The sequence below is a fragment of the Panicum virgatum genome, chromosome 5K (assembly GCF_016808335.1).
Source record: "Panicum virgatum strain AP13 chromosome 5K, P.virgatum_v5, whole genome shotgun sequence".
Classification (NCBI taxonomy): domain Eukaryota; kingdom Viridiplantae; phylum Streptophyta; class Magnoliopsida; order Poales; family Poaceae; genus Panicum; species Panicum virgatum.
Window position 1 is genome coordinate 10,714,432 of NC_053140.1, and position 69,503 is coordinate 10,783,934.

Sequence of the window (69,503 nt, forward strand, 5' to 3'; positions counted from 1 at the left end):
TTTCCCCCCAACATTACTTAATTTAATTTGCACATCCTTCACTCCAGATATATTCGCACCATAGAGAATAAAAACAGTGCTACAAAAATAAAGTCCCAAATATGCCAAAACAATTCTAAGGATCTCCCAAAGTCTAAAGTGCTGTTGAGGAAGCAACGTTTCCCAAAAAAGAGTGCCAAATTTCCATGTAGGAACAAACAACTTTCCTCAATAGTATTTCATGTGAGAGATGGTGACTAGCTAGTTAACCGAATTGAACAAAGAACCATGCCTTGCCAGCTTATCATTTAGCGTTGGCAGAGTTACTCAAAATATCGTCACTTGGCAGTCTTCACCTAATCCTAGCTAGTAAAACTGAAAGATCTATCCGGACACTGGGATGATCTGAGGACTCAGGAGAAAAATTAGTACTAACTAATACTCTAGTAGCAGTTAGCAAACAAGCAATTACTGTAGTTGATACTGTGTATGCTGCTACCTCGAAGACGAGGTGAGTACCTTGGAGGAGTAGTGTTCTTTGGGGATGAGGGAGGCGAGCTTGACGCAGAGGCTCTTCATGTGCTGCCGCCTCTTCCTCTCGATCTCCTTCCTTTCCACCCCCGCCGCAGATGCGCCGCCGCGGCCGCTACTGTCACTCGCGCTGCTTCTCCTCCCTTCCGCTGCCGTATGGCTGCTGCTGCTACTCTTCTTAACATCCATCTCCTCACATTAATGGAGGGACAATGCCTATGTGGAAACTAAGTAGCAAAGCAATTTATGATAATGTTGCCGCTTTCAGCTGCCTGCTGCTAGTATATATGAAACCTCCCCCGCTCGCCCGGCACTGCATTAAGTGTAGTGACAATGAGTCCTGGTTAAGCTTTTTATGGGAAGCAGTAATTAAGTTTATGAGTCGCGTGGCCGATGGGAGGCAGTCTGCTCGCTGGCGGGTCGCTCTGTTCGGCTCTCGAGCGGACCGTCGGATCGGAGCTGTTGGTGGGCGGCTGCTTGTGGGAGTGGCCGGCGGTGTGCAGGGACTCGGCTCGGTGTGCACAGACAGAAATCTCATTCGGCGTCATGCCGGCCGGCAATGGTGCTGTTTGTTGTAGATAGTAATTTTCTCACTGGAGGCTTTGTCGATATGCTATCCTATTTGCAGATTCGGGAGTGTCGGGTGATACAGGAAACCTTTTGAGGAAATTCTTGTCCAGCGTAGCACTGATGTCAGCATTGGTGACATCGTTTGGTGCCATTCCCTCATTGGAGGCGATGATGACATATCCTCCTACCCTTGCGCCAGACGGAGGTTTATATGAAAAGGCAAACATCAGACCATCCACATATCAAGCTTCTAAGCAGGCGAGTGATGTGATGGTTTGGTACTTGTGAATACATTGCAAGATTGAAGCGGAACGAAGAAGTTTGAAGTTTAGTCTTCTAGGTTTCTTTCTTTGTTTTATAGCTTTTTTTTCTTATATTTGTGAAATTCTTCATTTGAGGTCTAGAATCTAAGAACTCTTGTAATTTTTTTGGCTGCAGTCATTCACTTATGAATCATCAAGGCCGGAATTTTTTCCATAATCTAAACAAAAACTTTTTGAACCTAGATACTGTGTCGTTACTCTAAAATTGCCAACAAAATTTTGCCATGGTCAAATTTATGGTGACTAAAGGTTTGCCAAACTAAGTTTCCGAAGCTCCACTTTACTGAAACAACCAAACCTCACCCTCCCGTCTCACCTCTTGAATCTTGATATGCTAGTACCCTAAAATGCCCTGTAAAGGTATGTGCTAAAGTTTAACACACTATAGTAGAAAACATGCCAAAGATCTACCAAAAGTACCAGCAAAGATTACCCAGTACTAATTCTAGCATTATTAGTGTCAAGTCATCTACCTCTCGGTACTTTTGAGGTGGATAGAAAAGATCTCGATCTTTAGGTACTGGGTGGTAGGTGCTAGGTGATATTACCACCCGATACCTAAAGGTCTTCCACATGTTACTTTAAATAGAAAGTATCTCTCTCCCAATCACAATTGCTGGAGTCGGTGAGATGGTAAGGGAGGTACGCGCGAGATAAGAGATGGGTTTGAATCTTGGCCACTGCATGCGCGCATATTTCACGTGAAAAAATATGTAACTTGGGACGTCGTGCATGTGCAGGTCTCTTCCCAAATTTAATGTATTTTTGGATGTAAAATGCTTTTGGTATCAGGTGAAGGTTCCACCAGTTACTAAAGATCCCTTATCGGATCATCTACCTGATGTTAATCCCTCTAACCTTTAGTTCCAGATGCCTAGTGCCGATTGTAAGAACTGGTACCAAAGAGCATTCACAACCGGTGCTATAAGTATTTTTTATAGTAAGGGCACCCGCAAAGGGTCGTTAGGAGCTCTTTATAAAAGTGCCAACTCAGCTTTTTCAAATAAAAAATGGAAAGAGAGAGAAACAGTCGATTCAGATAGTGAGGGTTGCTAGCGCGAGTATCCACGCTGAGAGCATCTCCAAGAGCTCTTATATCTATGGATAGCTAAAATCCTGATATAGCTATTATGTAAAATGAAATAGATAGCGAAAAAAGGATGAAATTCAATAACTTCTCTAAAATCCAAAAAGAAATGGTTAGCGCTCAGCGCTATGCAAAGATGTCCAGCGGTACCTTCTGGATAGAAAACGAGGATAGAAGACGAGGTAAATAGACTTTCTATTGGATATGACTTTTTTATCTTTCTTTTTTTAGCTAACTCATCTAAAATATAAGAGCTCTTGGAGATGCTCTGTGAGGGCTCCACCTAGACAATTTACCGCCCTCAGCTCCATCTAAAATAAACATGTGAAGTCCATATTTATCTTATGCTAAAGATGAACTATTAACTCTCTACATGCTGAGGTGGCACGTACTATCGAGAGCAACTCAAGATAACCACCGAAAGTGACAGATCCTCAATCGTGTGATTTACGAGGAGCGGCCTTTAAACCTCTCGACTTTGAGCTTGAGGGCAGCGCGTTGACAGGCCAGCTAGCATGGACCACGCCGATCGAGCGTGGCTGGCCTATCTTTAATCGTCGGTGGGGTGGAGATGTGTGTTTAGTTCGCGAAAAAGTTTAGATTTTAGTACTGTAGCATATTTTGTTGTTACTTAATAAATAATATTTAATTATAAATTAATTAGATTTAAAATATTCATCTCGTGCTAATCAGTTAGACTATATAATTAATTATTTTTTTAATTATATTTAATGCTCCATATATATGTTCAAAAATTCGATGTGACGGATAGTATAGAAAATTTTTTGGAAACTAAACAAGGCCAAAGCCACCCGGCCGGCCGGCCACCGGCCAAGCCAGCCAGCGCGGCGCCTGCGTTCGTCGCGCCGCTGACGCAAGCGGCCGTGACGTACGGCTTGCGGGCGGAAGGCGACGCCGACGACGGCTGACGCCCGGCCGGCTGCCCGGCCGCCTATCGTCGTCTCAGCTAGTACAAGCAAGCAAGAGATCGACGGGTCATCACGTCGATCGATTCTTCTGTGGTACCAAGTCCTCCGACTCTTAAACAGATAATACAGCTGTACTCCCCGTTGAGAGGTGTTAAAAGAAAATTTTCCAAAACATTCTTAATTCCTTCTGGTATTAGTTGGGGGCGGCATTTGGTATATGAAAAAAAAATTGATAGCATTTATCCACACATAAATGCACATGATAAGGTTCTTCGTTCGTACTCTCTTCATTCTCAAATATAATCTTTACCGAGGTGGACAAATTTAATTTTTCGAGGCGGCAACAAAACCGCCTCAGAGGTAACATTATAGTAAATAGAGTATTTTTGAGGCGGTTTGTTACCCGTCTCAGTTAATCAACTTTAAAAAAAAAGCCTGCGCTGAGCCCATCGAGAGCCTGCCAAGCCCATTGCCGCCACGTGTAGCCTCTGGATCCGGCCTCAGCGGTCGCCCGCCCCCCATCTGTCCGTCGCCGCGCGCGCGCCGCCACCGTCCGCGCCTCCTCCAGTGAAAGAGAGAGAGAAGGAGGGGGGGCAGATCTGACTGGTGTTGCCGCCCAACCACCTCAAGCCCGTGCGTTGCCGTCCACCCGCGCGCCACCTTCCGCACACCGCCTTCCGCCCACTCGGCATGCAGCGAGGGGGGCGGATCTGGCCGGCGCCGCCGCTCGCCTGTGCACCACCTTTCCGCGGCCGCCGCCTGCCATCGTCAGCGGAGAGGCGGAGAGGATATGGAGGGGTGCAGGATGGGGAGTGTGGGAGGAAGAGAGTGGAGCGAGTGGGTTAGGGTTAGCATTTTGTTATATAGTTGAGTGCGGTAGTGGGATGTGGACTGCGCCTGTTTTTTGGAGGCGGACGCCTTATACTTGTCCACCTCCGTAAATAATTAACGGAGGCGGGTATTTTTAATTGTCTCAGTAAATAAGACAACTGTCTTGGTTAATCTATTTTGCGACACGGTTTTTTTTAACCGCCTCGGTTATTGATGGGTATTAACTGAGGTGGTTAAAAATTGTGCCGCCTTTGAGGCCATTTTTAAAGGTTGCAGTAGATATTTTTTTATAGTAGTGTCTTTTTCGGGTCTTCTCCAATAGAAATAAAAGATGTGCATGCGGCCATGTAGGAAGAAGTGCACGTGGGAGAGGTGCATGGAAAAAGACATTCTACTTTAATTAGCACATATTTAGTTACCCAAATAAAATGTTTAATAATTAGGGATAGGGGAGTTTTTTTTACATAGTCATAATCTGTCCTAAAAACTTCAGAACACCTTAGTACCTCTATTCCACGAAGAGAAGAGTGTAGTTTTAGCATTCAAATTTGGTCCCATAAAGTGTAGTTTTAGTTTGTAATGATGAGATATCCACATTAAAGTAATACCTAGTACTAAGAAAATATTGCATAGGAAGACACATAGAGTCAATCAAATATTTAATAGATATTACTTTTCTAACTTCAATACATATGCATTCATTGAGGATCTAGAAAATCAAATAAATAACACAGTTTTCAATCACAATTAGATATAAAAGTAATTTCTTTGAATGAGCAATGTGTCTGAAATTTTCTACAACTAGTATGTTTGAGCGGAGGTGGCATGTAATATAAATTACTTATGACACAAGCCACCGTACCTATGCTATGCAACGGAGGACCATACGCATATATCCCGGCCATCGCAAATTTTCATAAGATTTTTTGTAGTTTATTAATAATCCGTTTTATTCGTGAGTCTGTTTAATTTCGTTAAGACTTCCTCTCAGGGCAAGACAAGGGATCGCAATTAGACGATCACAGCTCACTATCTATCTACCCCTAGCCAAGGAAAGTAGGGGGCTACTGCGGGTAACGCGCGTTACCCCCAGCTGCTCCATCGCATCCGCCTCTTCCCCACTTCAGTTCTTTTTTTACCTAAATTAGCTCAACAAATTAATCCACATATGTAATTCAGTCAAATTTATTTCGAAATAATTTTTTAATTATTCTAGCAATATAAAAATTATTCAACCATACTCGCAAAAAAAATTATTCAACTAAAAATAATTATTGAACTTTATACAATAATTTAACTGCAATTAACCAGAGCTACTCCTAACATTTGCGAGTAAAGTACCCATCGGCCTAGGCGGCTAGCGTCGAGCCACAGCAATAGCCAGGACCACCGTGCAATGTGGACGAGCCCAGCGTGGTCCCCGTCCAGCACACGCCGAGACACATGCGTATTTCCGCTACCTGACAAGACAACGTGAGTACGTGTCTGATCCTCACTGGATCTTGGGGATTACAAAACTTGCAGGTCAAATCTGTGATCTATCCCCAGCAACGTTTAGCAGCTGAAACCATCATGGCAATTTGTTATTGCCTACTAGTCGGATGCCCAATTTTTCTGTTCAAACAAAAGGTTTGTGTGCCCTACCTCCGGCTCTTTCCCAATTTGTCGCACCATTTTAGTGGACGACTGTGTAGACTGTACTTGATGATGAACAAAAGTGTTCAGATCGAGTTGCCACTTGCCACATGCTCACATACATGATACTGATAATGGCCTAGGTGATGATGGTTAGAGGTACACCTACATACAGTTGTTGGGAAAAAAAAGGGGTTGATGTGGGTATAATCGACTCTACACATACAGTAGTGTGGATGGGTATGGAAAAGAGAGCAATAATGATCGGTGGCTGGTTTGGCGTTAGCACATACATGATGCCTTTGACTTCAATTGTCCATATTCCTAACCACTGTTCGCATAAGATGGTTAAGATCGATCACAGATACAATTATATTTATAATAAAAATTATGCATCTAGAAAAATCAAAACAACTCATAATTTAGGATCACTAGTAAAAAAATATTTGTAGGGGCAGATAAAAATATATTTTTAGAAATAAGTGCAATACCCGCTCCTAGTTCTCACAGCTATCGCTGGTGAGCCTATGGCCTGTCCATACAAATCATTTTCCATAATATTAAAAAATTAGGAAAAAAAACTTGAAACAGCAAAGTAAAAAAAAAGGTTTATTATCTTTGCAAACCGGCCACCACCACTAGCCCCTCTCTTATCAAGGTACAATTTTTTTGACGAGATATGCACACGCCTCACGGGTACCTTCCTTACAACCACACTACATAGTCACTTGTGATTTTATAGGGTATGCTATTTTTTTATATGAACTATGAAATTGATTTGTAGGGGCGGGTGACGCCATCACCCACCTCTAAAAATATTTTCTACTTTATTCAAAAATTTATTTAAATATTTATATATAGCAAATGAAATAAAAAGGTAAAACTTCTACACTATAGTTATTGTGAACTATACAAACAAAAAAAATATGTCAACTATATTTCAGTGTATATAAAGGTTAAGATTGTGGAAACCTCAAAGTATGACTTGAGTTATATGAGATGCCATATAGTTAGCTATTGGAGAACTTATAATAATTTTTTGCACCACTAAATGATCTTAAATGAAAAAGTCAACTACAAAGTTTTAAACCTTTTCATTCTCTATAATTTTAATATAAAGTTTGACTTGAACCGAGCTCATACGAAAAAGTTATAATTTTTTTTTGCATAGGACAATTTTTAGGGGCGGGCTATACCATAATCCAACACTAAAAATGCCACCATTTAGCATTTGTAGGGTCAGATGACACCATCACCCGTCTCTACAAATGCATTTTTATTGGCGGGTAGTAGTGGATTAAAGAAGTAACCCATCATCGTACCATATTGTAACATCCCGCCTCCCCGAGGCCGGGCCCGCTCCCGCTCCTGCTTACATCTGGCAGTTTTCTATAACATAGACTGTCCTCACAGACCAACACAAGTCTTTTCTGCACACTTTGTCCTCACTCGTGTGCACGCGGGAAGAACTTTCCGGTCGGTCACCCATCCTCAAATTGCTCCAGACCAAGCACGCTTAACCTACTCGTGTGCACTCGGGAAGAACTTCTCAGTCGGTCACCCATCCTCAAATTGCTCCAGACCAAGCACGCTTAACCTCAGAGTTCTTTGGAGATTAGCTTTTGGAAAAAAATTATAACTTGTTGATATGAGTATCATATTAATCCTATTAAGTTCTGGATCGGGTTTTCACACATATCTTATCATAGCCACTGTAAATTTAGCAACAAGGATCGGAGTTCCGAGGAAAGTAATAGATGGCGTTTCCTAAATACTCACCGCCCAAAAGAGTGCCAACTGCCATGTGGGTCCCACGCTTGGATGCAGGAGGAAACACGTAAGAGCATCTCCAAGAGTTTGTCATATTTTACTTGGCATATCTTGTGTTTTGCCAACTTCTAAAAAGATATGCCAAGTAAAAAAAGAGGTTATCTCCAACAGTTTGGCATAATTCACTTGCCAAATCCAGATCTAACTTACATCAGGAACCCTGAGAGAGAAACAAAATTATATTTATGCCCTTCCACCTCTTGAAAATTTAAATCAGGAACCCTTCTCTGTTATTTATTTCTTTTTTCACCCTCCCACCTGACTAGAAACCACGATGCCAATCTCGCGCCGCGCGCGTATATTTACGCGCTGGAGACTGGTTTTTCCCAAGTTGCCAAAAATTGTCAAGTCTTTTGCCAAACTGTTGGAGGAGTATTTTTAACGTTTTTGCCAAAAATCAAAGATGACAACTCGATTTGCCAAACTGCTGGAGATGCTCTAACCATTTGACTGTAGTCAATTGAGCTTCGAGCGCAAGGGAGACAACTGCACCAGAATGGACCTGCCATTTTCTTTTTCTTTTTTTAACGAAGGACCTGCCATTTTCCGTTCCTCCCACTCGAATGGACCCGCGCGGCTGCAATTTCAGTTCTTTCGTCCTTCCCTTTCTGCCGCTTCTTAAGATAAGAGGAAAAATCAGAGGAAATACCAACGGTAGAAGGATTACATGGCCCTCGCTCCCGTCTCCTGAGAATATATATCAAAGCTTTGTTTAGATGCGCCCGTAAAGTTTCTAAAGTAGAATTTTTTCATATTTGAAGTACTAAATAGACTAATTATAAAACTAGTGTGTAAACTATGAGACGAATTTATTAAGACTAAGTAATCTGTTATTAGCACATGTTTACTGTAGCAATTTAGTGTCTAATCATGATCTAACTAGGCTCATTATATTCGTCTCGTAATTTACACAAACTATGCAATTTTTTTTATTTGGTCTAGATTTAATACACCATATATGTAAGATTCTCATTCGATGTGATAGTTTTGGAATTTTGAAGTTTGCAACTAAACAAGACCCAAATTAAACACGCACAAAACTGTAATAAAAATTTACTCAGCAGTAAAAAGATAAAGAAAGCCTTGCTGTGGTATGATAGAGCTCCATCCTATTAAAAAATAATAATAGAGCTCCATCCATGTTCCTCCCATGCATGGACACATCAACCCTACGATGTGGACATGCGCAGGTCGATTCACACTTGTCCCTTGATGAGCATGTCACGTCGTCCATGTCCTTGACGATACTTTCCATCTCTTTCCGACGACTTCCTTACCCGACAGAAAAGACTGTTGGTGCTTAACATTAATGAGTACTCCCTCCTTTCACAAAAATTCACAAAAGAATGCAATTCTTGTTTTTCAATAACTCAAACAGTTTGAATTTTGATTAAAGTTATATACAGAAGTAATAATATTAATAATAAAAATAAGTCCATTAGTTTAGTACGAGTAATCTTTAGTCTAAGTGGTCTTTTAATTTGCGTACGTACAGCTCTTCCTGATCAGGTCACAACATGTAAAACATGTGTGGGATAGGTCAGCAATGGTACAGTAGCAGCAGCATGGGCAGGTAGCGACGGGTCTGAAAGTTCACGTGAGCGGTCACGTACGGACGCATCTTTCTTAATCACCTTTATTTGTCGTCTCTCATGCAGACTATTTGCCAGTACTTTGCATCAGTGTGACTCTCCGCGGAGGTCCAGCTGTGGAGAAAATCCTCACGCTTCTCCTTGTGTTTGTGTGTCTCCTTGTGTGTATGCATAGTCTATCCTGTCTCACGTCCGTGTTCAGTGCAGCCAACGTTGGCACTTGGCAGTCACCCCGTTCGCTGCGCTGCTGAGCCAGTCAATAGTGTTTTTCTCTCACATCACTCTAGCAGCAGCCTCCAGCCACCAACCAGTCAATAATGTTTTTCTCTCACACCATTCTAGTAGCAGCCTCCAGCACCAGCACAGCGAACGGGGTGAGTGTGAACCTCTACATGTTTTTTTCAACATGTAAACACGGCGCAGTTAACTTTCACTTTTTAGCCTTTTTGTTTAAGTGACTTCACATTCTGTGCTCAAGTCACTGGAACACTGTGCACCTGTGTGGACGGGACTGAACAGTAGTCCCATGGATCGGAATTCGGAAGGGAACCATCAGAAAACGACACGCACTTTGCACCGAAAGAAAAATGCGAAATACATGACTCGTTTGACCGTGTATAATACACGCAAACAAGAGACGGGAACAGGACTTCACGCACCAAAAGATTGATTCTGAACAATCCAATTCAAAAGGAAAGAAAAAAAGGATCCTCACCAGTCTGCCCACACATGATTGCATCATTGACGTGGGTGATTGCATTTCTGGCTTGATCAGTGTCACGTCAGGACGCAGACCTGGACCGCTCCCATAGTAGTATGTGGCAAAGCACGCCCATCCTAGTCCTAGTTACATCCTAGAAATAGATCATAGCTATTCCTCGGACCGTCGGAGGTGAGCCAGCCAGCCAAGGGGACCTCATCTCCACGCTGCCATCTCTGCAGAGCATCTTCACCGAGATATGCAGGATCTGCCCAGCCCTGAGGACTAGGCGGGGCACCAGGTGTAGCTGTGTAGGTTACTCATCTTCACATAGATCAATTCTGCAGAGCATCTTCGGGGACCCTCTTTTTTAGTCCATCACATTAGAGTAGTTTTATTTTCTATCGAAACCTGGAAGGTAAACAGCGAGCTGCACCCGCAATGATAGAACTCTTGCATCTTCAGAGAGGCCACAAAAAGATATTATAAACATGGGTTGTTGAGTGCTTTAGTTAGTTTACAGCAAAACCGTGTGTCGAACTTTACAACAGACAAAACACAGCACTAACATGTACGCCGCACCTTTCAATCGACATGCTACATACACTAGAAGAAGCATAAATACAAGGGTCTACTTGAAGAAAAGGCCCTTCTTTCTTCCTCTTCTCCTCTCAACAGCCTGCGAAGGTCAGATGTTGAGCGTTAGTGCTGAGACAACAAGCAGATGTGAGATGTGCATGCAAAGGGAGTAACATGCCAGTCAATCATTTATGCCGTAAGTGCATACCCTAAATTGTAGATGAACAAATTCTCTGAAAACATGCTGCTTCAAGAAATTTACACAATTTATTTGAGTAGTATCTTAGCAGGTATTAAGCAAGATACCGCCGTAACTGACTGGGCATGTTGCTAGCCAACAAAATCATCTGTCACGTTGCAGGTTTTAAGAAACACAGTCACTGCTAGGGGCAAGCACTAATTGTTTCACAGTTAACTAGTAATGTTTTAGAGCAGAAGAGATTGCTGTGCCATCAAACATGCTAATAACAAGGGCAATTTCTGGCTGACTTGGACACCACGTGTCATAAAAAGCCATCTTGGTTGGATTAGGAGGGTCGTGTGTTACCCTGGTGCTGAGGCATTTGCAAGTACTCATTGTTCTAGGGGGCAAACAAAATAGTTTGGGAGTTTGAGGTTGTAAAGTGCAGTTTTCTAGCTCAATGTTCAAAATGAATGAAGGACAAAGTTAAGGATGATAATGGGCCTTTCTCACTATAAAAAAATACTATTGGTTTCATTAAAGTGGGTTCACAAGCTCATGACACCCACTTACTATTGGTGAATGAAGATTAGATTAAAGATAGGATGCTGATATGCTATGCCTTGTACAAGAGATAGTTCATACCATATTTTTGAACAATCTTAATACAAGAACAATGGTATCCCGCAACCTGCAAAGTTAAAACATGAAACAATATAAGCAGTACATGATTTATGTCGGTTCAAAAAAAAAGTACATGATTTATGTTCAGCAAGATATTTTTTGCTATGTAAAGCATAAAGAGATTATCTAGTGGATTACTCCGAGAGCCAAGGAAATTCGAGTGAAATTTCCAGATATCCTAATCAAAAGGGAGGTATAGGGTTCTAGACTGCCACACTTCCGATACTAAAGGAAATGGAAAGAGGAGTTTCAACAGGGCCAATTGAAGTGATGATGCATGTAGTTATTTTTGGTTCAAACAGCAGAGATCACTGGTGCTAACATATTTAGCCATTTATCAAAAATTTCACTGCTAGTAACTGAAGCAAGCAGAAGCCTCATTTGGTACTCACAGTGTATTTTCTGCTGGCTTCAGATTATAATCAACACCATCAACAGATATAATCGAAAACTCCGTTTGATGCCCATATGGAATCTTAATCTGAGTAAAGACATAAGGTATTACAAGATTTGTTGTAAACTGCACTGCATAAGCATATACTATGCATGCACAGGTTAAAATCAAATATGTGAAATTGAAGCAGTTTCAAAGACAGTTGAGAGGAGGGAGTGGGTTTAAAAAGGTGATAATGTAGAAACTTCAAATGCAAAACAGAATTGTGATAACCTTTCTCCTAAAAAAACAGTGTCAACCCACACTGGTTAAAATAAAGTAAATTATAATTGCAAACACAAGCACATACAGCAGCCCATTTCCTGAAATGACTTATGTTAAAGAGTAGGGACTTACAGCAGTTGCTTCCTGAAATTTCTCTGTGATAACAACACCACGCTGCCCATTACATTTAATGCTGTAACCTTCCCTCTTTATTGCTAAAACAGCTGGTTCCCACATGTCTAAAAATCTGACCTGCTGTTGGAGAATTCGATACTTCAGATAGTTGCATGACATTGGAAGTAACAAGAATACTTTTGCTATGGGAATGAGTAACTGAAAATGATAGACAGCATACAGGCAGTTGAACTTGGACTTCATAGGTCATGTGCCCAATTTCAAGAGTTTTCTTAATAAGCTCCTTTGTTTCAGGATCTGCATCAAAGATGGTTGCTCAATTTAGAAACAAATTATGCAATGGTGCTGCTATATTATTATCTAGGTACTCCATCCAAAATAACAAGGCATGCATACATTTCAAAATTCAAACTTCGTAACTTTTGACCAACAATTATGCAAGCTATACATGAGTCAAGTGATACAAAAGTGGTAACACTGGAATCACATTTGAATTTACATTCCTATGATTATGATTATGTAACTAGCAACAATACAACTAGAGAAATTTATGATCAAAATTCAGCTTAGATGACCGTGCCAAGTCAAGTTACACCCTATAAAAAATGGACACTTGGAGCATCAATAATGGCCAGTGTTCTTGGGAATTAAGGAATACAAGGAGATCAAACAGTGTCTTTGGCGATCTTCAAACTGGCCAAAATACCATTAGTTTGTTATAGTTCAACGCAGATCGACTGCACCAACACATTGGCTTAGTATACACGAGCTCTGCCAGCATTTGACCAAGCACCGAAACATTTACTTTCTACTAAAGTTGAATCCAAAATGAAATAGCTAAGGAACTACTGCATTATCTCAGGTATCTGTACCATCTCATGAGCGTCCAACAACGCTGAATGCATCATTGAAGCTTAAAAAATGTGAACCCTAGCGCCCAAGTTCTTTCAAGTTGCACTTTGTTTGAAAAACACTGAAGTGTAAGAGTGAATAACATAATCACAATTCACAGTTTCTAATACTCACCACATGAAATTTTTTTTTGCTCGTTAGCAAAAACCTTGATAAATTCCCCCTGCAACAGGAAATAGAATATTTCAAGAAAAATTAATACTAGAAGTGATAGAAGAAAGTCAATTTTCTGATTTCTACAAAGCATTTAACTTTGCATCATATCTTAGGTTCTTAACTCATTTGACATAACATATTGGTGAGTAAACTTTAAAGAAAAAAATTACTTTCACCAGAAAATCCAATAACTCAGTTATTCAAATGCAAGTGTGATTCTGTAAATCAACGGAAACTTTCACTGCAACCCTTGGGTTATGACGAAAATAAAGATTATCCGCTAACACACCAGATTAGTTTCTAAGTACTATTTCTCAGAAACAGGGTATACCCATGAAATCTTTTTTCACAATACCAAATGTAAACGGTATATCCATTGCTCACCAGAAAATTGCACATCAGATTTCGTCTGAAATTATTTGTGCATTCTGCTCTGATGTGTGAACGGAGAGGAAAATAATGGTATCAGTATTGACTACAATGGCAGAAGTGGTCAGAGCACCCTACTGACCTACCGTCAGATCTGGGACCTAACAAAGTAGAAAAGGGAGGCAGCTCTGATTTTTAAAGGCTAGATGCCATGATATTTTCGCCCTTTAGTCATATTGGTGGGGGTAAGAGATGAAATTTTGCATTAGGGTCCCTACATCCAATACCCATCTCCTAGAATTATTTTGATCATTTCTTGTGATATTATTGGATTCTATTGCCAAAATTTAGAAATCAGCATAGCACTGGAATTGCTATCATACAAATGGTATACAAATATCTAGCCCCCAAATTCCCAAATTTTTGGAAAGAAGTACAGCATTGTAGTATAAGGATCAATCATGCCAGATCTCCACATACTAATCTGTCATGTCACCAAGGCAGGTAACAAATGCCCAGCAGACCTTTGGGCACGTGCCTTTGGACACGTGTTTTTACCATGATAGCTGTTTCTTTTCTTTAAATGGTTGTCCTCTTTCCTAGCATAGTAGCATAATGTAACTGCAGCCAGGGCCTGCAAGACTTAAAGTCTCACATTGTAGAACTCCGTTATCCTCTTAATACAAATATTTGCACCTCTCCTGCATATTCCCGAAAAAGAAAGATCAATCACATGACAATAAGTACCTTTCTTTTCCTATCATCTAGGGGCTGGACTTCAATGGCTAGTAAAGTGTCCACATCATCGGCTGTAACAACATAGCTAGGCTGCCTTGCTCCTATATAAACAAAAATAAATAAAAATCAAATTCATTGAGACATCATGACATCCTAGTTAAAGCAACAAGGTAACAGAGCATAAACACACTTATAGTGTATCAGCACAAAAAGGGAAGAAAAGAGAAATGGTACCCTCTATGAAATTTACAGAACCATCTTCTAAATGGCGCACCCACTGCAGACACAAATAATTTGCAATAAGTGAAACTATGTTGAAAAATTTGAAACTCACAACTTTAGTGGCGAGCAAGAACATTTATTTCCCTATTCAGAATGTGGATCGACAAGAACTTGAAGCACACCTCAAAATTACAAGTGGTGGTACCATTGATGGGGTACCCACTTGCTAGAAGTTCTCGTCCAGGAAAAGCTTCACCTGTGATTCGAAGCCCTTCTATACCTGGCAATGGATCATCATCTGCAGCTGCATATTCATAACATGCATATATCGGTAGTATACGACTTATTTAGTCTTAAACAATATCAACTTAATGGAATAGTAGTTACCCTCAGAGAAAGAAGAACCAGGCTCCTCAAGGACTGTAGGAAGATAAGGATATGAAGGGTTTGCGTCCACAAGGCCAGATGCCAAATTTGGTGAGTCCCCAGGACCCCATCGAGTAGAAGGTTCTTGAGTGTTTTGAACTTCAGCACTCTCTAAACTATCCAGTACGTCATTTCTACTGAATGGTGAGTTCTGACTCGGGGTCTCGTGAAAACGGACAGCATGAGAATCACCTTGAGATACTTGAGCAGGAACGTCTGTCCTAAATTGGTTTCTGAAAATTATAAAAATTCATATTGTGTTAAGCATTCTAGTAATACCACAAGATAATAGAATATTATTTTCTCGAAAGCGCAGGAGAGCTGCGTGTCATTTCATTAAAGAAGAATAGAGATCAAGCACAACACTACACCAGACCACACCACAAGACACAGAAATATAAAACATTCGCAAACCCTTAGACTATCAATCAACTAGACCCTGGAGGTCCTTGAAACCAGCAGCACACCACAATATGCATTGATCTGTCACAGCCCTTACTACAGTAGCCACATCAGGATTGACACCAGAAAAAACACAGTAGTTCCTGTATTTCCAAATTTCCCAAGCAACTATGATGATCAACAAATTAAACTCCTTGAGTTGCTTTCGACCTGTTTCAAATCCTTGCACCACCTAGAGAAACTTATTGTCCGGCTGTGGAGCCACTGCCAGCAAGGAAAGTTGGTGTAGGATGATAAACCAAAGTTGTTTAGAAACCACACATGAGATCAGTATATGTTGGATAGTTTCCTCATCTTTGTCACAGCGAGGGCAAGAAAGAGGATGTGGAAGAGCCAGTTTGGTCAGTCGATCAGCTATCCAAACAGGGTAAATAAAATAGAATATTTTATATTTGGAACTAAGCGAGATGGTTTCCTAAGGTGGTGTTTGGATCCAGGGACTAAACTTTAGTCCTTGTCATATCAAAGAGAATCTTGCTATTTAAAAGTATTAATTAAAATTTTATTATAGAACTAATTGCAGAACCCTAGGGCTAAACTGCGAAACGAATCTAATAAGGTATATTAATCCATAATTAGCGGATGGTTACTGTAGCATCACTGTTGCACATTATGGATTAATTAGACTCATTAGATTCATCTCGTGAATTAGCACTCATCTGTCAAAAAAAATTATGAATAGATTTTATTTAATATTTTTAAATAGAAAGATTCTCTTTGATGTGATAGAGACTAAACTTTAGTCCCGGGAAACAAACAGCCCCTAAATATTATGTAAGAACAGTCAATGTTTACCAAAATAGTATAACAAAAACATGAACGGGAAAGAGAAATGTTCATAACTTTAGCATGCTCAAGAGATGACTAATACCGGTAGAGAAACAAAAGTAATTGGGTACATTATTCTAATAATCCCTTAAAGACACTACCTGCTTGAAAGAGAGTTCCCTCCCATGTCATCATGTTCAGCATTTCTTGTAGGAACCTCACTTGGAATAACTTGATGGTTTTTGTTACCAAATGCACCCCAACCACCTCTAGCTTGAACTGGGGAAGACATTGGCGATTGTACATGAGGATATGCTGTCTGGTGAACAATATCAAGGCTGTTTTTTCTCTGACAAAGTAAAGGTATAGAAGCATGTGAATGGGAAGCATGAGTGCAAAGAATAATGGATGAGTATTCAACTAAAGATTCATACTCACCATTACTTTTCCAGCAGGAGGATCAGTAGGTACAGGATGGCTGGTACTATTCGACAATTCGGTATGCCATGGAGTAATTTGGTACTGTGACTCCCTTAATTTCTCCTGCACCATCCAAGTTTGCATACAAGGCAACTTCAGATTTCTGTAAGAAAAATATTAGCAGTAAGCTCTGCAAGCATGACAAGCTCACTACTGATTGCAGTATGACATGATGTTCAGAGAGTAAATGCATGTTTTCAGCAGCTTAGTGTGGCTTACCTCAGTAACAATAAGTTGTTCCTGCATATGCTTAAACAAAACCTACAGGGGAAAGGAGCACACATTTAAAAAATAGTTAGCTAAGATGCAGGCTTTACAGCTTCAATAGAACTAGGTACAATGTTGAAGCAATCTGATAACAATTTTTTTTTCACGAACGCGCAGGAGAGCTGTGCATCAATATATTAAGCAATTTGATAACAGGTTATAAATGTTAATGAGTTCAGGTTGCTTTATCCATAATTAACATTGGCATGGCATGTTATGTTTGTTGATTACTTTGTACAATGAAAAAAAATGTATAGCACATAAAATTATTTCAGCCTTAATCTGATTCTCCCTTGCATCCAATAATAAAGTAATAAACAGTTCATGTCATCAGGTCCATGCTAAATGACAGCTCACTTGCCGCAGCACATACAAGAAAACAGAACTTACCTTTAGACTACCGGCAATTGATTGGGCATCGAAAACAGAAGGCTGGAGATTGTCGTATTCAGACAGAAGAGGTAGCAAAGAATCTATGAAAGTTGATCTTTCTTGTTGGGCTGCCTGGACAGTAACATAAGCAAAAACTTAGTATCCTTTAATCTTTCAGCACTAAATCCAAACAATGAACACAATACAAGATAAACTGGTATTATTACTATTAAGAGCAGATAAACTTGTACTAACATTATAACACTCAACCCCACCCCGATACCACTTGTAACACCCCGTGCCCAAAATCCGCTTATAACCCAACCCACCAACAGGGGGAGCCTCGTATGCATAGCAACTCTACTTTTGTACCTGCTTCGTGTAAAAGAGTTAATGCGCAGGTGCTATGTTTGGAACGCAAGGGCTCATAAGCTGTCTCCAACTTATCTAAACTTTCCATAAAGGGACTAATCCCACTACACTAAGGTCTGGGGCTACACGGGCCAACATTAATACTAATGGGATGGGGTATTGCATAAAAAAACCTTAAACCCATATGAAATAACTGCAACACATAGTATGAATCTAGATGCCAAATCTAGCTCTGGACCTAGTTTATGTTAAGGTGATACTTCAACAAACCTATAATGGATGCACAGTCATGGCAATGAGTTTATTAACCTAATGTCCTTATGAAGTAATTATAGAAGCACCAACAGAATTGTTCAAAAGAAATCATATGGCACATAGTCTACCTTAGGTACTTAGGACAGACAGTACAATGAATCTTAGCACCAAGGAGCTAGAAGAAATTGCATTTTTCATAATTATCTTCAGGTATTGCAATGAAGCAATAAAAGAGAATGTGTCGCATTCTGGATTGAAATTTGAACCAGTTCCATGGTATAAACTCAAGTAAGCACTGAAAATGAAATTGAACATTCATGAACTGCTGGCAAACGAACTATTTTGCTCCATGCTACATAAAAAAAGTCATGCCGCCACCACTTTTTGTAAACATTTAGGATATTTTCAAATAAACAGTTAGTTTTATAATGGAAAATTTGCATAAGAAACATCAAGCTTATATGAAGAAAGTAATTAGATTTTTATTCACATGATTATGGTAAAACCAGTCGCAATCTTGAAATGATTATATCTGTGAGACTGTGAGTGCAGACAGAGATATAATACATTGATCATTCCCATGATATGTCTCACGAAAGCTAGTAAGCTACCTGCAATGCATACGTTAGACGGATGTTTTCCTCAATAATATCTTGCCTGTATGACAAAGCTTTTGATGCTGCATCAACTAAATCTTGCTGCTGCTGATCAAATGCCTGAAAACAATTTATCATGATTAGATGGTAAACTAGCTCCAAGGAATTATTGACTTGTGATATAATGAACATCTTACCAAACGCATATAGGCAATCCGTTTTTCCAACATATATTTATCAGTGAGTATTTGGGCTTCCTGTCAGGAATTGCTTGTGCTCAATAGAAGATAGAAAAGGAAAAATACAGCGCAAGTGACCTTTCCATGCAAAAATGATTACCTTCACAGTGTAGTCAGCAAGATGCTTCTTTAATTGTTTAATCTCTTCTTCGCCTTCTTTGACCTTAACAATAAGGTCCTGTGTAGGAAATATCTTTGTTAGAAACAGAAGATATAGGTATGCATATGACGCTGCACAATAACTAACTTACCTGCTTCCAGGATATATTTGAATTGATCCCTGAAACTGTCAGTAACCTAGATTCATACTCCCCATCTTTTCTGTTCCTGTAAGCGAAGGATTTTTTTATAACTACAACACAACCAAAAATCCAAAAAGGTCATCCCAAGGCAGGAATGTAGATGACATCAAATATGCAAAGTTACCTATTTGGAGAAAGGGACCGAGATGAGGGAGTGGAAAACTGTGAGGGGCCACCATTGTCAACAGGAGTCTGTTCTCCTAATGACCTTTTAAAAGCTCCGTTAGCCTGGGGACTGTCAACGTACTTCTGTTTCATGCTTTCCTGAATCAGATGCTCTCTACTTCCAAAACTTCCATTTTGAGGATAAATTGAGCTAATTTGGGGATTTATTGAAGAGCCGTTGTCAAATGACTTTGCGCCATCCATTTTATTAGCAACAGAATTGCGATCTTGGCCTACTCCACTTGAAGAACTTTGGGATGTAGCATCTTCCCTCTGAAACCAAATAAAGTACACCTTTCAAACAAAAGCTTGATGCCCACAAATATCCCGCAGAAGTATATTAAATGTTACAAGTCAAGCAAGAGTTGTGTTTTTTCATAATGATTTCATGAGACAAGTTGACAATGCTGTTACAGTGCGGACAACAGAGCAATTGCTCAACCTGCATGTTAGTGTTTCAAATACAAACATAAACCGTACACAAAGCTCTATTCAATGGAAGTATCATATGCAAAACTTTGCAGTCGAAGAAACAGCTCAATTGTGTTAATCCTTTATGCCAAAAAAAAAACATGCAGTGAAAACATTCGTTTTGCTGTTTCAGTAAAAGAGAACAGGGGGAAGGTGTTTCAAGATCCATGATAAACCACAGATCCAGTTGAGATTTTGCTCTGTTGGAACTTGACAGAATTCATAGTAAGCTTCAATTTTCGCCAGTAACAATTTTCAGTAGAGCTGCTAGAGCATATATCTCAACAAAAACACGTGTACATGCCATGCTTCAATTTTAATACGAGGGAAACAGTAGAACGAGATCACCGCCTGAAGAACTATATGCCTCTGGTAAGCCTAAACTCCCGCATGAAACAGAAATAGACTTACAATCCTCTCTAGCTGTTGTGTTTTTCGCAACAGCTCCTCCTTGAGGCGGTTATTCTCTTCCATCTGAAACGGAATAAAAATACACAAAAATTCAAAACCAGCCGGTACATATTTACACATTTCGCACAAAGCTGCTGCGACAATAAAAACGAAGCGAAACAGCCGCGGGCTAGGGGGGAGACGCGACGGAGTTCGGAGGGACGCGGACGCAGGGAAAGCGAAGGCGGGGATGGTACGAATCGGGTCACCTGGCTGTGGATGGTGGCGTCGGCGCCCTCGACGGAGCGCATGATGCTGAGGAGGTAATCGGCGCTGGGCCCGCCTCCGGCGGCCGCGGCGCCCTGGTCCGCGGGGTCGGAGATGGTCGCCGCGGCGAGGCCGTAGGCGAGGCGGTCCATTGGCGGGCGCGGGCTTGGGCGAGACGCGGGAGCTCGGCGCACCGCGGGGTTCGGGGATGCGCCGTGGCCGTGACCGGGGACCGGGTGGGGGGGGGGGGGGGGGGGGACTCTTGTCGAGTCGGCGCTCCACTCTTGTTTCGCCGGTGGAATTGCGCGGAAGGAGCCGAGCCCCGCGGTGGCGGCGGCGGCGGGGGACTCGACGCGACCCGCGGGGCGGGGGCGGAACGGATTCCAAGCGCGTGATTAGTTTTTCGAAAAGAAATGTGGAATCGGTCAGCCGCCGGTGAGGGGCGGCCGCGGGCGGGGGCGGGGGTCACGGGTGCCGCGCGGAGGAAGGGAAATTGGTGAAAAGGACGGGGAGGGGGAGGGGGAGGGGCGGGGTGGTGGGTAGGTAGGCGCGGGCGCGGCGGAGGTGATGACGTGCCCGCCATGGATTCATGATGACTCCTCCGATGCGCCCGTGGCCGCGTGGGGGTGGATGACAGGGGGAATGATGGTCGTCGTCGCGCGACTAAACTCGCACAAGTCCACCGCCACCGCCTCGCTGCGCTTCGCCTTCGGTCGTCTTCCTCTTCCGTTGCCCAGAAAGCACGTTCCGTCGTCCCCGATGGCCAAGGTCCACTATTGGACGGTGCTTCTCACAAAATTCCGTTCTCACGCGAGCGCAACATTTTTCGCCAATCTTTCAGTCATGACGACCGTCTCTTATTATTCTGGAGTTTTTAAGACCTGTCGTTTAGCCATATAACTTGCATTTACCATTTTTCTAATACTGGTCGTACTGTGCAGGCATTTCATTTGCTACTAGATTTTGACACTCATATTGGCTAAATAGGTCATTTCGTTGCTCATATTCAGCCAGGTTGCCACCGCACCGCCAGGCTTCACAGGCCGTACATAGAGAGAGCTCCTAAAGTGCTTAAACCAAAAGATGTTTCCTACTTTGATTGACGTTGTTCCATTCAAAAGACAGTTCAGGTTATCGAATTGATCGAATCTTGCTCAATGTTACCCACTATAACTAGAAAAGTATTTAAAAATAAAGTTCGCGAACTAAATTTCGTGCACAAGGTGACTACTATTGTTTCATGTGTTTGCCACATGCAACTGTGCGTTAGAAAAAATGTAGCAGAATGATAACATGTCCGCTACAAAATTAAGCATGAGGTCTAATTATCCAAGTTTGTTCTTTTGTTTTCTATAAGTAGACACTTGAGATTGATCGTCTCGCTTTTTTTTTTATGGAAACGTGAAACCTACGGCGGCATATTGTCCTGAGATGCTCAAACCATTCGTGGAGAAAAGTAAGAACAGATGCATCATTGTTTGTTTCATGCCGTATTTGCCAAGGAGTGATGATTTTGTTATAGCAAGTCCACAAGTGGGAAGTGTGCAGGTGCACTTTGTTATGCTACACTTACTATTCATTGGCAATGGCAAAGTCGCCGTGAAACAATTAACTTCAAAAGGATTATTGTCACATACAATATTGTTTTTTCTTAAAAAAAAAGGAAACGGACCTGTACTAGTTCACATTAATCCCAGCCACGAATGAATGGCCCTTCCGAAGCGCTTGAATTTTGAATTTCCATGAATTTTGTGGACACATCGAATGTTGCAGCACTTACATAGAGAATTAAATATAGACGAAATTAAAAATTAATTGTACAGTTTGTTTGTAAATTGCAAGGCGAATCTAATTAACCTAATTAGTCCGTAATTAGACATTAAACTACTACAGTAACACATGCTCTAATAATGAATTAATTAGACTTAATAAATTTGTCTCATATTTTATAGATGTGTTATGTAATTTATTTTGTAAGTAATCCCATTTAATACTTTAAATGTGTACTTGAATATCCGATATGACACTTTGCCCTAAAACTTTACATCATCTGAACAAGGAGAAAAGGGGAAAAGCAAAATAAATAAAAAAACTCGCAAAAAAACAAAAAACGAAAAGAAAACTGCGGTGCGGGCCCCATTTAGCAGTGGGAGCACGCAAGACGCAACGCGAAGCAACGACACGCCAACAATGCAGGTGGGGCCCCGCCCCTGGCTCGCTCGCCACTTCCCAATCAACTCAGGGGAGTCAGGCCCGTCCTCCTTATCTGAATCGCGTGCCTGCCAGCCTCTCTGCCCGCTGTGCCCCACCCACGCATCGCCATGTCCCCGGCGGCCACCGCGTGCGCCACGCCGGCGGCGGCGCGCCCGCCCCTCAACACCGTCCCGGCCCGCCGAGCGACGCCCTCCGCCGCGCGCCCGCCGTCCGGCGCCCCCGCCCGCCGCGCCGCCGGCTGCTGCTTCTGCACCGCGGCCTCCTCGGCGTCGTCGCCCTCCACCTGGGACTGGACCCGATGGAGCCGCCACTTCGAGGAGGTCGAGCAGGCCGAGAGCTACGCGTCCCTCCTACAGGTAATCGCCAATTCATCACCCTCGAGTCACTAATCGAACCAATCTGATGGTACGCTCCTGCCCCGGCCGCGCAGTTCCAGCTGGAGGAGGCGGTGGAGAACGAGGACTTCGCCGAGGCCGCCAAGCTCAAGCGGGCCATCCTCGAGGCCACCGGCAGCGACGCCGTTGCCCACGTCATGGCCGAGCTCAAGGTCCGTCACTGCTGTGATATGACGACCATCCTATTTAATCACCGATTTTGGACTGAGATGTGTCAGCTCTTATGTTCTAGTTTCATTTCCCGCAGATTTAGAGTAGATTGTGCTAATTATTGTATTTTCTCTTGTGTTGCTCTCGCTCTTCCCGATTCTTGCAGAATGCTATACAGGAACAACGGTATCAGGACGCCTCAAGGTTGTCAAGGCTTGCTGGAACCAGCTTGGTAATTACTAAGTCCTTTGTCACACATTGCCATTTCTGGTGCCTTTGCCAGGTATATTCAGCAACAAGTCAGTTTTAGCGCCTCCTGGTCTCCCTTGCTAAACAAACCATTTATATGGCAAATCGCCAATTTCCTGATAAAATTGATAAGCACGACCAAGATATCCCATGTCCTTAGGTTGCTTTAACGAAGCGGTATCCAAAACTGTATCATTAAGAAAGGCACTTTTGATGTGACCCCACAGGAATTGTGGTTGGGATGGATTCTAACCATTTTTTTTTCAGGTAGGTTGGTGGGTGGGATACGCTAAGGACACCGATGACTCCATTGGGAGAATTGTGCGAATAAGTCCTGGTGTCGGGAGATATGTGGCAAAGAGCTACAGCCCAAGGTGGTTTCTCTCAGTTCGTACCTCAATATTGTAAAAGTTAAAATCAGTCAAGAGTTCTAACTTACCAAATACTCCTTTTTTTGAAGGCAATTGGTGACTGCATCTTCTGGGACTCCATTATTTGAAATTTTTCTTGTCAGAGAAAATGATGAGACATATACAATGAAGGTGCGGTGATCAAAGTGATATTCATCCATACTGTAATATTTATGCATTTATCAAGAAATCAGAAGAAACTCTCTGTTATGCACAGTTTTGATATTTGCATTTACGAAAAATTAGACAGGTGGTACACTTGCGACCAACAAAAGGAACTTCAAGTGCATCATCCATCTCAGCGATAGCTACAGAAGGTCCAGCTAAGGTGGAGAATGAAAATTCATCAGAAAGTAGTGTTATGTCTGATAGCGTTACAGAGGAAGCAAGTACAGATACTACGGTAAAAGGAAGTGAGGATGTTGAGGAGAAAGAACAAGATGTTGGTAGCAACAAGGATAGTAGTGTTGAAGGATTAAAAAGTGTTTTGAATTTTTTCAAGTCTCGGATTCCAGAATTCAAAGTTCAAGTAATAAATGTAGATGTATCTGAGGAAACGGAATTGGCTGCAAATTCATCGGAAGAATTAGCGCAAGATGATGTGAAGAGCACATCAGAAAACTCGTTGGAAGAGCCTACCGCTGAGGAACTCGAGCAGGAGGAAGATGTTTCAGAAGAAGATATGGATGAAGAAAGTAAAAGTACGGAGGTGAAGCTTTTCATCAGTGGAGTGGTTCACAACAAAGAAGATGCTGGAGCAAAATCATATGTTCGAGTTCCAGCTGAAATAAATAACATGGAAAAGGACTCCTTTGAACTTTACATACCTGGAAAAGGTTCTGATCAAGATCTGGCTGAAACAAAGGCTGCAAAACAGAAAGTTGCCGATATGGCAGCCAAATTAGCATCGGAGCTTATGCCATCTGATGTTGCAAAGGCATTATGGGGCACAACCAAGAGCTCTTCAAAGGTAGGAATAAGTTAAAGACATTGGCTTAGTTATTTATGTCTGTGACTTTGAATATTATGAATATAAGATATATTCAAGTACATCAATGTTTGTTCACAGTTTGGTAAAAACCTTATGATCCATGTACATAAATTCTGAAAGTTCCTAAGCGTTAAGGATATTCATGTCATTATAGAGGTTTCTGTCCCTAGTTACTGTGCTAGTTTAGGATGTTACTACTACATCAGTAGCCTTGCATGCCTTCCAGTATAACCAAGCATGAGTGCTTGCCCTGCATATAAATTTACAGAAAGCTTGGGGAACTGGCTGCAAGCTGGTTCCAACATCTCTTGGTCTCCAGATTTGGTTTCTTACCCAAAAAGAACTAGTGATTGCTACTTGCACCAATTAACGTTCTACATCTCGTTTTAGGATAGTCTGGTGCTTTTCTGTTATGGTAACTGTCTTTTGCCACCAGTTTTTCAAATCATATAATCATATTTCTATTCCTGCAAGCAAGGTAACTGACAAATGACATGATAACTACAGATAAATAAAGAAGTTCAGGAGCTTTTAAGGCTTACATTAAGCAAGGCCCGAGTCAAGCTGACCGAGAATACCATTTTTAATCGGATGATTACGGATACTAACAGCACAGATCCATTTAGTGGTAAAGTTTTCTCAGCTAAACTGGTGACCTATTATTGGATAGTTTGATAGAGTGGTTTTCTCTTTCTGGGCTTCATGTAGGTCTCTATGTGGGAGCATTTAGTCCATATGGGCCAGAAATTGTGCAGCTCCGTCGGAAGTTCGGCCATTGGAACAGTACCGATGATGTTGAGTTTTTCGAGTACGTTGAAGCAGTAAAGTTGACTGGTGATTTGAGTGTCCCTGCTGGCCAGGTTTGCCTTCTTTTTTTTAAAAAAAAAGATTGTTAATCAAGCTCCCATGCTCCTTTACTGATCATACTTTGTGACAGATAACATTCCGTGCTAAGATTGGGAAGGGAAAGCGTCTTGAGAATCGTGGCGCATACCCAGAGGAATTTGGTGTGGTAATTTCTGTCTGCATATCTGATTGTTTAATATATGATTTAACTCAGATACTAGTTTGGTATTTTGTGACAATTGAAAGTCACTTGCTTTAGTCAGATTCGCAAGTTCTGTTCTAAGGAGTATCTTAGTGCTCTAGAGTATTGTCACATGCAACTTTCTCATCCTAGAATGAAGTTCCATTCGTTTCTTTTCTTTTTCTTTGCAGATTGCCAGTTATAAAGGTCAGGGTAGAATAGCACAACCTGGATTCAAAAATCCTCGATGGGTGGATGGTGAGCTATTGGTGCTTAATGGCAAGGTAACATGAAATAACAACAGTGGTTCTTCTTCATTTGCTGGTGCAATGCTCCTGAAATTGATATTAAGTAGTAACTGCAGTCATAATATCGAACCTGACATGCACATTTGGTTTATGGTGAAATCACTTGTGTTGTCTTTTTGGGAACTTATAGAATGTGGAGTTATATAGCCAGGACACAAAACTTTTAAAACACCAATATATGTTACCAGGAGACAATTCCCAGGTTGGCTCACCTCACTCCCATGGGCCAGGCTAACCATGCCAGCCTGGCTCAGCTGAATCCACGTGCTCGTGGCACAAGGAAAATCTCATCCTAACCTTGCCTGCAGACCAAAAGACAGCTGCCTATCCAAACATTTCGGTGTCCAGTATTTTTGTGCAAATTAGATAAATTGCATGAGGGTGTTTACATAGGTGTTTACATAGCTAGAGAACAACATCCAGCCAGTGGTTTTGGAACTGTTTATACAGTTTACCTACTTCCTTCAGAATTTCGTGTTGTAATGTTGCCCTTGACATGCAATGCATATTTTACAGAGTACAATCCCACACCTTGGAGGTGCCGAGCTTGGTTTCCTGTACAGCGTACCCGAGCAGAGTTTTCTAGTTCTCTTTGACCGGCTTAATCTTCCTGAGTAACGAGACTGTTGAAATCTGCTGATTCTCAATGCAAATTGGATCAACAGTTGAACACAGAGGGCGCCCTTAGTTTCAAAGCGGTTGAACAGGTCACCTGCGGCTTTTTCTCTGTGGGCCTCCGAGCTTCCCTGACATGCATACTTCCTCTTCGCCGCACCTACTTGGCAGGAGCTAATCTGCCCGACTCTATTCAGAGAGTGAGGAAAGCTGGTCCCGTTGGTCTAAAACTAACGGAAGAGTCTTGATATGATATAGCACCATGTTTTTTTAGTACCATGTTAGTATTTTTGTATGAACGTGACAGTTTTGTGAGTTTTTTTCCCCTCCGTTGCTTTCATTGAGGAAGGATACTAAAATAAACAAACCCATTCTGCTAATAAGATAATAAAACGGCCTATTTTATGATACGACTTGCTATGAGTTATGAATATGATGGATGACCCATCAATCTCTACGTTTTCCCTCTATTTTTAATGTGGGCATGGCGCTGTCCTAGGTTTTGATGCTGAGTTCCGGAAAGGTTGAGGAAAAAAAAGACATCGTCTTTACCCCGTTCAATGGTACGCCTCGTCAGTGGGTAATAATTAGCAAAATAGAAAGAAAAAAAAAGAGAGATCGTCTTTACCCCGTTCAATGGTACGCCTCGGCAGTGTGTCAAAGTAATAATTAGCAAAATAGAACAAAAAAAAAGATTCCGTTGCCGGGACTCGAACCCGGGTCTCTCGGGTGAGAGCCGAGTATCCTAACCAGCTAGACTACAACGGAACGTTGGTCTATCAGTAAGATCTGCGTAGCTTAAGCTATTCATCACCCCCAGCACATTATGTATCGGACATGTATTTTCCAGATCGGATTCCAGTGCGCCGTAGAGTGAGGCAACACCCAGGCGCTGAACGGCAGACACGAGGGACTGAGGAAAAAAGGGACCAGTTTCCACACAAAAAGGTAAGACGGGATAAGTTGCGACAGATTACTCCTCACAAAAGCAAACTTGCTTTCTTCCTGTTTTTTGGCCAGTTACAATGTTTCCAGATCTCGGCATCATATCCCGTCCCCCAGTTAAAAAGAAGGAAAGGATTTTAGAATCTTTCAGAAAAAGAACGTCTTCACATGGTTACCAATCTTCGCTTACCAGCTTTCCTCAACACTTGCATCAAATTGATCCATCCGAGAAATTACCAGTAATGCAAAACTTACAAATTCTAAGCCGCTCCTATATGCAACTGTCTATTATCCACAGATTATGTCAGGTTCTATTGTCAGATTGCTATCTCCAATCATAACCTTAGTAACAGCTGCAGTGACCAAACCACCATCCAAATAATACCACATCAGCTGCTTCCTTCAGACCAAGGTCACACACCAGAAATGGATCAGCAGAGAGCCAACCATCACATGAAATTGAGGTATGTGGAGGATAGGTTTAGGTTCTAATCGATTTGCATCTGATTTACTCTGCTAAACCAAACTGAGTGTAGTATCATGTGGAAAATGTCGTACTTGATGGGATTTGGATGCCACAGAAAATGCTTCTGCACCCTTTTCACATTTGATTGCAGGGTGATGTACTGACTCTTGGGTATTGCAAGCAGGATCTCCTTCAGTTTAGGTACATCCCTCTCTGGTACTACCACAGAGAACGCACTCCAGTTGAGTGCATCGTCGAATGGAAGCACAAAGTTATCGGCAATTATTACTGGAACACACTCATAGTATATTGCCTCAACTATCCTTGGGCTATTTACCTCGTATCCCATGGGACAGATACAGTACTTGCTCGACTTCATATGCTGAACATAATTCCTCCTCCTAGTGATTCGGTGTGGCAGCCGACTGTATATTCTCATATCTGCGTCCTTGTCGCCCCAACACTTGAGAAGTACAGGTCGAACTCGACCGTGCATCTGCCCTGCAAAGAAGGCAAGGATAGTTCTCTGCGCAACTGGTCTCCCCCCAATATCTCTTAGAGGTCTTCTTGGTGCTCTAAGAAATGTTTCTGGAAGGGAAACATCTTTACCACGTATAAAAATTCCTTCAGAGAGGTCTGCGTTGCAGAGAGCTTTAATTGTGTTCTTCCGCAATTCATCATGCAATTTGGTTGTGTAAGGCCCCTGCAAGAAAAGACAATGTCAGGAACATAAGTTGGTTTCAAGTTTCAAATGCAAATCTCTGGTTTACTGAATAATTGATCAAAGATTTTCTATAAAAAGTTGATCAAATAAGCGGAAAAAATGGCATTAATTAAAATCCATATTTTTTCGAATAAAAATCCATATTTATATGATGGTCATTCAAAGAAGAAGAAAAATACAGTGTAGTAAACATACCCAGTCGTGACAAGCAACAAAAAAATGATCAGCTCCTTTTGTCCTATTCCAATATGGGTACTTGGCAGAGATCATGTCAATGTAATTTTTGATGAAGATAGACAGGGGCTCAATACTATTTGAGCCAGGCACATAAAGATTATGCTCCAGTTGACGAGAGCTATATGGGAGATAGAATAAATGGGCTCTATTTGGATCTCTCACAACAAAATTTTGGTTTGCCTCCATCAATTTCATGAACCACCCCTCAGATGCATAGATGCCTTTCAATTCTGGAGAATGAAAAATAGGTTTTGCTCCATCATGATATATGAAAACCTTGAGAAGTCTCTCCATCAGTTCATAACTCCTGGAAGGATGAGTTGAACACATTTAATAAGAACTTCTGACATGAAACAGCCAATGCAGCCCAACATACAAACAGTAGTGTGGTAAGTTAGAAACACAATGCATCATATTAGGAACTCAAGTTATCATTGCAGCTTCCTTTATTTGGTATTTCAGATCACATGCTACCAAACATCCAATGTACAGGTGGTTGGCAGAATTGTACATCATAAATGCAGGCAATTAACGAAGTATTCCAGTAAGATACACATGTAGCCGATAAAATAGAACAACTCCACTAAGCGATCCTAGTGTCAACTGTCAAGCAAATTAATAATTAGTTATCCTCATAAACGGAAGAACAAATAAGAATGTTGTTTATCACAGGACTGGGCCTTTCATCCTTGGTCAGGAATTATGAAACACATGAATTGCATGTAAGACAAGCGTCAAACCAATGTCTTACCTTTTAAACATGGACACATTCCGGAACAGGGGTGCATATAGATCAGGGTCATCCAATGTCAATGGTGCATTGGTGATATCTTTCTTTGCATATATAAGCTCTTTGTCAGCTGCTGTTGACCAAAGTGGTGCCTGCTAAATTCACAAGCCAAGAAAAGTATTCTTATGATATTGATTCCTAATACTAAGAACCTGAATTATATCCTAAAAGAGATAAAGCATCAACCTCTAGCCTTAGAGGCAGAACAGGTTTTCTGTCCATGTCATGTTCTCCATTGACATCAGAGCTCATTGTAGGCAAACCAGTAGAAATGGGCTTCACAAGTAAGGAGAATAAGAAAAAAAAATACAACATTTAGCTGCCAAACAATAACTCCCATGATTAGATATGTACCTCTTGGAGAAGAGGAGCTGGATCTTTTGGTGGATTTCCCTGAAGTGTCAGTAACCTTTTATTAGAAACTGTTAGAGAAAACATGATTTCCTTTTAAAAAGAACAGTGTCCAAGTGGTTTCCTATTTACATGAATTTGAAAAATAACACAACATGCAACAACTAAATGCACATGTATGTCCTGGAATTATGTTAAAAATAAATATATGCATAACTGGGCTAAATAGAGCATACCACGACATGCAATGACATTCATAGAAGAAATGTCAATTTTTGCAGTGATTGATACCTTTATCTCAGGACGTTCGGGTTCCTCCATTGAACCATCATCAAAATTCTCTGCAGGCGAAGGTGCCGGGACCAAAACCATAGAAGGGGCTGGTGTTGGTTCAATCTCGCCTGACAAATTACTCTGCAAACAGACAGTTCGTTTTATGCAATCAAATTTAATGGCATCCCCATTGGCTTTATTTAGATGCGCACTGAATATAAAGGATATTTTATAAGCTGCTACAAAATCAAGTTTCATTATAATCCTCAAAAAATGCTCTTAAAATATGCCATGATTATAACAGGGTTACACCTTATGTACTCGGGGCTTTAAAATTTGCCACCAAGTAGTGTTGATTTGCAATTGAAATTCGACGTAGATTCACCAAATTTCTCCTAGTAGACTAAATTTCCAACTAAGCAATGGCAAACATGCACCACGTATCCATTAAAAGGTTGCCATTTTTCTTTCCGAGCCTCCCCTTACAACAGAAACTCAGCACCTACCTCGCCGAGGGAAGAAAGAGGCGCTCCGGCGGCTGAAGGCGAGGCGGCGGCGGCGCCCGCGAAGCTTCCCACCACGGCCACCACCGTCTCCTCGCGGGTCCCGCCGGGGAGAGGGCCCACGAGGTAGGAGTGCCACCGGCTGGGATCCTCCGCGGCCGGGGCGGCGGACAGGAGGAGCACGAGCGCCGCGACAGCCGCGCAGGCCGCGACCACGCGGGGTCGGGACAGGAACTTGCGCACCGCAGGAGGATGCAGAGGGGTGGCGTGGTGCGGCATTGCGGAGGATTCAGCCGCAGGAGAAGTGGTACGGACGGCGGCGCTGGCCGCTGGGAGGACAGGGCGGACGGCGGAGTAGGGCGGGCCGCGGGGGGCGGCGACACGTCGGCGAGGGGTTCCAGTGCCGTCCGCGTGTGTCTCGGCAACTGGGGGAGACAGCGGCGGGAGAGAATCCGTTAATTACCGGTATTAAACGAAGTCAGATTGCAAAATAAATATTATTTTGCGAGATGAATCTAATAAAATCTCTGACCGTACGATTAGAGATTGGCCACTGTAGCATTACTGTAACTAATCATCGATTAATTACCATCATTAAATTCGTCGCGAAAAGTTACACTCATTCCTAAAAAGATTTTGTAAATAAATTTCACTTAGTACTTCATACATTGAAGATTCTCTCGTTGCACTACTCGTGCTACTGGTAACCAAACAGGGCCATTGAGGGTGTTGCCCTCGGTGCCACATGGTCAGTTTCCTCTCCATCCAAGATTTACCAGCTAACAAATCTTTTGCTCTAAAAAAAAAAGCTAACAAATCTTTTCCTGCCCTAAGAAAAGCTAACAAATCCTTTTCTTGTATAGCATTTGCAAGAGCAAGATGCATACTCCATCGGGCTCAAAATACATGTCATTCTATGATTGGTCAAACTTTTTAATTTGACTATCGATACGAAAGGCTATATAGATTGAAAGCTTAAGTTCGATGTTAATAGATTGATGAACATTAAAAATGCCTTGAAAATATTTAATTGCTTTTGTTTGAAATTTCATGTTGTGTGTAAATTACTAATAATCGAAGCTAGAGCTTATGGTCGACATCAAAATATTAAATGACAAATATTTTCAACCAGAGAGGGTCCTTGATAAGTTTAACCCTTTTTTAGCAACTAGCTAGGTTTATCTTTTTGAATGTCGTGATTTTATTTCTTAGGAAGGTCTCTATTAAAGGAAAATTTTAAATGAAACTAGAAATTAATTGTACCAACAAAAGTCCCCAGGAGATACTTTGGGCAAAGTAAAGAGGATTTATCCGTTAAATAACAACCAGCGAACACTTCCTTACTTAAACTGGCGCGGTACACAATTCAAAACCTTGATTTAAAAAAGTTTGGACTTCTAACTTGAGCCTCAATTTGAAAGCTAACATTTTGCTAAGTGGCAAAAGTTTCGGGGGGGGGGGGGGGGGGGGGGGTTGCCTAAGACAGTATTAGCACTATGGGGAAAAATATTGTGTCTCCATGGGCATTCACAAAAGTACCAACGAATTGAAATGACAAATGAGCTCTGAAACAACACTTACATGTGACTTTCTCATTCCATACTTATTTTGCCTAAGATAACAGATTAACAGTGACACTCGTACTATTGATGCATCGTGGATCATATTACTACTCGATCATACACGCGTATATATGGAACGGATCCAAATCCTGTCGCTCATCCGCCCCCTCGATCGATTATACGGATCGGATGGGTCGCACACACTTTACAAGAGCTACTAGATAGATAGAGCAATTCTTTGAGCCGGAGCTGACGCATGGCTGATCGGTGCAGAATCATATCCGTCCGCGTCGTCGTCATGGGACGACGTGATGACGCATAGCACTGCCGGAGCTAGCCATGGCTGGCTAGTCGTCGAGGCACCAGCAGTGGTAGTCCGGCGTGGAGAGCTGGAGCAGCTCCTCCGGCGTCATGCGCTCCAGCTCCCGCTGCCTCCACGCCGGGAACGCCTGCTCCGCGCTCGCCGCCGGCTCGTCGGCGCCGCCGCCGCGCCTGGGGTGCCGCTGCTGCCTCATCCTGTGGTAGAGGCGCATGGCGGCGACGCAGTCCTCGTAGGGGTCCTGGTGCCCCGTCTGGATGTCGTAGCCAAGGTAGGTGTGCGTGAGGAACCTGAGCGAGTTGCTGAGCCTGCTCGTCTTCATCAGCGGCGGGTACGTGGCCGTGTCGCGCTTGAGGTAGCCCGGGTAGTCCACGCCGAGCGCGTCGAGGTCGTGGTCCAGGCCGTGGCCCACCAGCAGCCTGGCCCGGCTGGTGCGCGCCTTCCACGGCTGCTCGCCGTTGAGCAGCAGCTCCTGCACCCGCCGCTGCGCGCTCTTCACCGTCACGCCGTCGCGGAGGAGGTGCTCCGGCCGGATCCCCGTCGTCTCGTACCGGTAGTGCGTCACCGGGATGAGCGGCTTCACGAAGGTCTCGAACACGATGGTCTCCTGCTCGTCGACGACGCACACCCGCGCCACCACGTCCAGGGAGCCGTCGCTGCCGGCGCCGACCATCTTGCAGCCCAGCGCCAGCGCCCGCCCTCCTCCTCCCTGCGGCGGCTGCGGCTGGTGGGGCAGCCTCGCCGTCGGCGGGGTGCGCGAGAGCTGGCAGTCGCGGTGGGCACGGAGCGCGGCGGCGCCGGCGAGGACGCGGAGGCAGAGCTTGCAGCCGCGCGCGGCGAACTCGCCGGCGCAGCCCGCGGCCATGGGCAGCGTGGAGCCGCCGGCGCCGAGGTGGTCCCTGAGCGCCTCGAAGGAGCTGCAGTGCTTGCCGCAGACGCCGCAGCGGGGCTCGTGCGGCGAGTGCCGCGCCGCCCGCATGTGCTCCACCAGGTGCTCCATCTTGTTGAACTGCCGGAAGCACGCCGCGCACTTGTGACGCCTGCAATCACATTTTGCAAGGGTTGGTTAGTCTGAGACATTGCACAATTTATCTGTCTAATTGTGCCATCAAAAGCATGGATTGTCATCGGGCAACCTTGCACAAATGTCACTCTACTGAAGTACTGACTGAGGTACTCATATCTTCGAGCTAGCCGGTAGGTACTCGTGGGATTGGATTGACATCCAAAATTCAAAAGAAGAAATCCAATTGATGTCCAATTAAATAAAGTATCCATCCAATCCAATCCTAACAATTAGTTTTCAACATATCCAATCCAGCTCCCCTTAATCCAAATCCATCCAATATAATCCAAATCCAAACTCGTCGCCGGCAAGGAAGCTGCACTGCCTTCCTACCAGCTTGCCGGCTCACGCCGCCCACACCGGCCGCCGCTGTTGGACCGCGACACCTCCGCCTGCGGCTCGCCTACTCGCACTGGTTTCTGCTCGCCCGTAGCCTGCCGCTCGCCAGCCTCCGTCCGCGGCTCGCCGGCCGTATTACGTAGGTGGCCTTGAAGCAGTAGTACTGGCTCATCATCAGCACCACCGAAGCCAAGCTAGCACTAGCAATGAGGTGGGTAGTAGTAGCAGCAGTGACGCGGCTGGTAGCACGAACGCGGTGCGCAAGGGTAGTACTTGACCGGCGGCCAGTACGAGCGCGGCGGCGGCGGCCTTGGCCTCGGCGGGCATGCCGTGGCCGCGGCGGCCGCCACCAACGTCAAGGCTAGCAACGAATGGATCCTCGACTGCACCGCCCACGACAGCGACATCTACTGCAGCACCTCGCACTGCTGCACCAGGGACGGGCCCGCCGCACCAAGGGTCCGCCGACTCCTTTGCTTGCTGCTCGATCCCCCCACCAAAGACGCACGGTGGCGAGGGAGAGAAGTTCGTGCGGCTAGCTCTGTACATCACTCTCTTCTCTGTGATCCAACAATATTTAGATTAACTTCTAATTTTTATCCTGTAGAATCCAATCCTATTTGATCAAAAATAAATGGATATCCATATCCAACTTGATCCAAATCCAACAAAAGATAAGTGCCAAAATCCAATTGGATTTGGATCACGTCCAATCCATTCCAGGAGTACCGGTAGGGATCCACATGTTTAGCTTGGTAGGAGCATAGCATATTTTTGTTGCTTTTCAAGATTTCGAAGCATAGATTCAAAGCGTGTGGTATATATGTCAGTCATTCCGTGCCTGTCAGAACATGGTAACATTTGGCTCGAGAAATGTGTCTATAACGAGTGGGCCATGCGGCAGATGTAGCCAGTGTTCCATACATGATGTCCCTTTGGATATTAAGAGTTTTATGGACACAGTTATCTAGATAACCACACTTAACCTGACCACACTTTGTTGGGAATTTAATGAAGAAATTCAGAATGTGAAGGATGCAGAAAACGGAGGCATGATCTGAAGAGCAGCAGTAGCAACTCACCCATGAGCATCGGAGGAGCTATCCATTGTCAGTCCAGTCAGTTGGTCACCAACAAAACTCTATGAACCGGTCGACTGGTGGTCGGTCGAGCTGTCGCGGTGAAGGCTGCGCACTGGTGCCTGGCTATTTATACGCGGGAGCAACCGAGTGGAATCGGATCCTCTCTCTCGCCAGTGTGTTGTCATTGCGATCGATCCACACATCATATCCGCCGGCTTGTTCCTTCGCTGAATAATCTTTCTGCAGTGTGTGGCATGCAAACGTTGTTCTAGGACTACCACACTGCTACCCACAAACAGCACATCACACTTTACTTTCCATGAGATGTAACAGCATTAGTGCCGGCATTACCGTGAAAGTTCAGAAAGGATCTGATTACTTGATATTGCTGCAGTTCTTTGTTCCTTCTCTGTGTCAGCCCATGAATGAATGAACATCACTGTTCTGAAAAAAGTAAGAAATCTCTCTGAAAAATCAGCGCATGGTAGGGTGCAAAAAGGAAAATTCAGAGTTTCTCTGCAGGATTTCGTCCATGGAAGTACCTTAACTCATCTGCAGCTGCAAAGCAAACTAAGGATTAAGTACTTTCTTTCCCTAAACTGATCTGTCGTCAAGAAAGCTCGAACAGCATTGTGTCAGTCATCAGGCATCGCCACCGTTCTTTTATCCTTTGCCTACTTTTCTTCTACAAAGACGAAGGATGCTGCGACTGTGCACATAGGAGTTGATAGTTTCAGACCCTGTTTGGTTACTATAAGTTTCTGGACTTATTTTAGTCTCTGGGCTAAAATTATAAATCTTATCCTATTTGGTTTGAGAGATTAGAGGGACTAAAAATTATTAAATGAAGCTCACAAAGTACAAAAGTGTCCCTAATATGCAGTAAATGAGGGTGAGGGGGACCGCAGGGGCACCATCTCTATGCATGCATGCAAACCGCCGGGAGGGAGGGGGTGAGGGTGGAGGGGGGACCACAGGGCTAGGCTAGAATCCTAGCAAAAGAAAGTCCCAATAAACTTCTCTTGAGAATCTTTTTTATTTTAGACTCTAACGATTTTTTAGCCCAAAAAAATCCCACCTGTTTGTTTGTTTAGACCCATAAGTCCCTAGAACTTTTGCATAAGTCCTTTGAAACAAACAGGGCCTCAGACACGGGTTGGAAGGCTTCCTGCATCTACTAGCCTTGCCTTTTAATTTAGGTTCCTGTTTGAAATGGTACTCCGCTGTCAGCACAACTCCAGTTAGGGCAGTCTCAACCCAGACTCTACCGTGGAGTCTAAGGCTCCTATTTATTGTGTTTTGCTGATGTGACAGTATATTTATGGAAGAGAGATGGAGAGAAATCAGACTCCAAGTCTTATTTAGACTCCAAGTCTTCACGCAAATCAAGAATGAATGTGAGAGAGACAAGTGGGTCATATAAACCAAAGTAACACACTTTACATTGGAAAGTATAATTTCTTGTGATGGAGTCTTTGAGGCTTAGACTATATGAGTGGAGTCTGCATTGAAACTGCCTTTACTTGCGTTTTTATCAGTTACCACACATTTACTCAACTCTCAGTCAGACAGTTACTACACAGAAGTGCAATGCAACAGACTCTAGCCTAGAATGCAGGGAGCACAGATCGATCAGTCGCTTTTGCCAAGAAAAAGAAAAGACAGATTCCCCGGTCAAAAGAAGGGTTTGGAAAAAGCGCCAACAGGGACGGATCGATTGACAGATTCCGTAGATTCAGATGCGATTCCCCATCGGAAATCTTTTTAGCCCAAAAGGAAGAAGGGGGGAAAAACACGGCGAACAATGGCAGAGAAAGAAATCGCTGGCTGGATCTTTCTGGCGCCGAGGTAGGGGATAATGCCGTGAACATACCCTTGGCTTTGTGACGGGCGGATGAATCCGGATGGGAACGCGGCATATATCTTTGTTGCGTGTGCGTGCGTCGTGGGTGAGCGGCCGCGTGCGTGCTGATTGGCAACGGCAAGGGAGGAATGCGATCGAGAGCGCCGATGCTCTCATCGCTTGCTGCTTTGCCCGCTTTGCTCGATCGTGCCGTTAGGAATAGATTCAGAAAGCAGCTAGCGGAGATGTTTTTTTCCTTTTTCTTTTTTTGACATGATCGCAACACGACGCGGCCTTGGCATTCGGCATGTCAGGTAGCTAGAGGTGGTACCATAGCCCTAGCCTTGGCATTTTCTTTAACGGTGACAGGGGAGAGCATCTCTATTTAAATTGTATTCAAAAGTTGTGGCAGACAAAATAAAGACATTATTTATAGGGAACATGAGACAAAACCCTTGCTTTGTTAATTTTTGAAAAACCGAGCTAAAACTCTGATAACCTACCTAGCTAAACTAGATTCCAAACAACACACACAAAGGAAAATTGTGACATAACCACATATAACAATACTATATCCTAGCATAAGGATCAAACTATGGCTTAATCCGTAAATAACACAACCACATTAATTAGAAGCTCCAAATTGTAGCAGCAACCACATCATCGCACCATGCGCAAGTTCAAGAAGTCCATCTCCGAGGCAATGCATCCAACGAGGACTTGACGTCAAGATGCTAACATTGCTCGATCCAACTATCAGTGTTTTATCGACAAGCTTACCTATCTAGGGATACCCTAAGGGGAACGTATCAGGTGCAAATCAATCTCTCTGTGCAAACTATGAAAATTCCAATCTGAGTCATTAGATCAACATCCAAGAGATATGGGGGATTGGGTAATTTTACAATCTGGACCCATCCTTAGATTGGGTAATCACAATTTTGCAAATCCCCCTCCCACCTCTCTGCGCCCATCCCCTTGGATGTTGATCTGATGGCCTATATTGAAGTTTTCATAGTTTACACAGAGAGGTTGGTTTGCACCTGATATATTCCCTACTCTAAGATAGTAAATTGTAGGCAAGGAGCTGCCGAGATCAGGCGATAGTGCAAGCAACACATGGTATAGACAGGTTCGGTCCGTGAATAGTGTAATACCCTACGTCCTAATAATGGGTGATTTGTATTGCCTGAGGATTGTGTGTGATGGCGTATACTTTGGAGGGATCTCTGTCCGCCCTTATATAGTCTGGGGGACATGGTACATGAAACTCTAGATCGATATGAGACTAGGAGTCATTCTCGAATACTACTAGAGTAGTTTCCTTCTATTCCGACTAGTTTTAATTGTACACGAGTACTTTACATGACGCATGGATATTTTTGACATGCCCCATCTCATATCTCGTGCAAATCTGTGCCACGTTAGGTATCCCGTGACCTCACGTCTAACACAGAGCTGTTGGTTTTCACCTGGAGAAAGTAAAGCCGCAGATCCACGAGCAGCAGCGTGACCGGAGGGAGCGCAGATCCATGGTTGGTTCACATACATCGATGCACCGGCTGCACGCGGATCCATCGCTTTTAGCACGCGTGTCGGTGTCGCCGCCAGCTGTGTGCGCTGCACCCGTGCGTGCAGGGTCATGATCGGCGTTAGTGACACCCGCGCACAATGCAATTGATGACCGGCACGAGCAGTGACGACAATGGTGTGCACCACAGGGGCGCAACTGCAGCCGCCGCCCGTTGGCTAGTGGTTATGGCTGTAGAGCTCGTCGACGGGTCACTGGTGGTTGTGGTTGCGATCGACGTAGACCGGCGTGAAGCTCCAACAGTGGTGGCACCACGAGCTGCTCTACATGTGCACCGACGTCGGCATCGCGCGTCGACAGTGGCGCCGACGAGCTCCGCATAGATCCGGCCCACCAGACGGTGCCGGATCCGGTCCCTAGATCGCCGAATCTGCAGCCCGAAACACCACCTCCAAGCTTGGCGCCGATGCGGCGAAGGCCAAGGGCGGGAGCACCCGAGGCTTACGGGAGAAGCCCCACCACCGCTTTCCTAGTAGGGACATAGGCTTCCGGTGCCCTGCTTCAGCGGCAGCGATGTGGGGAGGAGCCTTGGCATTTGGCATGTCAGGTAGCTAGCGGTGGTAACGGAATATGATTTTGGTGGTCTCTTCACCGTCTAACTTAATCCTTATATATTTTAGCACAAAATTGTATAAGACATGAGCTCGATCCTAAAAGAATCTGCCCTTAGATTATTTAAGCTAAATTTTAAAGCTCTTAATATGACATAACTCGGATCTAGTCTTTCCCTCAACGAGGCACATGTGGTAACTTCGTCAATAAATCACTAGCTTTCTAATATAGATACTGTATATACACAAATGTGCTATTATAACGGTGTGGTAATAATGATGTCAAGAATCAGGAAGAGTTAATTGCAAAAAAAAGGATAGTCTGGGTACAAATATATCGATATATAAAAATTTGAAAATACTACAAATATGTTCATTGATCTATTGTGGCTGGGATTGGGTCCTCAACAGCAATGACCGGCATGCAGCAGATGTCACGCCAGCATGAATTGCAGTTGTCTGACTCGATGAGGCGGTGTTGTATGATCTTTTGCTGCTTTGTGTCTGTTTGTTTTCCCTCCTTTTCTTTCTTTCTTTTTTTTTTTGAGAGAGAAGCTTCAAGATAAGCCTCACATATGGGGCTAGTAGAAGGGTGTAGACGGGCTCGTTTAGAAATTCTCTGGTGAGAATGAACGGTTTGGAGGCCCAATACAGCCCATTTTTATTGGGCCACTTTGGACTCTGGAGCAACAAGGTGCCACGGTACTTGGCTTCCCTCCTGACTAACTCGCAGCAGGCAGCACCACTCAAAAAGACTAACTTTGCAGCGTGTGGTGTAATAAAAACAAAACTTGGCTTCCATCCTGTATTCATGGATGTAAACGCTTTACATTGAAGAAAATAGAACACTCATCTTCCTCTCTCTCTCAAAAAAAGCGAGGTGCCACAGTAAAAGAGGGGAAAATGATCCGAAAGCAGATGAAAGGAATCCTCTCCAGAAGGCTATACAAAACACTAAAAAAAGTAATCCTCTAAGAAAACAAACAAACAAAAAAAGGAGCATCATATTCATATCCCGGATGGCTTGGCGCTGGGGCCGCCGACACGCGTCTCAGAACCCGACCGAGCGACCGACCACGGAACATGGTTGGCATTGCAGGACAGACGACACAGATCAGAGCAGCAGGCATTGCACGACGCATTGATCACTGCTCCATTAAGCTAAGCTGAATCCCTGCAAAGCTTGCCCGTGACCTCCACGTCGTTCTGCCCTCCTCTGACTGTCTAATCTCATCAATTCGTCACAAGATAACCAGCTAGCATGGCTACCGGAAGAAGATCAGATTGTGTCATTGCAAAGGTGTTCCTCCGACATGCCACAAGGGTGGCTGTCCCTGCCAGGCCATCTCGCTATGTCTCCCTGAACGCATGCGCCGGGCCACCACCATCCACTACACCACCTGAATCCGAATGAATTGGCCATCCTCATCAGATGCTCGTGTCATCAAGATCGGCCAACCTAGCGCCGTACTGTACGTGTCGCCGCTGGCCCACAGGCCACAGAGCCACAACACACCAGCAATGGAAAATCATTGAACGAAATGGCCTGTCGGAGCTTTGCCTGGCGATTTTCAGAGTCCAATCCAGGCAATGTTTGGCTACAACTCTGAAATTTTTTTCAAAAAAACACAAATATATGCATGGAATACTAAACGAAGTTTATTTGCGAAGTCTTTTCATGGATAGGTGTAACTTTTCGAGACGAATCTAATGAGCCAAATTCTACCATGATTGGCTACAATGATGCTACAGTGCCCGCTCCTAATCATCCTCCAATTATGCGGTCAAATGCCTTATTAGCTACAGCACGTGCTACAGTACTATAATTGTGGAAATTGTTTTGTAATTAGATTTTATTTAATACCTCTAATTAGTGATCAAAGAGATAAAAAATTTTCATGAAAACTTTTTCACCCCTAACCAAACAAAGCCCCAGTGTAATCGGGATGCACTTGCCATGGTAATCGATGATGACCACTGAATTTTTATTAGCTGCAGGATCACTCTTGCAAAGTTCAGCAGATCAAATGCTCCGCCGTGCAGTGCAGAGCCAAATGGTGGGTCTCTTTCTACCGAATGGAGAGTAGAGTAGGAGCAAGCTATCCGTGTGCAGGGGATACGTGTGCCGTACGTGGTTTTCCTGCAGCTCGATCGGAGCAGCAGGAAACCAAAACCAACCTTGATTGCTTTGGGGGGTACTAGAAGAACTAGCCGTCGATCGGTGTGTAGCTACTAGGCTGGCGTGGCTCGTGAGCGAGCAGATACAGAGCAAAGCCTCTGTCTGTTCAGTCCGTGAGCCCTCCGTCCTCCAGGCTCGCCTTCCACCTGTCAACTTCCGTCTAAACGTGACCATCGCGCGCTGCGCTTTTGCACATGCAGCCGCCGGATATTCCGATTCTCTACTGCCATTTGAGCAACAAAAAGGCATCCATTCAGACAAATGTTTCAGCTCAATTTTAGCGAAATCCGAACCGGATTGTTCATCCAATTCATGCAAAATTAAACACTCCTCGTAGACGACGTGATTAAGCGTGCGGAGTCGATTGGGAAAATTTGGTAGCATTTTGTCCGGACCTAGAATAATAGATACAACAAGAAATTTATGATAGGTATAACAAGAAACTAGAAAAGTTATTTCCCATAAAAAAGAGACTAGAATTTATTTGGGATCGGGAACTAATTACAACAAAATAAATTCATAATAGGTATAATAAAAAATCGGGAATCAATTTATGAGTCGAGAGATGTGGAATCAATCAGTCTCTTGTTGTACCAATTATTAATCTATTTTATTGTAATTAGTTTTGGCTCGGAATAAACTCCGGTCTCTTGCTGAACTTACGATGAGTCTGTTGTTATACCTATTATTCCCAGTCCGGAATAAATCCAACGTAACCGAACAAGGCTTAGTCCGGGCAGGGTTGTCATCTCTGTAGCTGCAAGCACGTTCATCTCCTCGGCCACGCACCGATCGCCATCGCCGTCGTCCCTGCTAGCACCCCCGGTTCAAAGTGGCGCCGGTCTTCCCGTGAACTTGAGCTAGCTACCATCATTCATCATGGATCCCATCCCGGCACCGTCAGCCAGCAACAACACAACAGCTAGCACTAGTAGCATTACCGGGGTCGCTTTTGCTGATGATGAAAAAAGATCAGGCCGGCCGGCCGGCTGCACTTTTGCCGCTCCGGCTTTCTCTCAAGCGCGTCCGATCCGAAAGCGATCCGTGCGAGACCGTGACCGGGGGAGCTGATGGTGATGAGCGTTTGGCCTTTCTGGAAAAGGAGACAAAGCGCGCGGCGCGATCGGTTGACAGGTCAGACTGGTCACACTCCTCGCGTCGCGCCCCATGTTTGTGGCTAGCTTTCCGCGTGGCTGCGCTCTATTCGACCGCTGTGAATCAGCCAACCGTGGTGTCAAATTCACAGTAGAACTTCAGTACTGCTACTGCTAGTTACTACTACTGTAATACTAGCAGTTCACAGAAGCTAGCTAGGGTGAAAAAATCAGCACGGGGAGACGACGAAAGATAGGATAGACTGATGGAGATTTACAATCTGGAGTAGTAGGAGTAGTTCACACAAGCTAGCTAGCTAGGGTGAAAAAAATCAGCATAGGATGGAGACTACCATCTGCACTGTAAAATCGTCGCTGTGGCTAGTTTTACGGTCGTTCATTTGCTTTTGGGGGGAGAGGTATCGTGAAGTACTTAATAATGGAGAAACAAAGTTTGATACCTAGCTGGAGTAGGTGCTAAAATTTCTCTACCTGCTTATTAGGTGTAATTTGGTGGTGCATGCATGCCTCATGGCACTTTTCGACAACCATAAAAAGGCTCGGTTGCCATTGTTGGATCTCCCTATATACAGCCATTAGAAAGGTTTTGAGAGAATTTTTTTTGAAATATTAATATCACCCCCATGTTAACATTATTTCCTTTTTGCATGTAGTCTGCAACTGTTTTGATTTTTCCTAGGGAAATTAAATCCGTTTTAAATGTTCATCACAACGTTGTAGACCTTTCATGTATTAGTAAAAGAAGCTTATTTTGTTTTAGAGGTGCTAACCCTCACTTAAAAATATGATATTTTAGTTCAAAGTATCTAAAACTATTAAAAAGATCTGAATTCATAAAAATTGCATTTTGGAAAAATCAGCTGCTCTACCAAAAACGTAGCGGTAATTGTGGGAAACGTGACAAAATTGTATTTTACATGCAACCCAAATGGCATTTACCGTAACATTCTTGAACTAATAAATTCTTTGTGACACATTTTCTAGCTCTGGTTCTTTTGCAATGTTTTGTTTTTGCAATTTAGCTCTTTATAAAATCTGCACATTAACCATATTTCCATCTTTTACAAGGGAAAAAGAATGAACCACTTCTCTCTGCTCGTGATATATAACAAGGGAAAAAAATTAATCTGTTACTTTGGAGTTTGAAGCAAAATCATGTCACATGTTACCGTGCGCACACTTGAACTCAACTTGGTTTCTTTTGTAGGCTTTTCTTGCGACGGTACGTACAAGCCCATCCCATACTGTCCACTACTAATTGGAGATATATGTCCACTAGTTTTTAGCTATTTTAGTTAACTTGCATTGGTCCCCACAGCAGCTAGTCATATTTGTTATCATTATTAGGATGATACTAAAGTTGTTTATTCTTCAGAAATAATGATAATCTGGTTTACGCGCAAACCGTCCCTTTCAAATATTCTTAAGCCGGGTATTGTTTTATATTAGGGAAAAGGGACTACATGACACATCCTGCATGTGATTGGTTGGAAGTTTGAAGAAAGCCGCACATGATGGGTGGGGATGTCGCGCGCATGAGGGATGAGATAACGACATACGGCTCTCCAAGAACTTGACAAAAAGAAATATTCTTCAACAAGATATACACTGGCAATATTGATTGATTGAGAGAGAGAGGGGATCATTAACTTCTTTGTTGGTAACGCATTCAAAAGATTATGTTTTCTAATATATAAAGTTTTAGTTAACTAAATTAACTAGTAAGCAAAATACAATTACAACAGTCATATAAATCCCCCCCGACATCGTTAGATGCGAATACTCATATGCATGAACTCCACAGTACATATTTTGAGATTAACAAAGTTGTTGCCCACCATAATAATGTTGATGAGAACATTCCCTATTAATATAAAAATAACTAGCCACGTATCACACGTACTCCATCCATTCCACAAAAACTGTTAGTTCAGAAAATTTCATACATTATACTAATAGTAAAAAATAATCATGTTACCCATAGTTAACTATAACAGTTGTGATTGAAGACCTGGTTATTTATTCGGTTTCCTCAATCTTTAATAAATGCAAATGCATTAGAACTAGAAAAGTAGCATCTACTTAAACATTTGATTAGCTCCATACTCTTCTCTATGCAATTATTTCTTAGTATTTGATATGCTTTGATTAGATGAATTTTACTACTATCTAAACGGATAATTTTTGCGGGTAAAATTTCAAGGCTAAACGAACCATTTTTATGGGACGGAGGGAGTACTGAGTGGGAGTCTCAGGCGAAGGTGAGTAGATTCCACAACCTAACTAAGCTTTTTTTTTCCTGTAAAAACTCAGTCACGTACAAAAAGTTGATTATCTACTGTAACAGGATCACCATCTCTTAACCGAATCAACACACAGTAGGGCTTAAAACAAACTGTTAAAACCTTATATATTAAGGACGAACTAACCACCGGTGGCGAAAGAGATCATTGAGAACGAAAAAAGAGAGTAGGTAGCTACTCCCACATAAGCAAAATGAGCTGATGTGACCATCATTAAATGAGGAAAGAGTATGTTGTTGTCTACTATCTCGCCTACTGCTCTAGCTCGTGCTCCTATGCAAAACAACATCAACTAGAGTACGTATTAAACATCACATAGATAGTTAAACAGACAGTATCTATCTAAACTGTTGTAAATTTATCTATTTAGTTGTCTGTATATGTCAAATAGACAGCAGCTGTCCGAACTATTATACATGACTTAAGGTGCGTGACCAGGATTCAGAGACGAGTCACCGGAAGTGGCACGTTTAATGATTTACCTAGTCAGATGATGGAAGCAGCGTACACCGAGTTCCGTTCCTTCCGTATGCTACGGAAATTACGGACGGGTGGTGGTTGTCCGAGTCCGACACCCAACAAGACAAAACAAGGCAAGGCCCAGGACCACCAACCCGTCTCGCTCTCCATCACCATGTGCCGGTCTGGCATGCGGCCTCCCTCTCCCTCGTGTACGCGCGTACACCTCCATGGACGGATCATTATTCATTGATCATATTGCTCCTGCGCGCTCGCGTACGGTAACTGGTGGGCCCCTACCAGCTGCATCTTCTCGTTAATATATTTGCTATATATCATCCCCCCCACACGCCGCCGGGATGCATGATGCTCTCGAGTAATCGATCGAGGAGTCCGTTGGGGGTCTATCAGGAGTCACATTTGTGGTACGTGTAAAAGTAGATGGTATTTTAGGTTTAAGCGTTGCACCCTTTTCGTGCAGCGCCTGCGTGTTATATATAGCCGGGAACAACCCTCGACGTGGTTTACATCACGGTGAAACAAACCCTTAACCAATCTTTCCTATTTACAAAGATTTGATCCTATCACAACAACTATTCGGTATAGGGTTTGTTTCCAAACGTGTGAACCAAGTTACAAACGTGTGAGCCAAGTTACAAGATACTTTACACTCCCTCTCAATCACAACTTATCTAAGTTGAGGTTGTTCTTGAAAAGCTCAAGTTGCTTGACAGCTATGGCTTGGTGAACCCATCTGCTACCTGATCCAAGGTTGAAACCAGCTGAACTTCCAGAAGCCCTTGAGAGACCCGTTCTCTGACAAAATGATAATCCACCTCAATGTGTTTTGTTCTAGCATGAAACACAGGATTGGCCGAGAGATATGTCGCCCCAAGATTGTCACACCAGAGACATGCAGACTTCGGTGCTTTTACTCCTAACTCTTTAAGTAGAGTTTGTACCCACATCACCTCAGCCGTTGCATTAGCCATGGACTTGTATTCTACCTCAGTGCTAGACCTTGATACGGTAGCCTGCTTTCGAGCGCTCCATGAGATCAGATTAGATCCTAGAAATACTGCAAATCCACCGGTAGAACGCCTATCATCAGTGCATCCCGCCCAGTCTGCATCAGAAAAAGCACTTACAAGCATAGACAACGATCTCTGTATCTTGAGTCCAACTCCAACTGTATACCTCAGATACCTTAGTATTCTTTTTACCACTGCCCAATGTACTGTGGTCGGCCTTGACAGAAATTGACACACCTTGTTGACAGCAAACGAGATATCAGGCCGTGTTAATGTCAAATACTGTAGAGCTCCCACGATACTTCTGTAATTTGTTGCATCAGACGCCCCTAGGGGATCACCATCAAATGCCGACAACTTCTCACTCGAGGACATTGATGTATTGGTTGGTTTACAATTCTCCATGCCAACTCTTTTTAATAGGTCCAGAGTGTATTTTTCTTGTGTAAGTAAGACCCCTTCACGTATCTTGTGAACTTCAATCCCAAGGAAATAGTGAAGATCTCCGAGATCCTTCAAGGCAAACTTAGCGTTCAAGTCCTTGAGCAGTGCAGCTGTAGCCTTGGAAGAGGAGCTTTCAACAATAATATCATCAACATACACAAGGAGAAACATAGTAATATTATGCTTACTATAGTAAAAAAAGGGAAGTGTCTGCCTTGGATGATTTGAAACCAAGATCCTGTAACTTCTGACTCAACTGAGAGTACCAAGCACGCGACGCTTGTTTTAAACCATAGAGAGCTTTGTCCAACTTACATACATAATGTGGCCTATTTTAGTCTTCATACCCAGGAGGTTGCCTCATGAACCCTTCTTCAAGATAGCCATGAAGAAACACGTTCTGAACATCTAGCTGTCGAAGAGACCACCCATAGGAGACTGCAATGGACAACACAAGACGAATTGTGGTGGCCTTGACCACCGGACTAAATGTGTCCTCATAATCAATCCCATACCTTTGTTTGAAGCTTTTTGCAACCAGGCGAGCCGGATTACACCATTTTAAGTGCGTGGTAGCTTGATTATTCATTAAAATAATAGTTAGCGCACTTAAGACGGTTTAATTTAGACAGGTCTGCTACAAGCGCCTGCGTGTTATATATAACCGGGAACAACCCCCGACGTGGTTTACATCACGGTGAAACAAACCCTTAACCAATCTTTCCTATTTACAAAGATTTGATCCTATCACAACAACTATTCGGTATAGGGTTTGTTTCCAAACGTGTGAACCAAGTTACAAACGTGTTAGCCAAGTTACAAGATACTTTACAGTACGGTATAGTATAACTAACCTAAGATTCGATTCCTCTTCCTCCAACAGTTCATACCGGCCATGCTAGCCCGATCTGTTTTTCTCTTAAAAATACGGTACAGACACAGACAACTATGATCTATGAACGTCGTCTATTTGAAGAAGAATTAGTTCGTAAATGCAGAAATTCAAACCGAAGAATGTGAAAAATCTGGGGTTTTATATATATTCCATGGGGCACGTGCTTAGAATTAGCCGAAATTGCCTTAAAAAGGAGTTAGCAGAAGCTGTTCTCCTGATCATGGATGTAATGTAACCACTGCACCTCCGGGCGCCACTGTCGGCATCATCCATCCATGGCATCAGCTTGTGGCACTCGGTTTTAGGAGCTGCTACCGGACAGCTGCAACCCTACCTGCTGCCAGGGAGGACTCTGGTCGAATGAGATGTGGCAGGGGCAAAATAGGAATTCATGGATGCCTTCTTTTCCGAATAAAATTAGAACTGGAAAACGAAATTCGCAGACCAATCATCAGAAAAACGCAAATCCAGCGATGGCAAAGTGGGTAGCGACAAATGAACGTTGCTTATATGCACGCGCTCTTCATCTTAATTCATACCCAACATCTAGTTTATGTCTTACTTTTACCAAACAGATTTATACTTATTTATTTACTTATTATTTGGAATAACGATGTTATTTGCGATAATGCACGCTTTTTGATGATTTGATGATATGATCCTGTCTGTCATGAAAAAGAATTTGTTTCTTCTACTTTGCTTCTAACCGTCTTGTTTGCGTTGCTCGCTTTCAGAATGACATAGAAAAAGGGAGCACATAACAGGGTGTCCCTTTCACGGAGCCGCCGGACGATGAAACCAAGTCCCTTTACACTATTTTGAGCAGTCAGGTTGGAACCAAATTCTAATAGTTAATCCACACGAAAATATACTGGGTAATGGATTAAGACGTTAGGACTAAACAAATGCAAGCCATCATTACGCTGCTCTAATAAGGAATAAAAAAGCCATATTTTGTGCGGGCCTACCATGTTGCCATGTTGCATCGATGACTATGATTTGAACGACGTTGAAATATTTGTTGCTTTCATGGTACCTGCATTTCTTCTTCTCGCGTTGAAGGAAAGCTTCAATTAATCCATGGAGCAAGTGAAGTAACAGGTCTCGAATTATCGTCGCTGTATGGAGGTGAAGCTTTATCCGCAGAGTTACTAGTTTAACGCGCATGGTTTTAGGGAAAAAATTAACTTGAAAAAGAACGAGGTGGATTTGTATTAAGAAGAAGCACAATCACCCAAAATCACTTGATAAGGATTTGAACTTGGATGATCTCGCTGAATAACTACACTCTCAAGTCTCAACCAACCAAGCTAGTTCGATTTTTTTTTTCGCAACCACGTCTGAGCATATTTTTAAGCTAGCTCGAATTCCTCGTATGTTTTCACATAACCCATATAGGCATTATTACACAGACGACCTCATAATTTGAAGGGAAGTATATACTTCGAGCAAATAGAAACAGCGGTATCTTTTAATCAAGTGTGAGATGAAACGCGTTTTTCTTCTTCAGGGGGTGTTTAGTTAGTGAAAATTTTTAGATCAAATGTCACATCGATTGTTTGACCAGATGTCGGAAGGGCTTTTCGGGCACTAATTAAAAAACTAATTTCAGAACTCACTTGAAAATCACGAGACGAATCTTTTGAGGCCTTTGACCGTGTCATTAGCACATGTGGGTTACTGTAGCACTTATGGCTAATCATATACTAATTAGGCTTAAAAGATTCGTCTCGTCATGTACATCCAAACTGTGTAATTAGTTTTATTATTTAATTATATTTAGTGCTTCATACATGTGTTTAAAGGGGAGGTGAAAATTTTTGGGAACTAAACGGCCCTCAGATATCCACCAAAGAGAGCTCTGTATCCGTACGGACATGTGTACTTCGTTCTGCGCCAAGCAGAAACTGTCACAGGATAATGAACCGTCACAGGATAATGATTCATCTCCTTCCTACGGTAGTGGCAGTACGGCAATTCAGCCACAGCTGAGCCGGGTCTCTCTCTCTCTTCCATCTTCTTTCTCTAGCGCTCGCGCTCTCTCTCTCTCTCTCTCAACAAAGCTCCCTGAATTGCATCGCATGTTACTCTTTCTTTCTCCTCGACCAAAACTCCAAAGGCCATCACTCTCTCCCTCTGCCCCCTCCTCAGGTGCAACGATCTGCCTTGCATATCCTCCTCCATCCGTTTCTAGTCCCATGCGTAATCATCTTTCGGGATTGAATCTCTCGATCTCCTGCCTCCCTGAGCGAGTCCGCTTCCAGCCAGTGAGAGAAATGTAGGCGCCACGGATCGCCCCAACTCTATCGGAAATCCAATCTTTTTTCAGCCCGAATCCGCCTCTTCCTGCCGTAAAGTTTGGATTTTAAGATCTCTGAAAAAAAAGTTTGGATTTTAAGAAGCTTCCGACGTGCGAGATTTCCGTCACCAGTCTCCAGAAGCTGGTTCGTCTTCACAGACGCTTCGGTTCGTTCGCATTGCTTCAAAGATCCATCCAAACTCTCCACGCCATTCGCACCCCGACGAGGCTGCGGTCGCTTGGGGGGAGATGAAGAGCCTGCAGTGCTTCAAGCAGAGCAGCGGCGGCGGCGGTAATGGTTGCGCGCCGGGGAAGCGGCTGGAGCGGCGGCTGTCGCTGGGCGAGTACAAGAAGGCGGTGTCGTGGTCCAAGTACCTGATAGCTCCGCCGGGCGCCAGGATCCGGGGCGGCGGCGAGGAGCTCTGGAGCGCCGACCTGTCCAAGCTGGAGATCCGGGGCAAGTTCGCCTCAGGCCGCCACAGCCGCGTTTACTCCGGCAGGTACGCAGGCCGCGAGGTGGCCATCAAGATGGTCAGCCAGCCAGAGGAGGACGCTGCGCTTGCCACCGAGCTCGAGCGCCAGTTCGCCTCCGAGGTCGCGCTCCTCCTCCGCCTCCACCACCCCAACATCATCTCGGTATGAACTTATTTCTGTGTTTTTTTTCCTTTCACATTTTCTAAATTTAAAAGCGATGTCTTTTAACTTTTACCGCGCAATTGTTCTTGTCATGGATTTTTTTTTTGAAACCCCACGACAGCTTTGCTGTTCGGCATGTATTGATAGAGTAGAGTTGTCATGGATTATCATTTAGTTGAGTGCCGGATAACCATCTTAGCAATTTTGGGTCATGTCTCTTTGCCTTTGCCACTAGTGTGACAAACTCTGTCCTGGGCCCTATAAAAAAAATACTGTCATGGGAAAAGTGGAATCTGGTGGGGACTCTTGGATCTGAGGTATGGAACTATTTTTGTGCATTCGTTCAGCTGAAGCTAAATTCATCGCCTGTGATGTATCCTGGTCCCATATGTTCATTTCTAGTGGAGTTTCTGCCTCCCACCCACTGCATGGTCCTCATGATCTAGCTCTTTATGTAAAAACACTTTGTTTGGAAACTGAATTTTGCCAACAGAAAAAAGGGAGAAAAGTTAGTATATGAAGATGCTTGCTGAGTTTTTGGTTTGGTTGGTTGTTACCTCTACAACATGCTGAACTATTACTCTTCTGAACACGTTTTTTCAGTCTGTTGCTGTCCCACGTCATTGTTCCTTTGTGGATCCAATCCGTGCAGCAGGCTGTAGGAGTTGTTAGGCTAACTGATCTTCACATTAAAGTTAAACCCTTTATGCTGTGCTTGGATTGGTGGAGGGATGGGGGCAAAGATAAGATACCTCTGGTGTGAGGCCATTTGTGCTTACCTACACAGTGACCTGACAAACATGGAGAGGACTTTTTCTATGGAACAGTATGAAATTGATGTTCGGGATAGTGAAATTATTGATGAATACATAAAATTTGACAGTAGAATTGTTCAGGAAAGACAAGTCTTCCTTAATGTGTGTCTTTTTTCATCTTTTATAATCAACCCCTTCGATCCATAAGCAGTGCTGTTAGTTGGTAATAGTACTTCTGTCAAATGATATCAATTTGTTTTCAGAATGTTTTTCTGGCACTATCTGTACTGCTATTTAGAGGAACCTTGCATCAGTTCACGTAAAAGTTAAGTAAATCGAGAACTCCGTAAACCCTGCTTCAACTATAGAAGTTGATTGACAAAAAAAACTTTGATTTAGCTATATATTGTTTCAATGTACTCTGTGAAAAGGATTTAATCTCATATGTCGATGGTGGAATATCTGAATATTGTGCACAATTGTGTTGAAAAAAGAGACTAATTATTTAGACTAATATGATTAGTTCAATCGCTATCTAGGGGTACCTTTTTGCTGGAAAGATGTGTATTGGCTTCATTGTGATGGTGGTGGGTAAAGAGATCCATGGGCCAATGGTTATATTGAGATTGTTATCCTTGCTTGATCAATCATGCTATCTACTGCACCATAGGTGATGTCATTAGATGCTTGGTTGGCAAGCTATGGAAACGATGGTCTCTTTCATTATATAGGAGGTGGACCATGGATAACATTAACATCCAAGCTTAGTTGTTTGCGCTTGTAGAGAAAAGTGTATCTTGCTAGCAATAAATAAGGGAGAATTGACACAGAGAGTGATAGTTCATGTACAAATAAACAGTCTAACTTTTTGTTTTACAAAATGACTGCTTTGTTCACTTGACCCCACAAGTCACATGGTTAAAAGTTTGCTTAAGCCTACATATCCGAGGAAGCTTGGGAATTCAATTGATATATCGATGCGAGTTGCAAACTTGCAATTCCATGTTCTCCAATGGCTGGCAAATCTCTTCAAGTTCTTTTTCGATAAACCTATCACCAAAATATATTAACTTATGTGAACTTGAGTGGCATGCTGCATATGATCACTTAAACGTTATTTGTTTCATGCTCTGTCCTATATTACACCTTTAGACAATTATGAGTTCATTTTGTTAAAGGGAACATATCAGGTCAACATCCAAGGGGAGTGGCGCAGAGAGGTGGGAGGGGGGTTTTGCAAAAGTGTGATTACCCAATCCAAGGGCGGGGTCCAGATTGTAAAATTACCCAATCTCCCACACCCCTTGGATGTTGATCCAATGACTCATATTGAAGTTTCCATAGTTTGCACGGAGAGGTTGGTTTGCACATGATACGTTCCCTCTGTTGGATATGCAGTTTTGTCTAATATCTTAGTTTTTCAGTTTGTTGCAGCATGCAAGAAGCCACCAGTATTCTGTATCATCACCGAGTACATGGCAGGGGGCTCCCTTCGTAAATATCTGCATCAGCAGGAGCCTCATTCAGTTCCCATCGAATTAGTGCTGAACTTATCTTTAGATATTGCTCGGGGGATGAGCTACCTCCACTCTCAGGGTATACTTCATAGAGACCTGAAGTCGGAGAATATACTTCTGGGACAAGATATGTCAGTCAAAGTGGCAGATTTTGGGATTTCATGCTTGGAATCACAGTGTGGAAGTGGGAAGGGGTTTACAGGAACCTACAGGTGGATGGCTCCAGAAATGATCAAAGAGAAGCATCATACTAGGAAAGTTGATGTGTACAGCTTTGGTATCGTCATGTGGGAGATTTTGACTGCTTTGGTTCCGTTCAATGACATGACTCCTGAGCAGGCTGCTGTTGCTGTTGCAGTGAAGGTATGGTTCTTAATACACCGACACAATGTTCATCTTCATGACTTTATCTATCCATGCGGAAGATCGTTTGCATTAACATTAAAATTCATCTATCAGTTTCTTCTAACTGATAAACCTTGTGCAGAATGCTAGGCCGCCACTGCCAGCTTCATGCCCAGTGGCAATAAGCCACATGATAATGCAGTGCTGGGCGACCAACCCTGACAAAAGACCGCAGTTTGATGACATTGTTGCGATCCTCGAGAGCTACAAAGAAGCCCTTGACGAGGACCCATCGTTCTTCTTGTCATACATACCACCTCCACCGCACCATAGCCACCACCATCATCATCACCACCACCACCACCATCAGAGCCTTCTTCGGTGCCTCCCTCGCTCCATGAGACGATCTGCATCTCTGAAAGTATGAGGCTCGACTACAGCCTTTGTTCATCGATGCAATGTACAATATGCACCTCTTTTCGAATTTCTTTGTTTCTCTATATGCGCGCGTTAGCCCTCTATTATGCAGCATTAGCATGCTATGGTTTAGTTTCTTCTTCACTCTTGTTGGTAAATTATTTCCGTCATTGATGCCTTGAGTAATGTAGAGGTTAGAGGCAGGCAGGCAGCTTCCGGTTATTATCTATGGATGCCATTTGCTTTGAGTGATGGAAAACTTGAAAGAGCCTCAGTAACTGTAATATAATTCAGCTCTTCCTTGGACTCTGTTTGTGCTTCTCGATTCCAGTTGTTATGGTACTCGTTGCAGTTTGCAAATACGTTTGCAGGCAGTAAATGAGTAGTGTGTCTGAATCGATTGGGTATTTGTTCGGAACTGAAAAACATGAACTGAGAACACTACGAGCGGCCAACGTAACCTATCTGCCTTTGGACTCAACCACATGAATACGCTTCAAAAAGATAGTGTGAGCATTCTGATTCCTGACAGTTAAAGAAATTAAAGCGAAGGTCCAAATCACTTCCAAACATCTTCACCAGTTCGGTTACTAACGATCGAGCAATGGGAAGTGGGTGGTCCGTGACTCCGCGTGTCGGATTGCTGGATTGAATTTCAAAAAAAAGAAAAGATTGCTGGATTGGGCCATGAATTTAGGTTTCTATATTTGGATTCGGAGTGGGCTTTTGAGGAGTTAGAGGCGGCGCCGGCCCGTTCTAGCTCCGACCCCAGTACCCAAATCGTTTTTTCTTCTTCCTCAGTTCTTATTTAGGCTCCGTTTGGCAATTGGCATAGCTTCGTCTTCTCTAAAACCGACGGTGAAGTAGCTTTTCTGGTGAAGCAGAAATTGTTTTGAAAATATTTGGCCTAACAACAAGGTAGAGGTGAAGCCGGTCGAAGCCCTATTTTACGACTTCGTCCCACCAGTGGAAGCTGAAATGAGTTTCATAGACGGCCTCAAGTCAAATCTGAAGCCGGTCAAAAAAAAACCCAGTTCGTCACAACTTAACTACAAACTTATCATGACAGCAATAGTACACGGTGATGCGGCGTCCCGTTCCATTGCCACATACTAGGCAGTTTCACAACAAGATGCCCTAAACAAATTTGCCACCGCAGACTAACAAGAGCACAATTTGTCGGGTCCACCATATCTTTACCTATTTATAAAGAACAGACCGTTTTTGCGGTACTTTAACTTTTGATCCGTTATCTCTCAATGACATGTGGGCCCTCTACTCAGTATCAACCTTTTCTTGTATCCCTCTATCAGAATCAGAAGCCACAACGGATCGCGTGCCATGCAAACCGTATCCTCAATGGTCTTAGTCCAATCTCAGTGGAAGTGTCATAAGAGTGTCATGACATTAAATTTGCTAACGTGTACCAATAATATGAGGAGAGAGAAAAGATGAGTGTCATAAAATGTGAGAGGAGTGTCATAGTGATGACACTCCACTAGCACAGTTCTTAAAATTTTAGTTTAGATAACTGTATTGATGACACTCCCACTGAGACTGGCCTAAGCCTATGGTCGAGTCCAACCCGTGTACGTGACTCTTTTCCCGGCACCTCGCGATAAAGGCTGTTGCCTGACGTGCCTCTTGCAGTCTTGCAGTCGTGTCGCTTTGGGTCCTCGTCTCAGGCGCGCTCTGCGCTCTGGGACGCGCCCTCTCGCTGGCTGGTGTGCCGCGTCTCGTGATCCGAGACCTGCCGCCACCGCCGACGCCGCCGCCTCCGTCACCTGCCGCGGAGGAGATCAGGCTCTCCCCCTCGTCGTCGGGTATCCCCTCACTGGGCGACCTGATGGCGGAGGAGGAGCATGAGGTCAACCTCCGTCGCCGCCGTGCTCGCCACAAGCGAGCCCAGGATTCTGCGGCCCGGACGCGACGCCACAGTCTTCGTCTCGCTGCCAAGGAAGATCCGTTCTACGTCGACGCCACCTCCAAGACAACTCGTGTCAAGGCAGCTCAGCTGGACCTTGCGCGCGCCTCCGCCCGCATGCGGGAGGCGCTCACGCACTCTGGCCTGCTCGAGCGCCCTCCGCCTCGCAAAATCTCCGCCAACAAGTTGCGGTGCCTTGGACGCGTGTGCGGCCTTCCCGACCTCTCTGACGACGAGGTAGCGGGGCGGGCCTGATGATCGCTGCTGCTTGTTCCCTGTATTGTGTCTGCCCCGTTAGGGGGCGCTTATCTGCCCAACATGATCCTGTTCTTCATGTTCGGGCTGCTCCTCCCCTGTTGTGGGTGTGTGCGTTGTGTCTCTGGCCTGATGCCTTGCTCGGCCTCCCTGCGCTAGCTCGTGAGCGTACGGTGATGTGTTCTGTGTTTTCTTTCTAGTGGTTGGGGTCCCGGTTTTGTGGCGGTCGGTGTAATCTGTTAGCCTCTTGTTCGTGCTGCGCCTTATGCAATGTTATGTTCGTGTACTCTGGTGTCCTTGCTGTTCCCCATGCATAAGAGTCTTACCTTCTGCTCATGGAACGTACGCGGGCTCGGACAAGCTGCCCGTCGTGACGATGTGCTCGCTGAACTACTCTCTGTGCGCCCCAACTTTGTGGCATTGCAGGAAACAAAACTCCCTTCCCTTGCTGTGCACAAACCAACTTCCTTTCTCCCATGTTGTTTGCGCAGCTGCGTGGCTCTCGACTCGTCTGGTGCGTCCGGTGGCCTCCACACTGCCTGGGACGATTGCACCTGCGCCTTGATTGCTACAAGCAATAAGATGTTCACGCTCACTGCTCATTTCTCCCTAACAGTGGATGCGACAGAGTTCACCTTTACTAATGTGTACGCCCCTGCGCGCCATGATGAGGAATGGGGAGTACCCTCTCCTGGTTGTGATGAGTGAATTGTCAACTGTGCGGTGTGATCGTGTGCTTGGTCTTTGGTTGCAGGTACACGGGCGTCGAGTGTCGACGGAGAGCTGCCGTGGAGGTGCTGTGGCCGATGGACCGTGCGGTGGGCGGCGGTGAAGGGCAGCCGGGACCGGAGCTCGGGCCGGGCGGCAGCTGTGGCGTTCACTACTGGATCGAGGGCGCAAGCGCCGACGGATGGCGGGTTTCTTGGTTTGCGCCACAAAACCAAGCTGGTGGACGGCGGTTGAAGACGCCAAGTCGTGGAGGCACGGGCGTCGGTCTCGGGACTGGCGGAGGAACGGGCGTCGACGGCGTCTAGGGCCTCGCTGCGGGCGAGGCGGTGACGGGCGTCGGGTGGCGTCTAGGGCCGTCAGAGGGCCGAGGCGGGAATGGCGTCCAGGGCCACGGTGTGGAGGCGGGAATCTTCCCGCGCGTGGAGTTTTGGCGGTTTTCTCAAAACCGGCCACCTACCCGGGTTTTGCGGATCCTCCAAAATCGTGGACCGGATCTTCATCTACGTGGCGGCATCGCGGAGAAGACTTCGATTCGAAGAAAGAACCTCGGCCGTCGGATGAGTCCTTGTATCTTTTCCCGTTTTACCCCTACGGGCTTTCTAGTGTCTAATTAAGTCTAGGGGTAGTTTAGAATTTTAGTTCTAGAGTTAGTGGGCATAAATATCCCCTCACCCACTCTCTCTCTCTTTCCCTGGCTGGCGCACAGACCAAGCACTGCCTCTCCCGTGCGTCTCCTTCCCCTCCTCTTTGTTTGTCTTGTGCTTTGTTTGTGATGAATTCGATTTTCCTTTGTCGATTCTTGAGCAGGAGATGAGGGATTGTTTCTTGACAATCATGTGACTCTTTGAAGTGATTCTAATCCATCTAGTCTAGTGCTAAAACCCGCGGAATCACGAGTCCCTTCAATTCGAAGTTTTTTTGAGTTCTAGAGAAAACACCGTTCTTGCTCGGGAATTCTTCAATTCCTCCCAAACCATGGAGTAATTCGTCGATTTCTTTGGTGGGTATGTTCACAAGGTCTTTGTGATCGTGCCTGCAAAATTTGAGCCCCTTTGGACTTGGTTTGATCTTCCAATCGTTAAGATTTCCAAAGTACGCGGGCTGGAAAAACGTTTGTGGACTCGAACAGAGTTTTTCCTACCACCGGATGAACCGACGCCTTTGAAACTATCCACGTCGGATCAACCGGTGAGTAGATTACTCATGCGTTAGGGTTTTTTTTGCTGCTCGTCAGTTGCACCGGTGCATTAGCTATCCACGGGCATCGGATCAACCGGTGAAGCTTCACCAGCGACCTCCTGCTTGCTTTTTCCTCGTTGCACCGATGTATAGAGTTTGTTCAGCTTCGGATCAACCGGTGTTCAGCTGGGTATGCTTTGAAGCCTCTCTGGACAATTACACCGACGTAGGTGTTTTGACACCGTCGGTATAACCGGTGTTCATGTGTCCGGTTTGAGGCGTTTCTGGATAACTGCACCGACGTCAACTCTTGATTTTGTCGGATCATCCGGTGTAGTGTCGCCGGTTGAACCGACGCTTTGTTAATCCCTGCGTCGGATCAATCAGTGCTCGCTTTTCTTGCTGCCGGCTCTGTGACTTCGGTTGAACCGGTGAAGACTCTCTTCACACGTCGGTTTAACCGGTGTTCATATACCATGCTGTTTCTTGCGCTGTTACTTCGTGTTTGCATCCGCATTGGTTCTTGCTTATTCCTAGGGGTGTTTTGTGTTGGTGTAGCTCATCCATAGCTACTCCATACTTCACCTAGGATTCTAGGGTCGGGTGTGTACTTGGGATCTTAAGCCGAACTTCCGATTGCGATTATTTTTATCGGCTCCCATTCACCCCCCCTCTGGTCGTTTTTCGGTCCCTCAATTGGTATCAGAGCTTGGTTAAGGTTTTTATTACCCTAACCGGTTCGAAAACCACTTGGCGACCATGGCAAGTCTTGGGAAGATCCCTGTGTTTTCCGGCGAGGACTATGCTTATTGGAAGATTCGCATGCGAGCCTTCTTGCAAAGCATGGGAGCCGAGGTTTGGGATATAACCAAGAACCAGGCTTACGAGGTGCTTGCCGTTCGGACCACTCCTCTTCAAGTGACTGAGCACGAGGCTAACGCCAAGGCTATCAATGCCTTGTTCGCTGGCGTTTCTCGTGCGGAGTTCTCACGCGTCCAGAGTTTTCAGGAAGCTCACAAAGTTTGGACGTGCCTTGAGAACTACCACGAGGGCACACCTTAGGTTAAGGCTAGGTTTTCGAGACTCACCGGCGTGAATATGAGAACTTCACACAGGGGCCGGGTGAGAGCATTGGCGACATATTCAGTCGGTTTCAATCGAATGTGAACAAAGTCAGTGCGAACAAATCTGCTGATGCCCTTGACTACACAGAGCATGAGAAAGCTCTCAAGTTGCTCTACGCACTTGACAGCTCTGTGTGGGATCTCAAGGTGAACACGATCATCGAGTCTGCAGTCTATGAGACTCTGACCGTGAATGAGCTCTTCAGCAAGCTCAAGGCCACTGAGGTGGATAACCAGACACGAGCCAAGCTCAATGGTGCCCCTCCTTCCAAGAGTATCGCTCTTGTGACTGGCCTAGGTGGATCGAGCTCTAACGCTAACTCTGCTCTTGGCTTTTCTCTTACCTCCTTGCCTTCTATTACAGATGAGCAGTTGGAGATGCTGGGCGACGACGACTTGTGCCTCCTCATCAACAAGTTCCGGCGTGTCTACCACAACAGGCAGAGGAGGAAGAACCCCGGGTGCTTCCACTGTGGCGATCTGAACCACTTCGTCGCCGACTGCCCCAAGAAGTCCGGCGATGGCCAGAACAACAACATCGACTACTACCGCCACCGCGACCGCGACAAGGGAGGCTCCAACAAGGAGCGTCGGCGCCACAAGCACCGCAGTCGTGACCGGGACAAGGGAGGGCGCTTCGACAAGGAGTCGATCAAGAAGCGAGAGAAGGCTTTCTTGGCGCAGCTCAGTGACCTCGATAAGAGCTCCGACACTGACCGTTCTTCTTCACCGACCTCCGACGATGATGACAAGAAGAAGAAGAAGAAGCGGGACAAGGAAGCCACCGGCTTCATCGGCCTTTGCTTGGCGGCCGGTCGGCGCAAGAGTTTCTGCACCATGGCGGGTGAGGGCAATGGTTCTCGTGCGTCTCCAAGTGGACATGCTACACCGACGCATGACGAATCTTCTCCTGGATCCGAGAGTGATTCAGAGGTAAACTCCACTATCGACCTGCTTGACACTGAGGTTAGGGAGTTGTACGCCGCCCTCGACAATCAGAAAAAGCTGCTTAAGGAAGTAGCTAGAGAGCGTAAGAAGCTTAGGGCTGAGCTGGCTTGTGCTAGAGAGAGATCTGGTGAGGATGAGTGCGCTGGCTGCATATCTCACATGAACGATCTTGTTGCTCTCCGTGCCAAGCAAGATGAGAACGTAGCAAACTTGGATGTTGCCAAGACCTCACTGGCTGACGTGTCTCACGAGCTAGCCAGGGCCAAGTATGAGCTTGAACTGGCCAAGGACGCTCGTATCGTTAGTGATGTGCTTGAATGTGATGAGTGCTCCATCTTTATGTCTGATCTAGCTTCTTTGCAGTCTAAGTTTGCTTCTGTTGTGTGTGAGCTAGAGGAGCTTAGGTCTAGGCCCGTTCTGCTTGATGCTTGCAAGCTTTGTCCCACGCTTAGGTCGGAGCTAGATGAGAAGAACGCTTTGATTAAGTCTTTGGGGAAGACTAAGGTCGAGGAGTCTAGCCCACCTAATGATTGTCTTGTTTGCCCTGGTTTGGTTTTTGATTTGGATGATCTTGCGGTAGAGAAAGCCAATTTGGAGAATGAGAACACATATCTTAGGGCGATTCTTAGTTGGGTTTCTGGTAGTGAGCCGCAGTTGGGCATGATGATAAAGCAGTTTAAGGGTGGTGATGGGTTTGGTGTCGGTTACACCTACACGAAGTCAGACTTTGACATGTTGTATGGTAAGATCGGCAAGGCTGCTGGGGTTCCGAGTGCTCTAAACACTGTGTTGATGCTCCTTAGCGCCCCAATTTATATACCGCAAGCGCACGGGATCGTGTAGCTTTTCTCTTAGAGTATTCCCCCAAGGTTTATCAATCCGTGGATCGACAAAGAACTACCCAAGGTTTTCCATCTAATCTAACGGATCTATCCTAACATGAAGCATGAATTGCACATATAGAGTAACCTTTAATAGATATGAGTGTTGTGTAAAGGTTGATCTCATCCATGAACATAGGCGTAACCATAGCAAAACCAAAGGCATGACTAGGCCTATTGTCATCTAGTTGTAGTTCAAGCTAACAAGAAAATAAATCATGCATCTCAATCAATGGCATATTTAAACCCAAAATCTCCAATCCGATCCTTCGATACCCCATCTACTTAAAGCAACGCCCTGTCACGATGCCCCCCTTTGGACGAAAGCACCCTGAAGCAAGTCGAACCACCTTTGGTAGTTCCGCCATGAACCTCTAGCCACCATGACTACAAGATCATGCTAAGCGATCTATCTCGATAATAGATCTAGGATGAAGCAAACCCAAAGAAAAGAACGAAATCAAAAGAGAGAACATGGTCGCTAAAAGATTCAGAAGACATGATTATCATTACTCACATAATAGATTCGTTTGGATCGTCACCACCGAGTACATACCATTGACGACTCCAACTAGCTCATGAACTCCACCATGGCACAACCACACAGGGAGGCCATGGCGGCTAGGGGCGGCCTAAGCCATCTCCTAGACAACTTCGAAGACTTGCGGCGGCCGTCGTCTCCCTCCGGTCTTGGCCCTAGGTTTTCGTCGAGTTCTGGGTGGATGGATGCTGCGAGTTAAATAAGGTGCGAGCTATTTATAAGCCGAGGAAGCCACCGGTCGAAGGGGAGGCCGAACCGCCTCGGAAACGGGCTAGGCCGGCCGGCCCCATGGGCCTAGGCTGGCCGGCCTACCCTCTTTCGGGCTCGCCTCGGTCTCATCTTTCACGTGTAGACTCCTCGCATCTTCTAGAGTTTATGTCCTTCACGATTGCACCCCTTTGGACGTCGTTATCTTGGAGATATCTTTGAGGAAAGGATAGGATAGAGAATCCTTCCTTAAATCTTCATTTGCTTTGCTTAATCCCGAAGTATCTTGATCTCATCTTCGTGGGCTTGGTCCTTTGGGCTCTTTTGGAGGATGGATGTGCATGAATGGGCTTCGAATCAACATGGGCTTTGGTCCTTCCTTTGGGCTTTGGCCTTCGTCTTTCTCCGTGTTAGCGCTCGATCACATGCCTCGTCATTTCATGCTCCAAAATAGGCCAAAAACATGCAAAAACGAAGTTCCTCCAAAATATATGTGCAAGTGTGAAAATGACCAATAATTAGGCCGGGGTTAGGACGGTTAGTGATTTTGATATTAAATGCATGCCATTATCAAGGATAAACAAGGGATAAAAGGGGTACTTAAAGAGCGCCAACATTCCCCCCATGCTTAAACCTTGCTCGTCCTCGAGTAAGTCCAGGAGCTTTGCTTATAAAGAAATCAGCGTTGCCCCTCAATGTCCTCTCTGCACTTAGTCATACATAACAAGACATATTACTCTCTCAAGTATTTAGCATTTAAGTTCATGTTGGGACCGGCTACTTTTTCATTTTGGAAGATAGACTAGCAATTAAAGAACAAGCCACAATAATAAATAAATGCCATGCTCTCAAACTTAAGCGAATTTCAAACCTTTACCTTGTTTCATCGTGAAGAGTTTTCAAAATAATGCATATCAAACATAAGTGAGGTTCTCTTGCAAAAGATCATGGAAATACTCATCTCATCAAGTTTCTCAAGCCTACATTAGATTGTCTTCAACCTATTCTACTCATATATAAAAGTGGAAGGCTTATGTGGAGCTTGGTAGGTAAAAATAATCCTAGCAAAACATTATACTTGAAATATTATCAAACTAAGAGAGAGATCTAATGGAATTACCGAGACTAGTCAAAAAAGCCATTGGAGAATAATGTTGGAGAGGGAGAAAGATGAAACACACACATTTAGATAGGTGGACATGTGCAAGTGGAAAATGGATGATTCCGAGACACAAATGAAGTTCTCGTTATCGGATTGCACATGGTTGGAAGATTTGAGTATGGAATAATTTTTCAAAGTAACTTGGAAAATTAATGAAGCCAAAAGAGCTAAGGAACATTTTATTCTTCTCTTTTTTTCTTTCATTTTTCTCTTTCTTTCTTTTTTTCTTTCTTTTTGCTTCTTAAAACTTTTGATAACATAGAATACTTACCCAGCCATCCCCCATGCTTGAACGAATGCTCGTCCTCGAGTATGAATAGTGGGAGAACCAACTAGCTAGGGTAAGTATCTCAAATTCACCTTCTTCTTCGTAGAACCTCTTGAATCTCCGGGGAGCCTTGTCTCCCAAAACTTTTCTTTATATGGTGCCCTTGATTCTTTTGATTCCGTCGAAATGATAATCCATACTCAAATTGGGTTGTGGTCAAGGAGATAATCACAAAAAGGTATTTTTGGTTTAGGGTGGATATCCAGCGAGGTTTGTAAAATTCCCGAAGTAGAAACTCACAATGCATGGATAAATAGGCTAGCAGAAAGAAGGTTACACAAAAAAATGGAATGACCAGCTTCTTAGTCTCATACCAAAGAAATCAATCTTAATCCAACTCATCAAAATATAAGTTTGCAATCTAAAGGTTTGATCATGAAAGAATTTGTATGTATAGGCTTTGGTAGGTACAACTTTGCAAGAGATTCACAAATGTAGATAGCATAGGAATTAAGTTTTCAAATTAAACAACACAAGGTGTAAGGTCATCGGTAGACTTAAATCAAAGAGCAACATAGAATATGTGGGTCTAGAATTTAGTCATTTAACCTCCACAAATAAAAGAGCCGGTATTTAATTATTTTACTTCCATTTAATTGAGAGCAAATGGTCAAGTCATATACAACATAGCGTAGGTAAAACAAAGCAACAACTTTCATCATTTTTCCATAAGCATAAGGCATTGCCAAAATGTATCAATGTGGTGAGCACAAAGTGATGGTGGTTATCATTCATTGAAAACAAAAACAAATCTAGGTTGTACTCCTAGTAGCCATGTTATTATAGGGAGAGATATACAAAGGTTGCATCTATGGTTGAAGACATATATGTACAAGCATTTAGAAAAAGAGAGAGTTGAGGAAGAATTACCGTCCTTCTCGATGCTCGTAATGAAGTGTATCGCGGCCTCCCCCATACTTAAGCATTGCGCTAAGCATGGAAGAAGAATCATGAGCATCTTGTGGCAACCGTGATTATCTTACTCCATGAGATCTTTCTTCCTTGTCCATGAAATCCTCCCCCATGCTTAGCATGATGCTAGGCGTGAAAGGAGAAGATGGACCATCTTGCAATTCTTGAAGTCCTTCCCTCATGTGTATGAATATCATGTTCAATGTATCTTGACCTTTGTTGCCTCAATTTTCCTTCAACTTCTTCTTGTACAAAGTCATGGTCCCAATCATTGCTTCACGTCGTCGTCGCCTCCTTCAATTCCTTGTTATCCCATTGCTGCCTCATCTTCATAAATTTTTCTTTCAATTTCCAGAACAGAATGTGTACTGAAACATTGCTCCATTGCGAAGTGCGCGTATTTTCCTTTCCAACGAGTCCTCATTCGCCCAAAATTGATTCCGAACAAGAGAGTTATGTTCATTTCATCCCAGCGCTGCAATTTGTCCCGACGAATTTCAGAACACGCAACGTCCAATGTTCTTGCCATATCTCCTTGTACGGGTCTTCAAATTCAGTGATCTTGGATGCGATGGAACGGGAATTTCATGGAGCTTCTGAATATAAACTTTTTTTCCTTGTACGTTCCTGTCCATGTGCAAAATTTGATGAAAACAGCTGGGCTTGCTCTCGAACTTTGGAGGTGTTGATGAATTTGATTTCTTCTTTGATCACGAATTTATGGGAATGCTTTGTCATGACTGCAAAACAATCAAGTGCACACACTACTCCCGGGGTGACGGTCGGGAGTAGAGACAAATGCCAACAAACCAAGCATCCCTAGACTCAACTTGTGGCATGAACAATGGAATGGATGCAAAGTGCAAATACAAAGTTAGCAAAAACAAGTGTTAGCAAGGTTGAAAGGACCTTTCGATGTTGTTCTGCAACTAGCTTATTCAAAAACAATTGCTAAGAGTGACAAAAAGCCTTCGCGACACTTCATAAGAAGTGAGACTTTTGTCAATGAAAAGGTTATTTATCGAAAAGGACCAAGCAACCGAGCCAACAAGGTTTTAGAAGTATGTTTATGGGTTTCCTATATTTTTTTGGTTTAAAACAAAAATTTTGAAGAGAGAGTGTTGGGTATAGATATTCTATCTAAGGTGTTTTTTTTAGAAAAACTAGAGAGAAACAAAAGTTAGATTTTTTTTGAAATAAAAACATAACCTATGGTTTTTAGGATTGCTATATGAGTGGTTTTCCTAAGGGTTTTTGGATCTCAAAAGCGAGGCTAGTCAATGTTTTTAGAAAGAATTTTTTTTTTAATGCAACATGCAATGCAAGGCAATGGTGAGACGAACAACATGGTATGCAATGCAACACGGGGTGGGTGAACAAAATGATATGACATGATGAGGTGGTCTAAAACAAAACAAAAAGTTAGCCTAAGTTAACTAGCCACAAGTTTAGAAACAAAGGGTGGTGCAACACTTCATATTTCTGATCGCTTTACCCTGAGAGAAGTTGCTTTGGTTTCGAACCTTGGATTCAATTTGCTCTCTGTTTCGCTACTTCTTGATGAGGGGTTTGAAGTTCGCTTTAAGGAGGGTTGTTCTCGAGTTTTAGATTCCAGATGAGATTTGGTTTGCCGGATTTTACCTCGCGATCGGATTTTCTTGGTTGACTTCTCTGTAACTTCTCTTGGTCCTTCTTGTTGCTTGTTGGCTAGTCCTTCTTCTGACTTGTGGAAGTGGCATAGGAGACTTGGATATTTGAGCTTTGGCTTGTTGTCGAGACTTAGCTCACTTGGCATAATCCGAGGATTGCCCAAATTGAAGTTTGAGAAGGATCTTGTTTGCTATCCGTGTCACCACGGGAAGATGGTTGCCACCTCTCATTCGCCTGTTAATCAGGTGATGACCACTCACCCTGGAGAGTTGCTACATATGGACACAGTCGGTCCTTCTCGGGTGATGTCAGTTGGTGGGAAGTGGTACGTTCTTGTGATCGTGGATGACTTCTCTCGCTATTCTTGGGTCTTTTTCATGAGAACCAAGGATGAGGCTTTCGAGTTTGTTCGAGACTTGATCTTGAGGTTGAAAAACGAGCTACCCCAGGCCATGAGAGCGATTCGCAGTGACAATGGCACAGAATTCAAAAACGCTTGTTTTGACACCTTTTGCAGTGATCAAGGTCTTGAACACCAGTATTCTCCCCCCTACACTCCACAGCAGAATGGAGTTGTAGAACAGAAGAATCGGATGCTGGTTGAGATGGCTAGGACGATGCTCGATGAGCATAGGACTCCTAGAAAGTACTGGGCTGAGGCGGTTAACACCGCTTGTTATGTGTCCAATCATATTTTCTTGCGTGCTTTCATGCACAAGACCTCTTATGAGTTGCGATTTGGACGCCAGCCCCATGTTGACCATCTCAGAGTTTTCGGTTGCCGGTGTTTTATGCTGAAGGAAGGAAATCTTGATAAGTTTGAGTCTCGCTCGTCTGACAGAATTTTCCTCGGTTATGCTTCTCATTCCAGAGCCTACCGTGTGTTGATTATTGATACTAACATCGTCAGAGAGACTTGTGAAGTCACTTTCGACGAGATGATGAGCTCGGCACCCCCATCTTTGAAGATGAGGAGGAAGAAGCTGCGGAGGGTGATGCTGAGGCTACCACGCGTGCTGTGGACCCAGCCGCCTCCGCCACGAGCAAGGACGATGATGATGGCCCCGACCCGACTACATCTACTTCCCGGGGGCCGATCGAGCAGGTGACTCAGCCTTCACCAGCTGCACCTGAGGAGACACCAGTTTTGGTTGAGGAGGAGGCGACTTCGACAAGGGAAGCACCGCGACACATTCAGCGTCATCAGCCACCTCAACAGATGCTAGGTGACCTCAACGAGCTAGTCACACGGTCCAAGGTAACAAGTATCGCAGGCTTTGCTCATTCAGCATTTGTTGCCTCTTTCGAGCCCAAAGATGTTGGACACGCACTTTCTGACTCCAATTGGGTCAATGCCATGTATGAGGAACTCGAAAATTTTGAAAGGAATCAGGTTTGGGTTTTGGTTGAGCCTCCGCCTGCTTGTATCCCCATTGGAACCAAATGTGTTTTCAAGAACAAGAAAGGTGAAGATTGTTGGTAGTGCGGAACAAGGCTCGTCTTGTTGCCCAGGGGTTTTGCCAAAATGAAGGGATAGATTATGAGGAAACTTTTGCCCCGGTAGCGCGCTTAGAAGCGATTCGAATTTTTCTTGCTTTTGCTGCCTCCAAAGGTTTTAAAGTTTTCCAAATGGATGTGAAATCTGCCTTCTTGAATGGTTTTATTGAAGAGGAAGTTTATGCGAAACAACCCCCTGGTTTTGAAAATCCCAAGTTTCCAAACCGAGTTTACAAACTTCAGAAAACTCTTTACGGTTTAAAACAAGCGCCTAGAGCTAGGTATGATAGGCTGAAAATTTTCTTTCTTCCTCAAGGTTTTAAAATGGGATGTGTTGATAAAACCTTGTTCCTCATGCGCTCTGGCTCTGACTTTTTGTTGGTTCAGATTTACGTGGATGATATCATCTTTGGTGGCTCTTCTCACGCTCTTGTTTCCAAGTTTTCTGAGCAGATATCCAGGGAGTTTGAGATGAGCATGATGGGTGAGCTGCAATTCTTCCTCGGGCTGCAGTTCAATCAAACTCCTCAGGGCACGTTCCTTCATCAAGCCAAGTACACCAAGGACTTGCTGCGGAAGTTCGACATGAGTGACTTGTCTCCTCAGCCGACTCCGATCAGCACATCGACGGCGCTTGATGTGGACTTGGATGGTGAAGCGGTTGTAACGACCCGGCCCGGGAGAACGGCTAAGATCTACTCTACACGTTGAGTAAACCACACATGCTAATTAATTCTCTTGTGCTTTCGTCCTCGCTTTGCGCAAAAGTATCGATCCGGAATTAACTAGCTTCCCAGGGCTCGGTATTTAAATTGGTTTGGCTCTCAATCAATTTCCAGTATGGAACAATTCCCGCGGATGAACAGTGTCCACGATGCTACAGTACCCCCCGAAATCGGTGCTACAGTAACTCACATATTTGGCCCGGCCCATCTGGCCCATGGGCTGTTACAGCGGTGGACCAGAAGGAGTACAGGAGCATGATTGGCTCCCTTCTGTACTTGACGGCGACCCGGCCAGACATTCAGTTCGGGGTCGGTCTCTGTGCGTGGTATCAGGCTTCGCCGCGCACCTCCCACAAACAAGTGGTGAAACACATCTTCAGGTACCTCAAGTTCACTCATGAGTTCGGTCTTTGGTATTCTGCGGATTCATCTTTTGTTTTGGTTGGTTTTTCGGATGCCGATTTTGGTGAGTGCCGGTTGGATCGCAAGTCGACTTCTGGCACTTGTCACTTTCTCGGTACATCGTTGGTTTCGTGGTCCTCTCGCAAGCAAGCTAGTGTTGCGCTCTCTTCCACAGAAGCCGAATACGTTGCCGCTGCTAGCTGCTGCTCTCAGATTCTTTGGATGAAACAAATTTTGCAGGATTATGGGTTGAGTTTTGGTAGAGTTCCCATCTTTGTAGACAACATGTCTTCCATTTGCATTGCAAACAACCCAGTGCTCCACTCCAGAACCAAACACATAGACATCAGGTTCCATTTCCTGCGAGATAACCATGAGAGATGCCACATAGACATGATCCATGTAACATCCGAGAGGTAAACCGCAGATATCCTTACCAAACCACTTGAGCTTGAGACTTTTGCTCGCTTGCGAGGGGAGCTTGGGGTTTGTTACCCCTTTTAGTTGCTAGCTTTTTTTGGGTTAGCTTTGTAGGTTTTATTTGTTCTTCTCTTCATTTTCTAAGTTTGGTAGTTGGTTTGTGCATATGCATTGTAGATTTCTGCATCTTGCATTGTCTCACTTGCACTAGCATTCCTGTATACATTGCTATAATCTCCTAGTGCTTGCTAGTGTGAGTCTATAAATGTGATCATGTTCAGCTTGCTCTTCTGTGTATATTAGATCTTCTGAGTATAGCTGTTTTTATTTTGAAAATCTGAAAACATGGTCACCCTGTCTTGGCTACTAGTATGTTAGGGCGTGTTGATATGCTTTGCTATCTTATTCATGCTAGTGTAGCTTCTTGATACTTAACTTGTTGCAATTCATCCTGGTTCAGCAATTCATATCTGACATGATCTAAAATTGGTAAAATTGTTGGATTGTGCTTGAAATGGAATAGAAAGATCCAGGTGGGATTGCTTGTCGCACTGATCGAGCTTTCGGGACAGCTCACTTTGCACTTGTGAGAACCCGGGCAAGGCTGTGCATGACTGAAACGAGTGTCTTAAGCTTCTGATTGCCTTTGGCATAGGCTTGTCCTCGTTGCCAAGTAAAGCATGACAAGTTTTCAACCCCTGGCATTAATAATTGGTTGATATAATTTGATTGCAACATGGATGTTTGCAA

At 44.0% G+C, this 69,503-nt stretch overlaps 6 protein-coding genes and 1 non-coding gene across 13 annotated transcripts in view; 2 read left to right on the top strand and 5 right to left on the bottom strand.

Moving 5' to 3' along the window:
* The window catches only part of LOC120706251 (transcription factor bHLH162-like), a 4,133-nt gene extending 3,278 nt beyond the window's left edge, over positions 1-855 (bottom strand). The window contains exon 1 of one of the 2 annotated variants that reach the window (XM_039990842.1): positions 499-855. In XM_039990842.1, coding sequence (XP_039846776.1) covers positions 499-699 — 201 coding nt within the window. In that variant the 5' untranslated portion in view covers positions 700-855. The remainder of the gene's footprint in view (positions 1-498) is intronic. The other variant, XM_039990841.1, reaches the window with a different exon arrangement.
* A 9,605-nt stretch (positions 856-10,460) lies between these two features.
* Positions 10,461-20,958, bottom strand: LOC120706252. Of its 4 annotated transcripts, none has more exons than XM_039990843.1 (21): positions 20,476-20,958; positions 20,228-20,290; positions 19,305-19,618; positions 19,130-19,205; positions 18,979-19,056; positions 18,837-18,896; positions 18,655-18,759; positions 17,435-17,548; positions 16,997-17,038; positions 16,736-16,840; positions 16,459-16,646; positions 15,029-15,300; positions 14,824-14,945; positions 14,654-14,696; positions 14,429-14,520; positions 13,271-13,319; positions 12,465-12,541; positions 12,242-12,364; positions 11,844-11,932; positions 11,413-11,458; positions 10,461-10,686 (listed from the first exon to the last, which is right to left on the bottom strand). In XM_039990843.1, the coding sequence occupies exons 1-21, from the start codon at positions 20,623-20,625 to the stop codon at positions 10,639-10,641; spliced, it is 2,256 nt and encodes a 751-aa protein (XP_039846777.1). In that variant the 5' UTR covers positions 20,626-20,958; the 3' UTR covers positions 10,461-10,638. The 4 variants fall into 4 exon arrangements, with proteins under 4 accessions (XP_039846777.1, XP_039846780.1, XP_039846778.1 ...); XM_039990846.1 differs by having other exon boundaries at positions 19,130-19,230; positions 20,476-20,719; XM_039990844.1 differs by having other exon boundaries at positions 12,242-12,361; positions 20,476-20,625.
* A 1,732-nt stretch (positions 20,959-22,690) lies between these two features.
* LOC120706253 (protein EXECUTER 2, chloroplastic-like) lies at positions 22,691-27,242 on the top strand. Its single transcript, XM_039990847.1, has 11 exons — positions 22,691-23,043; positions 23,118-23,234; positions 23,399-23,464; positions 23,749-23,855; positions 23,942-24,023; positions 24,142-24,861; positions 25,390-25,510; positions 25,591-25,742; positions 25,820-25,894; positions 26,101-26,193; positions 26,734-27,242. The coding sequence occupies exons 1-11, from the start codon at positions 22,795-22,797 to the stop codon at positions 26,833-26,835; spliced, it is 1,884 nt and encodes a 627-aa protein (XP_039846781.1). The 5' UTR covers positions 22,691-22,794; the 3' UTR covers positions 26,836-27,242.
* A 285-nt stretch (positions 27,243-27,527) lies between these two features.
* TRNAE-CUC lies at positions 27,528-27,600 on the bottom strand. Its single transcript has one exon. It is a non-coding gene; the product is annotated as a tRNA-Glu (tRNA).
* Positions 27,601-27,805: 205 nt separating this feature from the next.
* On the bottom strand, positions 27,806-31,545 carry LOC120706254 (probable glycosyltransferase At3g07620). Of its 2 annotated transcripts, none has more exons than XM_039990850.1 (7): positions 31,125-31,545; positions 30,637-30,759; positions 30,349-30,387; positions 30,181-30,270; positions 29,956-30,086; positions 29,163-29,511; positions 27,806-28,946 (listed from the first exon to the last, which is right to left on the bottom strand). In XM_039990850.1, the coding sequence occupies exons 1-7, from the start codon at positions 31,398-31,400 to the stop codon at positions 28,266-28,268; spliced, it is 1,689 nt and encodes a 562-aa protein (XP_039846784.1). In that variant the 5' UTR covers positions 31,401-31,545; the 3' UTR covers positions 27,806-28,265. The 2 variants fall into 2 exon arrangements, with proteins under 2 accessions (XP_039846784.1, XP_039846782.1); XM_039990848.1 differs by having other exon boundaries at positions 29,956-30,089.
* A 1,135-nt stretch (positions 31,546-32,680) lies between these two features.
* Positions 32,681-35,608, bottom strand: LOC120706255 (RNA exonuclease 4-like). 2 transcript variants are annotated; one of them, XM_039990852.1, is made up of 2 exons: positions 35,490-35,608; positions 32,681-34,967 (listed from the first exon to the last, which is right to left on the bottom strand). In XM_039990852.1, the coding sequence occupies exon 2, from the start codon at positions 34,000-34,002 to the stop codon at positions 33,031-33,033; it is 972 nt and encodes a 323-aa protein (XP_039846786.1). In that variant the 5' UTR covers positions 34,003-34,967; positions 35,490-35,608; the 3' UTR covers positions 32,681-33,030. The 2 variants fall into 2 exon arrangements, with proteins under 2 accessions (XP_039846786.1, XP_039846785.1); XM_039990851.1 differs by having other exon boundaries at positions 32,681-34,042; positions 35,490-35,589.
* Positions 35,609-49,863: 14,255 nt separating this feature from the next.
* Positions 49,864-54,178, top strand: LOC120706256 (serine/threonine/tyrosine-protein kinase HT1-like). Its single transcript, XM_039990853.1, has 3 exons — positions 49,864-50,835; positions 53,015-53,470; positions 53,595-54,178. Exons 1-3 carry the CDS (start codon positions 50,449-50,451, stop codon positions 53,877-53,879), a joined length of 1,128 nt encoding a protein of 375 aa, XP_039846787.1. The 5' UTR covers positions 49,864-50,448; the 3' UTR covers positions 53,880-54,178.
* The last annotated feature ends 15,325 nt before the right edge of the window (positions 54,179-69,503 follow it).

What these genes read in the sequence shown, in the direction of transcription:
- LOC120706252 (XM_039990843.1), bottom strand. Translation starts at nt 20,625, where the DNA reads ATGGACCGCCTCGCCTACGGCCTCGCCGCGGCGACCATCTCCGACCCC. An exon ending in ACGCCACCATCCACAGCCAG is followed by an intron (nt 20,291 to 20,475) that starts GTGACCCGATTC and finishes ATTCCGTTTCAG; the next exon opens with ATGGAAGAGAATAACCGCCT. An exon ending in GGGAACTCTCTTTCAAGCAG is followed by an intron (nt 15,301 to 16,458) that starts GTAGTGTCTTTA and finishes TATAATTTTCAG; the next exon opens with AAACCAATTTAGGACAGACG.
- LOC120706253 (XM_039990847.1), top strand. Translation starts at nt 22,795, where the DNA reads ATGTCCCCGGCGGCCACCGCGTGCGCCACGCCGGCGGCGGCGCGCCCG. An exon ending in CAACCAAGAGCTCTTCAAAG is followed by an intron (nt 24,862 to 25,389) that starts GTAGGAATAAGT and finishes TGATAACTACAG; the next exon opens with ATAAATAAAGAAGTTCAGGA. An exon ending in ACCCAGAGGAATTTGGTGTG is followed by an intron (nt 25,895 to 26,100) that starts GTAATTTCTGTC and finishes TTTTCTTTGCAG; the next exon opens with ATTGCCAGTTATAAAGGTCA.
- LOC120706254 (XM_039990848.1), bottom strand. Translation starts at nt 31,400, where the DNA reads ATGCCGCACCACGCCACCCCTCTGCATCCTCCTGCGGTGCGCAAGTTC. An exon ending in CAGCTCCTCTTCTCCAAGAG is followed by an intron (nt 30,271 to 30,348) that starts GTACATATCTAA and finishes TTACTTGTGAAG; the next exon opens with CCCATTTCTACTGGTTTGCC. An exon ending in TTGTTGCTTGTCACGACTGG is followed by an intron (nt 28,947 to 29,162) that starts GTATGTTTACTA and finishes CTTTTCTTGCAG; the next exon opens with GGGCCTTACACAACCAAATT.
- LOC120706255 (XM_039990851.1), bottom strand. Translation starts at nt 35,515, where the DNA reads ATGGATAGCTCCTCCGATGCTCATGG. An exon ending in AGCTCCTCCGATGCTCATGG is followed by an intron (nt 34,043 to 35,489) that starts GTGAGTTGCTAC and finishes ATGTGATTGCAG; the next exon opens with GCGTCACAAGTGCGCGGCGT.
- LOC120706256 (XM_039990853.1), top strand. Translation starts at nt 50,449, where the DNA reads ATGAAGAGCCTGCAGTGCTTCAAGCAGAGCAGCGGCGGCGGCGGTAAT. An exon ending in ACCACCCCAACATCATCTCG is followed by an intron (nt 50,836 to 53,014) that starts GTATGAACTTAT and finishes TTAGTTTTTCAG; the next exon opens with TTTGTTGCAGCATGCAAGAA. An exon ending in CTGTTGCTGTTGCAGTGAAG is followed by an intron (nt 53,471 to 53,594) that starts GTATGGTTCTTA and finishes AACCTTGTGCAG; the next exon opens with AATGCTAGGCCGCCACTGCC.